Genomic DNA, 72,089 nt, shown 5'->3' on the forward strand with positions numbered 1-72,089 from the left:
TAAAAACTTTCCAGGAAAGTACTCAATATTCTCTTATGAAAGCACATAGCAGTTCTGTGAGAGAGGATAATTTATATACAGGTTATGGTGTTATTTGTAAGAGGAGTCTCAGAAAAGCCTTAGATTTTCCATTACTCAAAATGAAATATAGAGAACATTTTGTTAAATTCTTGCATGTGCTAAAAAGGAGAAGATCAGGACTGGGAAAATGGAAGTGTCTATGCTGAAAACATAACATCCAACTTATTTCTACTGCTTCTTTAAATCACATTATTTGGCTTAAACTTATTTTCATTAATAACATCTGATTACAGACAACAGTGCCACAACTTTGAAAATGTGCAAATTGTTGTCCAAATAGTTTCAAGGTTTGATTTTGCCACTTGCACTAGTGCTGAAAATTTTACAATCCACAGGCGATTTAATTAGACCTACTAAACCTCTGAGAGGAGTAAAATCTTTATTTAAATGACTTAGCAATGGTATATTATTGGGAAAAGGAGCCCAGAATGTTAATTCCCTTTTTCTCAGCTCGAAAACTAGCCAATGTGCCCTACATTAAATTTAACATTTTCTTCTAAATTAATTTCTTCTGAGCTTCATTTATTTGGTCCTTTGGGGCACTGTCAAAACAAATTGCAAAACATTGCATTTTAGCCTGGTCATTATGCCACCTTTTTTTTCCCAATAATTTGCACTTAAACAAATTGGCATGTCTCCTTACTAAGAGCTTATTGAAGTTTTAGTTACAAAAACTTTTTGTCTCCTCAAAGAGGCCTTGCCACTAGATACAATTCATCCCACTTCCCTTCTACTCTAGTAGGTGCAGAATGCTCAATGTATACACTCAATTATCACATAGTCTGACTATATGAAAAATCCCGTTATCATCAAAGGATATCATATTGCAGGAGGGCAACAACAGAAAAATATCTATCCTCTGAAATGAAAATGAGATCATAAAGGTCAGTGACAAAATTCTGTTACCCAATTCCATAAGAATTTCTTGTACTTGATGTTCTCTTTGAAACCCATGTAGCACTATTTTTCCTATGAAGACAACTAAAATAAGCTTTAGGAAGAGAGCCATTACTCAGACTCATGCTAGCTAGCTAAGCTTTAACTCACTTCTACAGAAGCTCATAAGGTGCTCTTCTAAAAAAATAAAAAAAAAAAAATAACCTGCTGACAGGCTAATTTTATTCATTGCCTCCAGAGAACAAATGACAGAAGTTAACCTGCTGGTGAATATTTGTCAGTGATGAATATTAGTTGTAAATTCTCTTTTGTTTCAATTTGTGAGATGCAGGATAAGTTATAAGTGACAGAACAAACATATTTAGGTTGAACTGTCAGAGCTGCTGCTCTTGCCTGCAGGAAAATGTTCAGTGCAGGTTGCAGATGAGAAAGGCCCTTCCAGAATTCAAACAACTGTGGCACCAAGCTGCTTGAGAAGGGGATGACAGAATCTGCCTTGCACTGGCAGGAACATGCTCTTCTGACCTTCAGTGTTCCCAACCTGAAACTCCTGTCAACTTGTACAAGTATATTCGATTTGAGTCCTTATCATGATGGGAACTTTTTACAAAAAAGTAAACCTTGATAGAAACAAACAAAAATAATTTCAAATTTTTCTGGAACTGAAACATATTTAAGATTGTTCCCTTTGTATAGTAGAACCTGGGGCTGTTCAGATCTTCACCCTTTAGTCTCTTCCTGATTCAGAGCTAAGCTTCACCTCAGTAGAAACAGTTTCTTCACAGATCCTGTAATAGGCTGCAACACCTATGTGAAAATAGCAGTAAAAAGTAAGGCAGCTAGATGTTTTTCTGCTCCAGGACCATGCTTTTTCCATTGTGAACATGGTCTTAGCTGTTCTACATAAAGTATGGCTTAATACTAAAACAGACCACAATTATTCCTGAAGTTATGGATGTTTTTGTGCCAGAAAAGGCAGGAAAATGGTTATCAGTAGGCTATTTTGGCCACATAAAAAAAGCCTGTCTGTTATTATTGCAAAGAAAATACCCCCAGCATGGCTACAAATCCATCCCAGAATCACAGAATTACAAGATTACTCAGTTTAAGAGGGACATCAAGAGGCCTGTAGTCCAAACTCCTGCTCAAAGCAGAAACATCTTTGAGACCACATCAGGTTTATCAGGACATTATCCAGCTATGTCTTGAACACTCATAATAAATGGAGACAGCACGACCTCTCTGAGTGGCCACTTGGCCTTCCTCAGGATCCAAATCTGCTCTGAAACCCACCCAGCAGTGCAGACAAAAGACAGCTGTGCTGATGCTGCCATGTATTTTATGTGCTGCTGCTCCATTCACCCCCTGCACTTTCACTGATCAAGGCCACACTGCCCCTGCAGTGCCCAACAGCAACCTCTGCAGCTATGGAGATAATTCCTCTATATGTTAATCCAGTCACTGATGGCATCCAAATTCCGGCTCTGATAGTTGTTTCATTGCTCAAAAGAACAACAGGAAAGAAGATATCCTACCAGGAAAAACTATGGAGTGTATTTGGCAAAGATTTTAGAGCATATGGGTGAGATGAAAGAAGGCACAGCTGGTTTCAATTTTCTGTAGTGGAATTTAGCATTCAAAAGTATGGCAAACATTGGTAGAAAGAACAATTTCAAACTCAGTTTGGCATCAGACAGATGGATGGCACAGATTTGGGTCAATATACTTGCTTCAAACTCAAAACACAACTCAAATTTTCATTATTCATAAAAAAAGCGGCCCATCTGCACTCATTTGTTGGTTTTAGTTCTAATCGTGGCAATTTATGAGGCTTCCATTTACTATTAATGTTCATGTACTCTTGCAGACAAGTGCCAATACTTCCATTTTACAACAGAAAAGTAAAGAGACCTAAAATTTAAACCACTGTATTTTCTTACCTGTAAATAACACTGGAAATATTTCCCCTCAAGGAATTCACACAAAAAATATACATTTTGGTTCAGAGAATGCTGCTTAAAAGTAGATGAAGGATAGCACCTCAGGGCTTTTTTTTTAACACAGAATTATGGTTATTGGTGACAGGCATGGAAAGGTTATTTTTGTGTGAATGACTGATTGTTTCCAAGTAACATATTAGACTGCTTGGGAGGATAAAGGCAGTGGGGATGTATATGATTTTCTGAGAGCAGACAGATGGAGAAAAATTACCTAGTAACTATTTTTATGCCACCAAACTTGGTAAAGTTCGTTTACTTCTTTTCCAGCTTCCCTGAGTATACCTATCTATTTTTTACCTTATTATCTTTTCCACAAGCTACCCAGCCTACATCAGAGTGGGGGAAAATAATTTAAATAATGTTCCTTCAGTACTAACAAATACAGAAACACACCCTGCAACATCCAATGTGGAGCATCTTCTGGCCATTGTGGAAGATTTTCACTAATTGAAGAAATATAGTGAAAATCAATTTCACTAATTGCAGATGGGTTTATGATGGTTCACATCATCTAAATAAAGGATTACGGAAATTCTTGGTAAAAATCTACCAGAACTTCCCACAAAAGCCATGTGAGGTGGAGGGAATTTCAGAGATGACACCTACTTTAAGATTTTTTATTCCTAGATAGGTAGGGGGTATATGTTTTCATTCAAAGTCTTATTATTCTCAATCTTTCCACTTCTGAAAGAAAAACTTCATTTCCTCCCCTCCTTTGTGGAGGTAAATCTCTGTTTGTTTCCATCTATCTGAAGCTTTCCTCTTTGTCACCACCAGGCCACTTTTCTAGCCATCAGGTCGATTTTGCTGTGGGTTGCTGATAAGTGTGGATTTCCCATAGTGCAGATTGATAGTGAAATACAGCACAGGCAGCTGCCATTTGTCCAGGGCAGCTGCAATCTCCTGTTCGTGGGTTGCAATCCTGCACTATGTTCAGGCAGCAGAGAGTTCTTCTTCCTCACTGGGAAAGCAGCCTACAGGAGACTGCAACACCTGGTACCCCAGTTTTGCTATGACTGCTCAGTATTTTCAAATCTCCCTGAAATGCAAGAGAAAAAATGCATCTTCCACCCTGGAAGTTGCCTCTCAGGCAGGATGAATCCAAGAGAGAAAGAGGGCTTCAACTCTGACTCAGAAGGTGTGCACAGACACCATTATTATTTGTGCCAGCTTAGAATTTTTTTCAGCCGGCTGTACATATAATACTGAGATACACCTAAAGGAATTCATGTTGTCTGCAAAAGACCCTCAAGGAGGGCAAATGAAAGGTTTGTGCAGAGGGAGAGTACTCTTCGTACCTTGTTGTTGATGCAAAATGCAAATGCAGATTGATGGAATACAGTGTGACACAATTTTTTTGTGTTACTAGTGAGTTCATTCTTGTGTTAAAAGAAATGTGCTAACTTTAATAGTCTGTAATTAAATCTCTTAATTCACTTTATGTTGATGTGTAATTATTCATATGTTTTACAACCAAAGAAGAGTTTCAAACATTTTTAGAAAAATCAATATCGTGTAATCAAACATGAAATTAACACACATGTCCTTTCATATTATGCATTCAGTGCTCATAGTTATTCTGGGTAACTGCCTTTTGGAAGCTTTCTTGAAAACATATTTTTCCTTTAAGTCCAAGTCACTTCTGTTAAAGTTCCAGAAAAACTGGTATGTGAACAAAAGTGATTGCATTCCTAGCACACAAATGGTTAACCACAGCCTTGGAGCAAGAGAAAGGGCTTTGAGACGAGTTATGAAGGAGAATGCCTGTGGGAACACTGGCTCTCTCTTCTGTAGAGTGGGAAGGATTTGTATGAACTGCTTCTGACTCAACATTACCATGTTTGGTTTAGTGCTGGTGAGAATTTCTATGTATGAAAAGCTCCTCAGCTCCTCGTAGTGGTCTAATCCCGGACCTGGCAGCCCACCGGCTTGCCGGGTCAGGACAGTGGAGGAAACAAATCTCTGCTTTAAATACATAACCACAGTTACTTCTGAACTCCAATCTGTGCCACTGCATGGACTTCTTAGAGTGCCATACAGCCTTCCACTGAAGGAATGGGATAGAACAAACTGCTTGTACGCAAACGTAAAAATTCAGGTGCTTTGTGAACTGCTCCCTCCTAAATGCCCAGAACTGGCAAATCAAGTAGTGAGAGGGATCACAGACACAGTCAAATTTAAAGTTCTGAGTTACTGGTTATTGAGCTATCTTCTCATGCCTACAGTTTGCAGGAACTCAGCTGTGTTTAGTCAACTTGAAATGTCCTTTAAAGGAATTATATTATATAATAACTATAGTATTGTATATAGTTACGATAGTATCTACAAACTTAACCTTTGCTTGCATTCTTTATTTCCTTAAAAGGCCCCTATCTAATTTTTATTTCTTTTCTTTTGAAAGGTTAAAACCACACTAATATCAATAAGTAATTATAGTGACATTCATACCTCAAAGTAACAGAAATGAAATATATTTCTGTGACTTGTCTTGATAGGGCATGTGCAGATACAGGAAGGCATTCTATAATCATTAAGGACATTATGTAAAGTTCTGCATATAACAAATATATGTGTATGCACTGTCATTTAGTGGATAATGCTGTATGTGAAGCTGAGCAGCATTTTCAACCCTTTGTGGCATTTTTCCACTTCTAATGTATTTTCTTTCACCTCAAATACTGTAAAGCAGTTTCCATCTCAGTCATTTGGGATTTAAAAAATTAATTATTAATTCCTTTTTCCCTTTCTGGGTGTTCTGTCATACTTTTAGTTGTTTTCATCAGCTCCCTCTAGCAAACCAGGTGCTTCAGCATCTGGAAGGTGTCTAGCAACACCACAAAACTGAGAAAAAAATTATTCTGCCAAGAATGAGGACCTTGAAACTTGATGCCATGGCTAGATGTTTATATTTACCCTTACAGAACTGCAATTCTTGATGTGCTGTTTAAAAAATGTTCTTTTAGTGAAAAAGAAAATGAAAAATTGTAGAGATCCTATGTTTTTTTTAATAATATTTCTCCTCACCCTACTCAACTAAACTGCAACTTCTGTTAGCTCACTGAAAGCTGTATTGCTGCAAGGTGTTTTTTTTTTTGTTTTGTTTTGTTTTGTTTTGTTTTTTTGTGGGGGGAGTTGTTTGTTTGCTTGCTTATTTGGGGGTTTTATGCAGAAGAAAAGAAGAAGAAAATTACAGAATGGAGTAAGCAAGTCTTCCAGATAAAACAGAGGTGTGAAAAGAAAAAAAAATAACCACATAACCAGTGTATTTGAAGTTCTATTACTATCTTGGAACATGATTTCTTGAAAGAACAAAGAATATTTTTCCTCTAGATGTTTTTATGTTATTCCCTTATTTAATACTTGAAATGTTTTCTAGTGTAGGTTGTCCAGTGGGGAATCCAAGACAAAAATCAGTTATTATTTCCCTTTGCCTGAAATGCTGTTATTTTGTTCTGCTAGACTTATAAATTAAAAAGTATCACTGATGGACTCTCTGGGGGCCTCTAGGGGAAAGGTCTTGTCATTATGACTTGTAATAAAATAAACTCTAAAGCTTTTTCACAGGTTTTTCCTTTTCTTTGCTATCGTGCCTCTTGGAAGATGCATGACATTCTTTCACTGACAAATTCCACTTTGCTAAAAAGTACTAAGAGACAAAAATTACCATCAGAGATGGCATGTGAAAGGCAGGGATTTTCTTTTTCAGTGTAAAGGCAAGTTAGCTTGAAATGGACTCCAGATCAGACAGTTATGTTTTCACTGAAAAGTATATACTTTTACCATGTCTATCTCACGAAGTGGGTTTCCTACAGAAAATTATATCTGGCCTTCTGAATGCATTAACATGTCTCAGGTACTTTAAAGAGAAAGAGATCAAGTATTCTCTGTATTCTCTCTTACATGTATTGAGACTTCTTAAAAGATAAAAAACTGGATCCTTCCGATAAAGTTCCAGTGGTTCTCATCCAGCTCTGGAGATGAGGGAAGCTCTTCAGGGAGTTTTCTCTCTAACATGTATTTATTACCACCTACATTTAGACTTTGGTACCATTCCTGGTTACAATAGGCAGGGATAGCCATCGGTTTCCAGAGCAGGCATGCAGGGGGGTGTAGGGGGACACAGTATGGGTAAATGAAGGTGTATAGAATGTAATCTTACCCCCTAAAGAGTTGCAGCTGAACCAATTACTAAAGATTAGGAGCAGGTCTGATGTTAACAGGCCACACCTGCAGCCAATCAGAAGAAGAGTGTTATAAAAGAGTGGATTGGTTGGCTAAGGGAGAACTGGGGTTAGTTACTGCTGTGAGGGCAAGGATGAGTTAGTGCCTAGAGGAGGTGCCTACAAGAAATCATCAAGGAGGTACAAAACTCTAGCAATATGGAACCTTTGTAATATAATGACAATAGACTTCTTGAACTATAATGATAATAGGGGGGCAGGAAAAGGGTGCCATTGCCCCGCTGGTGCTGCCCATGCAGGCAGGAGAGGTCTGGCTGCTTTGGGGTTTCTTGTCTGCCCTCAGCCCTGCTCCTCACTGGAACTTAGCAGGTCACTTCAGCAGATGCCAGGGCTGCAGCAGGTTGCAGGAGACCTGGCTCCCTCTTGGTGCCAGCTGCAGGGTAAATGCTCCCAAAAGCCACCATGGTGCCAGTGACAGCAGCAGAAATGAAGATGAGTATTAATAATGGTGCAGCTCAGTCCTGGCCTGCATCTGCATTTTTCACTACTGGAGATAAACTACAATCTGCCGCACATCCTGAGAGGAATGCCATGGAAAAAACAGAATCAAGTTGGAAATAAGGCAGGCCCAGAAGCTCCTTTTCAAGTTTTTCTTAATGCAGCTTCCACTTCAGCAAGTCTGTGTTTGGGTTTTCTGTTCATTCTTTTGCTGTGACTGGGATAAATTACTGTTCTTTGGTGTCATCTATTGATTAGCGGAAGGTGTTAATGAAATGTTGATTGGTTTTAGCCTGAAGCAGGTTTTAGCATGCTATGGATCATTTCATCAGAACAAGATCTATTGTTTACTCCTTTGTGGGTCTTGGTGGGGATTGTTTTAAGGTTTTCTCTTTGTTTGTTTTTCCTCTGGCATGCTGTAAATGAATCAAGGGACCATTTTTATATTAATAACACTGTTTGTTGTTGTACCAGGGGCAAGCAAAACTGACTGATATTTATTTTAGAATGAGAAAGACAACAAAAAAGAAAGCAAACAAAGCAAAATAGATATCAAATATTTGTTTTATAGGAGAAAGGGAAAGTATCTTTCTTTATGCAACTCAAGCTGTGTTTATAAAGGAAATTAAAATATTTGTTGTTCTTGGTATGTAACCCTCTAATGGTGACATATTTTCATCTTCCTGAAAAATGCAACAAAATAACTTAGCATTTCAGAAAGGAAGGCAAGAGTCACTGTGGAAGAAAGGTAGAAAAAGAAAGAAAAAGATAACATACTCTTGGAAGGCATAGGTGACAGAATATGTGCTAATGAAGCGCTAATAGTACTAATTAAGTGATAATATCTCTAATTATCAGGAAAGAAGTGGAGAAAGTAGAAAAATTTTTATCGTAATTTTCTAACTTATTTTATTATAGCACCTCGGTGTCAGACACTGAAATTACTTTGTATTGGAGGAAGCAGAATTTGCACAGACCCTTCCTGCAGGGCAAAATCTGTTCCTGGGCAGGCTGTAGCAGGAGCTCCCCCATCTCCAGAACTAGATGACAATCAGTGGAACTTTACTTGAAGGATCCAGTATGTTTATCTTTTAATGAATATCAATTCTTTTTTTTTTTTAGGTATCTTTTGGGTGAGACATTTCTGGGCCTTTAAATGTGGCATAAACACTGAGCTACCATTTTCTGGTGTATGTATATTTAAAAGCCTATTTGCTTTTAAATATAGGTAAGTATAGGTAAAATATAGGTGAAATGCTTGGAAATGTATAATTTTATTCTTGTTTTAATATCTATAGGCCCTGTTGCTGATTGCTTAGGTTTACTTCTAATAGGGTTGCAAGAATTACTTAGTATCCTGTCAGTTTTAAGGCATCTTTCAAATTATAGCAAGCTCTATTTCATATTTTTCTTTATTCAATTGAATGGAAAAGGGATAAATTGTTTTCTTCCTTTTTTCTTAATAGGAAATATTACTTCATTGTTTTATCTACTCCTTTAAACTGCCTCACCAAATAATTGAAGGTAATACCAGGGAAGGATGGTATTGAATTTTTCCACAGGGAAAAGTATCTGACAGTGTACCTTTTGTAGTGATTCCATCCAGTGGGCTGTTCTGAGTCACTGAGATGAAAGCTGTGGGAAGTAATTTGGATTATTATGTAGTCTCACTCAACTGGCTGATGTTCTGAACAATTTCTTTGTCATCTCCAGTTAAGGCAGAGATGTGAAATATGACCAATACTTATACCTCTGCACATACATACCTACATAGATATATACAAATACATTAATATATACACATATAAACATACAGATGGTTAGAAAGGTGTTTTCTAATATGTAATCTGTCCTTTTTTTTCCACCTTTGCATAACATTTTGAAATAATATCAAGTACTTGTGCATTGTGAAACCATCATTGTTGAGCTGAAAGGTGTCTCATAAGCTTTCCCAGGCTGCCAGCAGGATGTGGATGGAAAAGCCAGTGGGCACATGAAACACTTTGTCCTTGGGTTTACAACAGATGGCTCCTGCTGGTTTCAGCCAAACACCTGGAGAAGGCTGCACTGGTGTCAGAGGGGCAGGCACAGAGGAGCAAGGAGATGAGAGGGTCCCTGTCCTCAGCCATGCCCACTTTGGGCTGAACCTCTTCGCTGACGCTGTCACTGGGCTCTGGATCCTCCTTGACTACAAAGCTGCCTGATAAGAAGTTGCTCAGCTCTCTGCTCATAATAGATAACTTCAATTTCAAAACATGTGAAAGGTCATAGCAAAACACACAGCTACACACATGCACCAAAAGTCTTCCACAATTCATTCAGTTGTAGCTCTACTCCATTACTTCCAGATCACATCCGTCACAGCCATGGCAAGAATGACAGCCAAGTCATTTCTGTCTTTAGAATAGTCTGGGGGCTTTTTGCTTTTTGTTATATTGTAGGGGTTGTTGTTGGTTGGTTGGTTTTTTTTAAATGAAAGCTTATTCATTATAATCCATGTTATAGGTAGAAAAACCTTTGACTCACTTGCAGCATGTTTCTTTAATGGACTTGATATCCATTCCCAAGATATGTTTGTCTTGTGTATTGATCCTGCAACTCTAGCTTCCATTTTATTTTCATGCTTCAGCTCCACAGTCATCTAAGAGATTTCTACATAAAAATGTCAGAATTTCAAATTATCCTGATAAGGCTTTAAAGAGATTAGGGATAGAATAGAAAAACTACTTATGTGCCACACACACACATGACATTGGTAGTGTAAGGACATATGGAGTTATGAAACCACCCTGCATGGCTGGCAGGAGCAATCCAGTTCAGTGCAGAAATCAAAAGGTGATGCTTGAACTGAAGTAGAAGAAATATAAATAAGAATTTGCAAGAATAGGGATGGTTAGGAATTTCTACAATTTTTTATAGTTTTCTTTACGATAAAATGTTTTTCAAGCATTTCCATTTTTTTTTCTTATTGTTTGTAATTATATGCTTAATATGTCTTTGTAAAAAACTCTTATTTTACAGTTGGGAAAAGAAAATTTCCATTATTATGCTAAATAAATCTAATATAGCATTTTTAAATTACAGCAATATGTTAGTATACGCCACTTGCAATGTGCATAATGTATTTTATGGTTAACTGAAATCCATGAACTTAAAAGAAAAAAAGACACAGGATAAAAATCTACTGCAAAGAGAATGAGAAAGCCAGATGATACTAAAATCTATTTATATTGGAAGATATCCAGATTTCCATTAAATATCTGAGCTCTCATGCTTCCTATATATAGATTTTTGCCTTATAAATGCCCCTCATTCCATCTCTGCTCCTTAACAGATGCAGATTATAGATATATATACACATATATATGTATCCATATTCTCCAGGCTAACTATTAAAACAATAAAATAAATTCAAGAAATAACAAATAAATTTCCTTCTAGTGGAAATTAAGGAAAGAGAATGATCTTCAGGAAGAATCTTCCTGAGGCATCTGTATTTCTACCAAGGGAAGTTGAGAAATGGGAATATATGAGCAAAACATCCTGGTGAAAATTTAGCTGCCCTATTCTTCCTCTTTAATTATTACTTTTCCTATTTTGAATTCTTAGGATGCTTATTCCTGCATGTGCTTCCCAGATGGCTGTCACACCAGTCAGATTTTACAGGGACTTCTGTACAGACCAATAGGTGTTTGGTGTGAAAGACTTTTGTACTCAAACCTTGTAATCCAAATATGTGTGGTGTAGCAGTGACAGGGCAGAACTTCAGATCAGAACAGGGCCGAAAAGTCACTTCAGCATGCTTCAGAACTTCAGGGCAGAGCAGTGACTTCAGCAGAACCAGGACTGGGGCCAGCAGTGTGCCAGACAAGGTGACATCTCAGGGGACAGGAACTGTGCATTGTTTCAGCTTTTTATTCATGTCACAGCACGAGTCACCTTGTCTTACGGAGGAGTCTGTAGGTGTCCATGTTGCATTTCATTTACTTTGTCAGCGATTACCATTTGACACTTATTCAGAGAGGGTGAATTTTGTGTCCTTTGTTCAGCATCTTCCCTTATGAATCTTGTGTTTAAGCATCATTTTTTATGTGGCCTTTCTGAGAAAAGAGCAATCAGAAAAATCTCCTCTATAGTCTGGAATCCCTTCAAGATGATGAAATCTTTACATGTTTAATTGACTTCTAACTTTATTTTGTGTAAAGTGGAAGGGATTTACTTTTGATCAGAAATGCTCTCTGCTCATTTCATACCTTTTTCCACTCAGTGTTCACTAAGTCAGTCACAGCCTCTGCTTTAAAGCAAGTCTGCCTTCAGAAACACTAACCCACCAGGTCATTAGCAATTCAGTGAATCTTTCTGGTACGCGCATCATAAAACCCTCAGGGCATTTCAATATTATCTTAGACAAAAAAAAAAAAAAAATCAAAAAAACAAACCAGAGAAACAAACCAAACTTCAGACTACCTCTTTTCAAATTTCATATATTCCTACCTAACAATCCCAGTATAATCAAAAATAGTCAGTTCACTTTTCTGTAGAAGAAAAAAGAACAGTACAATTTATCCTATATCTAACTTGGGATGGATTTTGTATCTATTCCAAAAAAATATATGTAGCACTTTTATTTTCCGCATATTCTGAAGTTTTAACTAAAGTCCAATAGACTAGTAGAACTCAGGAAGATCTATTAGGATTTTAATAAACTTCAGGAAAGATATCAAGTTCCTTGAGTTACAGCATAACAGTTCCTAGTGCAAATACTTTAATAACATGCTTTTTTTTACAGTGTCATCCTATTACTCAAATACTTCAAAGTTTCTTACTAAAATAATTTTCACATGCATAAGGAATGCCAGGTAATCCTTAGTCTAACCGTGGACCAAGTAAAGAATTTTTCCTTCAGGCTAATACATGAAAATTCATACCTCTACATATAAGTATTTGTTGTGAAACTCTATGAGAGGTCCATTTTAATGTTTTGAAGTTGAATTTTGAACATTGATAATCTGTGTATGACATAAAAGCAGGAGGTAACCTTCCAATAACTCATATTGGAAAAGGAGCCCTGGAAACATCCTGGAGAAAAAAAAAAATCTTTTCTCTCAGGTGCATTTGCCTTGCAAAATGTGCAGACGAAGGCTAGCATGAGAATACATGTTTTTGTCAGCAACCCCATGACCAGAGGCTCATGTTCTGCTCTAATCCTCATTGACTGTGTTTCCCAAGCTTGAGGACCATATGTCGTGTTAGAGGTCACCTTGGTCAGGGCAGCTCCACCTCCACCTGGCTTGTGCAGGCTAAATCAGAGGGTGATGGGCAGAGCTACTCCACCTCCCTGCCAGGGAAGTGGTAACGATTCACACATCAACCTCCACCCTGAAAAGACATGGCACTTACCTTTTAATTCTTGCTTCACCAAAGAACTGCAATTACTCAAGATGGCTGGTTATATCCACAAATTTATATTCCCATATTCTTCAGTCTTAAAAAGAGTTCCTTCTTTCCCTTCTTTTTTCTGTACTTTCCATTCCACCACTAGTTGCAAGCTTTTCTGCCATTTTTAAGGGATTTTTTCTGTGGTTTTTTTTTTTAATTTATATAAATACTGCAGAAATATTTAGTTACATTATGGTCATGAAACACAAATTTTGAGTGGTAGAATGCTAACCTGAATTCAAAAAAACTTGCTCTATCTTCCCTGTTCAGGGTAATGCAGAATAATTAGGAGTTATAATTTGTATTAATGCCCATTGTAACAGTGTGTTCATCCATAAAGGCTTCTGAAAAGTGGTTTGGTCATCTGCTCCCCCCTGCCTTTGGCTCTGCTGGACTGGTTTACAAGAACAGACTTTTTTAAATAGGTCCTTTTTTTTCCCTCAAGAAGGCATTCATTACTTTTTTACAAAATCCCTCAGAAGGGGGCTGCTGGAATTTCTCCAGCAGCAGACCCAATAAAAGGGCACAGCCTAAAAAGTTTATCATACTGAATGCAGTGCCTGGAGAAACTGAGAAAACCCACTGGGGTAATAGTAATCACTATAGGAGGTACCACAGTTTTGTAATAGACAGAAAGGACCTATAAACAGCTTGGGTTAACCATGAATTAAAAAACATATTTTTTGACCATGCAATTTTTAATATCCAATTAGATTTGGGTCTAATATGTGATTACTCTCCCTTTTCTTCTTCTGGACAAAAGATACGGTAATTTTTCTCAAATAATTAGGACTAATCATCACCGCAGCACCAAGGGTGTGGTCAATGTCCCACAGTGCCCTCCATCCCACATGATGAACATATCAGCATCCAAAGAAAATTAAATATTTCTTCATCTTTAATACGTGCTTTCACTTTTTTTCTCTTTTCTTCTTTTATTTTTTAATAATTTTTTATAGTAGTGTAAGCTTTTGGAAGCCCTCCAAATATTTCAAACTTTGTGAGGAAATTAGTTTTCAAGAGAATCTATCCTCTGTAGTTGTGTGCAAAATCACTGTGAAAAATATTCTCACAGTTGTCATCTATAAAGAAGTATTTTATTTCAAAATCTCTGAACCTGGCTAACCAGGATATGTTGGTACAAAGTCAAAACATGCTGTCTTCCCATGATATCACTGACATGTTGGATTTTTTTTTTAATTGTATAGGAAGCTGTGTTAGTGAGCAGGCTTCCATTTCCATGAGATTTCTGATGGTATCAGCTGACTTCTGGTATCAGTGCTCTTGTGACACTTTGTGGATTACCTAGGATACTTGGAGCAATCCAATTCCACCTCTCAATTCAAAGGTGACTGCCCTTGGCCTTTCTCTCTGAGAACTCAGGACTTTGTGTTCTTGCTGTTATTTCTCTCAGGTCATCTTCAGCAATTTTTTCTACCTCATGTAGACCACTGGCTCTTATAGGTTTCTAAAATAACTCTGATAAATTCCTTGGTTGGATTTTGGATGCTTTTTTCTTTTTTCTTTTTTTTTTTTTTCAGGTGAAGTAGGAGGAAGTGGTGATGTCTTGCTGTTTCAAGAACATAATTTCTTGAAAATAAAACTTATGTGGAAATGAAAGCTGGTTTTGTATACATACTCTTTTATGTAACGCTCACCCATCTTTTGCAAGGTTGCCCAAAAAAGTGCCAAGTCCTAGGGAACAGATTTATTTTCATTACTATTTTGTACCTGTGGATTCTCTGAGGATGTCTCTCTTTAAGATTATGGTAGTACTCACACAAGTCAACATGATTATTTCTAAATAATTAAACCTGAATATTTCAGAATAACCTGTGACTATTTTTTCAGTGCTTGATTTTCATTGCCTCTCAACACCTGCCATACTGTCTTTGATTCATGCAAGAAATTAAAATGTTAAAAATTAAATTAATTCTTTAGAATATCCTTGTAAACACGGTACCAGATTTTTCAAATTTTCTAGGTTTTTGCTCACTAAAACACAGAATTCCTGTGTTTCTTTATATATTATGGTATTTATTCCTGGAGTGAGATTCTTAAACAGTTGCCATAGTTCTCTTCATTGTGGTAAATGAAACAATCCAAAAATGCAAATGCCATTCAAACCATGTTCTCTGCAATATTTTCTGAATCCTCCTGGGTGAAAGGCTGTTGTGTGAGTAAGTCTGTCATCATTACCTGTCTCCAAAGTAGGGATGCAGAAGATGTTCTTAGCCAGCAGTCTGATTATGCCAAATTCCAAAATAGTTGACAAATTGAAATGAGATTTGCTACTGGCCTTCTATCAACCAGATGATGAGAATTGCATCCTTTGAGCAAACAATATTGTAGGCAATTTACATGGAAATTAGATATTTTTAAAGCATTTTAAGCTGTTTTACTATTCATAAGAAAACATAGTACAAAAGGAATGACAGAAAACCACTGCCCCTGCATGAGAATATTGTAAGTGTGGTGTTTCCAAGACATATCATGCAGAAACAAGTGACGATTTCCTGATGGGCAAAGATATCACAGGATGTTTGAGGAAAATTGTAAGACTAGGAAATCTAGATATAAGATTAAAATGACTCAACTATTATACCAGAGATATGATAGACTAAATTAATAGCGAACTATTAATGTAAAAGCATGTAATTTGAACAGCTAGTATTGTTATTCAGACAGCAAATTAAAATTAAGGGACTGAGGCATTTGTGTTCTATCTGTCATGACGGGTGCACTAAAACATGTTGCAGATTACTAAAATAATTAGTTAATGAAATAGCATTGTCTTAGCATTGTCTTTGAATATTCAGTAACAGTAAAGAAAATGGAAGAGTGGCACTTGCTTTAGAAAGGATAGAAAAGTAGGAGTTTGTGACTTGAAGATATAATCATATAGATTTTGACCTCTATGCAAATATTGAAACAGGTAAATTCTGAAAATGTAGACGGAAAATAATTAAATGAGTCATGTTCAGTCTGGAAGAGAAAACAAGCAAATAACATCTGGTGAATCTCAGAAGCAATCTGTGGAAATGATGTTTAGATGGAAGCACTGCAGCATGGATTCAGTGACTGGACAAACCTTCCTGACAGAGTAAGTCTTAGTGTACAAGAACAGAAGGATGTGCAAGTGAGATTCTCCAGAGGGTAATATTTCATTAACAAGCAGGATGAAAGAATAGAGATTGCACGAATTGCCTTTGTAGATGCACCCAAGCTGGAAGTGGCTGCTGAAAGATGATCTCAAATTAAAAATGAGTTTGTCAAACCAGAGACAAAAAGAAAACAAAATTCAAGCAGTAGAAGAATCTGTGCTTCTGCAGAAATAGTTGCTCATGCTGGATTGGGAACACCTAGCTAAACAGCAAAAAATATCCTGAGTGTAATAGCAAATCATATTTAAACATGAATTGACAATATTATATGCTGCAATATTGTGTTGCAGCATTAAGCAGATCCCATGGAGGGATTTATACCCAGGTCTACATCTATAGGACAGTCAATAATCCCTTCCTTATACAGCTTGGGGAAGGTCTCAGCTGGAGCACCTTGTCTATATTCATCACTTTGAGACAGACACAAACCAGATGGGAAGGCATCAATCTGGATGGATAATGGCCATCAGAAGATGAACAGCAATCATCATAGTCTAGGAAGTCTGATGGCATGAAAAAAGGATCTGCAATTTAAATTATTTCTAGAGGAAAGCAAGAACAGACTGTTAAACTTCTAAAATGCACCAGTGAACATGAAGCGTGGGTAAATACTGAAAAGATTTCCGGGGGAGGTCTAGTACTTTTGTATCAGTAGATTTTTAGTACCACCTTTCAGCCTCTCTCAGGTCTCTGATTCCAGTTTGATTGTAAACTGGCATGCATATTTCTGCTGCCCTTCATCTGTTAATTCTTATTACACAGAATACAACAGACAGGTATTTATACCTGTTTGAATAATTATTTCTCAATAATTCTTTCAATAATTTCATTCACAGAAAAGCAAATCTCAGAATTTATCACTGTACTTGACAAGTGCAGGAAGCTCACTTGAATACCATAGTGTTTGGAATCAGGATTTCATCTACACCTTGGATACCAAGTAGCAAAACTTGGCCATGGTGAAAATAGAAAGAAATTTCATTGAATGAATTAGTTCTATCTTCTTCTGGATTTAATTTATTCATTCTTTACCCATGAAGATAACACAAAAGCAGAAAAAAATCAAGCATGGAAGAAGGTTTTCTGATTACTGCTTGACCTCTTGCACAGCTCTCACCTTAGTGGGAGCCAAGTAGGACAGTCAAGTGATATGGGACACTTCAGTCTTTGCTGTATTTTTTTTCATAACACTGGTGACAGGAATATGACCAATCGATGCTTCCTCTAGTCTGAGATCCATGGTTAGGTATAATGCTGCAAAGAGATGCCATACATTGTCCAGTTCTGAGGTCTGTTGGGAATAAACCTTACAAACTCTGATACTTGCAAGAACTTTCTGGATCCTGATTAGCAAGAAATGTAAAGCGTTCTTTGGCATTTAAGAGAATGTCAGTTTTAGGAAAAAACCACCATACATATAGGGGTGTGTACTATAGGATAAGGTTTAGGCAGTAGAAAATGATCCAGTTCCATACCATATAAATACATAGAATTTTATTTAATTAAAACAGTTTGACAGACTTCTTCATCACCTTAAAGGTCATAGTCAGATAGCTGATGCAGTGAGAATCAGATGCAAAGCCAAATAGTGCAAAGAAATCTAGCAGAAAATGATGCATAAAGATGACTCATGCATCATAAGACACAAGGAGAAGGAATTAAATAAAGAAAATAAAACTGGAGAAAATCAAAACAATAATGATTTAAAGAAGGGAAGATTGAAATTTCATGAATGCATTGAACAGCTAAAATATCTTCAAGATTAATTTTCTCAAAATGAATAATAATAAATATTGTTAATTATAACTAAGGAATTTTTAGTCTAAAAGCCATCCTATTTCAGAACTTTTTTAGGAAAGCAAATCACTGTATATCTTCCTATAGCAACAACCTGTGGCCATTCTCTGGATTCTCTGCATTCTCTCATGATATTCTGCTGAGATTTCTGTCTGTAGAATCCTCTAAATTTTATTTACCTCAGAAAAGCTTTAGTTTTGAATATAGAACATTTAGAACTATGGATTTATGTATCCTTTAAATGTACTTAAAAAATTCAAAATAGACACAGTTTTGTAAAAACAAAAAAGTATATTCAGTACTATCCATTCAGGGCTTTTTCTGGTTATTTCAGGAACACTTTTCACTTAAATTTTCTGTTGATCACTGAAAGCTTTGGTATCCTTAACCTTTGCAGAGGTTGAAGGTGGTGACCACATAACATCTCTGAACTCTCCATGGCATTTGATGGCACTCTACCCATATCTCCTGTCCACCTGATAAATAATTGAAGCTCTATGTCATGCATCAGAGTCATGTGCCAGATGTAGAAATAATTGACAGTGAAGACTCTAAGTGAATTAAGTGGGTGCATTTCATAAGCCCATATGGATCAGAAATAAAAATACACTAACTGACAAAACTGATGAATGGTTTAAAATAGCAGGGAGGGGAAAGATTGAATCTGCATTCTATCACATACTGCACAGTAACTTATGTTGACACTGGTTTCTCAAGAAATGTCAGGGCACTTTCATTGTATCTGACTTTTTCTCAGATATTTTGGCAGAAGTTCTGGAAGAAATTAAATCAAGTGAATCTAATTGAAAATACCATCATAAAATTGATATTTGGAGCTCATCTGATGGCTTAGTAGTTGCAATACATTGGAAAAACCATCTATGTTGAGGATTCAAACTTTATTACCACAACACTGTAAAATACTGATCAGATTAATAATTCCTCAGCTGTTCAGCAAAGATGGTTGCGTGCACTCATAAAATCTTCAGATACAGATGATATTTAGATAACTCAGAGGTGAAAAATGAAGCAACTCCCCTTTCTTAACCCCCAAACCTCCCCCCACAGATTGCCTGAGCATACAAAAACAAGAACAAAAGACAGAGTTTTAGGTTTGCCTATAATCAAGATACTTGGTTCTTCAATTGATTCTTGTGCAGAAAAGGGTAGAAAGTATCTCATTTGCTGCCTTCACAGTGGTCTCTACACCCTAGATTTGGATGTTAACTTGACAGTGGGCTAGATATTCCTGATGACAGAGCTCCTACCAAAGCTCTGCTCCCAGTGGCTAATTCATTTTGGAAACTTCCTGCCCTCTTCTGTTCATTTTTCCAATTTCCCTTGTCACAGATCTCAGTATCTTTAGCTGCTGCACTTGAGAAACTACAGAACATAGGAATATTTGTAGGTGATTTTTCTTAATGCCTGAAGATTTCAAGGAGAGGAAGGGGAAATACATGCTTCCTGTTTTGTTTTTATTTCAATTCAAGCATGATTAATTCTTACTGTCAAATTGAAGGCAGTTTTCAAAAGATACATTTTGTGAGTCACTGGATTAATTTCATTAACTTCACTTTGCATTAACTAGATAGTTTATGTCAAAATGTTAAAATAATATTGCTTCACTATGCAAGCTTGATGAAATGCTTCAATTAAAAGTCTCTGAGCCCCTCAAAAGAGCCAGCAAAATAAGGAAGACTAGAGTAGATCTCTCCAGAAATGTGTCATATTCAAATGAAGAAAGAGAGGAGCTAACATTTAAAATTAATGGCACCTTTTGCATATCACTTTTGAATGCATTATATTCTAATGGAGACAGAAAAGAATTAGAGGAAAATGTCTGGGTTTTCGAGTGGTGTAGAAAACAGTTGAGAGGTCTCCTGGTAGTATTACATGTTTCTCAATAGCTTCTGTTTTTCACACCTAGATTCTCTTGATCTTGTGGGAATCACTGTTTTATTCTTTGTTAAAGGTGTTTTCAGCTCCAAGATTGAAGAGAAAAAATGTCTAGATACATGAGTAGGTTCAAATGCATCTCTGTATATGGTTACAATAAATGCACCTGCTTCAATTTTTTTCTTTAAATTCCTCAAATCCAAGAACTCTCAGGCTCTTTGAATATTTGGAGCTGACAACCATTTAGGTATAACTGTGATCTTGTTTCTACATTCCTAATGTTTTGTCATGTTTTAAAATTCTAAATACAGGAAAAATGTATCCTGAAAAATGTAGGATAATTTCTTGTCTATTACATTTTTGAGAGGCTGCTGATCTCATCATACTTTAATTAATGTTTGCTCTTTATTTTAATGTGATCAGAAGGGCTCCAGAAGGAATAGAAAAATAATAAGGATGGACAGTTTGCTGAGCATCTGCCAATAATTTGATTGCTAACAAGAAATAAAGTAGCACTCAAGAGAAGAATGTACTTCCAAAGATATTTGAATTGAATTCATGTTTTTCAGATACTTACTGGGGAAGATAAAGTCTGTTTTCCCTATTAAATGTTCCTAGAAGATTTCTAATTTTCATATGTTATTTTTTCTTAAATTCATTGTACATGGAAGGAATTTTTTTTTTTTTTAATATAGAATCTCTGATCCTAAAGCTGTCTGGTGTAGGCAGAGATGCAGAGATGAGTTGCTGCTGATGGGGTGGCAGCATCAAATCAGGTTTTGGCTGCTGCTTTGGTAACACTTCTTTCTTCCCACAGTTACAGATGTTCAGGATTCTTCTATACTTCCCTTCCTCCTTTGTGTTTCCTCCACAGTCATTTCTGTGCATGCCATTTGCAAGCTCTGTGAATACTCATGTTACCTCAGACAATCATTATCCAGGCACTTTTGTCAAGGCTGGGCTTTGTAAGCATCCCCAAAATGGTCCTTTTTTAAGAGAAAACATGAGAACAGGCCCAGTGATGCATATATTCCTCTCTGCTTGAGCAGCCCATTCTTGTCACTTTGCTACCTCTAATTTCCAGATATTGATGAGGTTAGAACAAATATCATGTTTGACTGACTTACTTCTAGTGTTATTCTAGGGTCCAGGTTTTTTGTTTTCTTTGTTTGTGCATTATTTTCGTTGATTTCTTAAATGGAAGCTTTTTGTATTTGTCCAGTTTAAGTGCTAAACAAAGTTTTTTTGATAATTGTCAAGGTAGTGAATAAATAATGTGCATCAAAGGGTATTATCTGGCTTGCAATATTCCATGGTTATTGTAGTGCTGAGAAAAGAAATGGGAATTATATCCCAAAGGATGCTGTGAGTCTACCTGATCATTTTTGCCTGCTCTGGTGGCCTTCCAAGAGCTAGTTTGATCACTGTTCTGCCAAAAGAAAACTTGTCCTGGCCTGACAATGTTTGGCAAGGAATGGCTTTCCATGGAACATCCCCTGGTTCCAGAAACATCCAGAGCTATTCAGAGCTAGCACAAATTAAAAGTCATTATTCCCTCTTTACATAAAGGGGGCTGACTTTGAGCTAGGTGAACTGAGGGTTTTTTAATTTAAATTAACTGCTTTGAATAATCTGAACAATGCTATTTCCATTTTTCCCAAAAATTTTTTATGTAAAACAATAGAGTGTGATGAACATTTGAATTGTGCATCAAAGTGGCAAGGACCCATGAGGCCCTTAGTAAGTCAGCAGGAACATCACTACTTACAAGACTTAAAAGACAATTACTTGCTTAGAAGAAGGCATAAAATCATATAATCAATGCTAATCTCCGAATGCCTTGTGTAGTGATCGGTAGCTGAATGTAAAAGAGACCAGATGTGGACACAAAAGTGTCCTTTTCATCCAACCTGTTATTAACTTGAGACTGATCAAAGTCAGAAAATTCCTGAAATTATGTTTCAGCTATGAATTGTCAGTGCACAGTGACAACCAAAATCACTAACCAGAACATTATGTCCCCAAAGAAGGAGTGTCTCAAAATAGTAGAACTGATTTCTCAGACATTTATATCAAAAGATATGTTTCTTTTCTACATGCAGTAATGTAAGTGTGAGTGTTCTAACTATGGATTTCCATAAGCACAGAATGTATGTCATCAATGATAAAATTCTCATTTCTTTCTTCTCAAAATCACACCCAGTATTTTGAAACAACAGCCAAAAATTCTCATACTGTCAAATCAATTATGCTTTCACTAGTGTTCTTCTATGTTTCCAAAGCAAGAATTAATGCAATTCGGAGTTTGCATAAACAGTTTCTTCCATTAAAAATAAAAAGAGACATGTCCCAAATTGAAAAGCATCTTTCTTTCAGCCTGGACTTATATGCTGTCTTAAGACGGTGACAATAATAACTATGTTAGAACATAGCAGTAATACTGTTTAAGAGTGAAAAGTGAAATTTCCCATGATGCTTTGCTTGTGATCCATATTAATAGTTTTTACTCTGTATATTTGGCCAAAACTGTGCTTCACTTTATTTATTTCTCCTTGAAAGCACTTTTGCACTTTACTAGTGAAACAGGGATAATGTCTAACAGAAATAGTTGAGTCTGGCTAGCATTCATTTTCACATTAGCTTAAGCTAGTGAGCAAAGAATTAGGATATTTATATCTGACTAGATATTTTACAATATTTTGGAATAAAGGGGCAGCGTACAACATATAAATGCTGGAAAATTGATCTGTAGTTTTTGGCCACTCAAATATTTTATAATTTGCCTATTGGAACAGAAAATAATCTGCTAATGTGTTTTTAACAGACTGCAGAATAAAAATGAGCACAAATTCTATTCAGTATCACAGAAACTTTGATCCCTGAAATATGTCCAAAGCTCTTTCTTAAACTAAGCAGGCTTATATGTCATTTGTGTATAGCTGTTAATGCAGTAGTGCATCTGTTACTTTTTCTCGCCTAAAATTTTTTTCCTTTCTTTCAATGACTGTGAAACTATTTTGTTTGAAGTTATGATGATGAGTGTAAAACCATCAGATGCTTAGCAACAGCATCATTAAATGATTTCATGACCTGAATTGCTCTGTTGGTTGTCAATATAACAGCAAGTCCTAACAAATACATAACAAAATTGTGTTGATTCACTGAATGTATAATCTCTTTTTTCATTGCAGGACTAAAAACTACCAAGATTTTTTTTAATGTAACTAATCTTTAAGTTATAATTCATCATCAAAAACTCTAAGAGACCCTAATTATCTGATACCTTATTAGCATAGTGCTACATATGAGTTAAGATTCACATGAAAATGCCAAAGGCAAGTGTTAAATGTTACTCTGGACCGTGATGAGAGCAATTGGGAATCCCAGCTTTTGTGAGAGGCAGCATTGGAGGGGTCTGCTTGAAGCATCAATCTTTTGGCAGAAATCTGGAGATCTCTGGAAGCCTCAAGAAACTTTCACTGCCTGTAAAAAAAGGCTGCATCTCGTTTGGGTTTTTTTCAAGATTCGGTGAGAGTACTCAGTATTAAAAGTTTTAGTGATAAGAGCCAAAGTAACCCAGCCTGTTTGCAGAGAGGGAAATGAGGAAATGAGATGACTTCCTGCTGAGCATGAATTCTGTTAGTGCTAATTTAGGGAATTTTAGGGAATGACCCTCTAGCAGAGCACAGAGCATCCCTTTCAAATGGAAAGTGTTGCAACTGTGGGGACCAGGAGCCTTCCCTGGTGTCTCTCAATCAGGCAACCATTGCTGAGGGACGTGCTCTGCTCCCACAGCACAGACCCCTTTCCACTTAGCTGCTGCTTGGCTTTGCTTTCCACCCTGGTTTGGAGTCTTGCACAGAATGAATAGGATTACGTGGCTTCTGTGACAGCATTAGGAAGGAATTTAAACACCAGCTGGGTGGGTGAGAGGTTATTTACTCCATCCACTTGAACTTTTGTCAGCAGCCTCACAAAAGCTTGGTGAGTCTGAGGTGGCTTCAATGTGAGTCTGAGACTCACTTTGTGAGTCTGAGGTGGCCTCAGCAGGCATGCTACAATTTTCATTATATGGAAACAAAAGGGTAATAAAAGCCCATAACCATAGAACTTGTGTGAATGGGACAGAAAAACACTACAGGGCTATTGCTAGGATTAGTTTTAATATCAGAGGACTTGGGAGAGTTATGAGTAACACATTAACTGAATTTCCAAATGAATGCTAACCAGGGCGTAGATTCTAACACTTCCATGTAGGAACACAGTTTGTGGTGACTGGGAGTGGGGCTGTGGCTGAGCCTCATCCCCAATGGGCCCCAGCTGTGAGCAGCACTGAAGGCAATGAGAGCTGGAGTGCCCAGGGGCACTGACCAACCACCAAAGGGAACAGAGGGCACACGGGTGCAATGCATCAACATGAGGGGTATCAAAGGTTGGGCTAAACAACAGGAAGAGTCAATGCTTGCAGCCTTTGGAAGTGATGTGAGGGTGCTCTGTATGGGCAGGTCCCTGAAGCCTTCTGAAGTGGTAAGGTGTTGCTCTGGATGTGTTGAAGCTTTCTGACATTGTATAATGATAGTCTGTGTGTTGTGGCTGTCTCAACTGTGATACATGGTGTGATTCTTCTGTATATCCATGAAGGAAAATACCCTTATTTAAACTGTTGAGAAAGTCGTTGGCTTACCCTGCAGGGATACAAAGGCAGAATACCCAGAAAGGTACCAAGATCATTGCATTCAACAGGAGAAACCCTCTTGCCATCCAGGCAGTGCATCCTGTTGGGCATTCTTGTGGCAGACTACAAACTGGACAACTTTAATCTGACTTGGTAAAAAAAAAGAGGCTAAAAATCCAACTGCTTAATATGCTAGTACTTTTCAATTTTGGAGGTGTCTTGATTGTTTTTTTTATTATTGTGTTTTCCAGCTTTTGAAACAGCATGACATATGCAGGTAGAGGCACAACTGGGATATCCACAATCCTTTCTGAGTTATGCAAAGATGTTCATTCTTGTGGTTTTTGCAGTCTTTCTCCTGCTAATAAAAGCTTATTCAACAGTAGACAGATTTAAAAGTTACAAGTCTACTTTTCACATATAACAGGATTATCTTTTAAGAAAGAGAGTTTCTACAGGGTTTCTAGTCTTTTTCACATAGAGGGAACAGACATCAACTTGGTAAATATCTGTGGCAGACAAAATTGACTCAATGCTTTCTGCTGCCCTCCTTAGAACAAAACTGATATTCCTAATCTCTTGTTCTTTGGAGGACATCTGTCTTTAAGGCACAGATTGCTGGTTTGTTGTCACAGTTTTGGTTGAATCAATGACTGTAAACATACACTCACTTTTCAAAAATTTTCCTTCCCTTCAATTTTTAGTATTTTTACTGCTGTGCAGCAGTCTCATTGTTTTCATTTTATTTTCACCAAGTTTTTAAAATGTATGAGATTCTTAAACATAATTTCCCTCTGATACAAGGAAGTTTCTACAGTTTTGAGTTTAAATGCTTGAATTACTTCAGAGCTGAGATTTTTTTAGTTGCTATCTGAATCTAACAAGCATTTGCCAGCCCCTTGCTGTACAAGGTCTAATAAGACTTAGTATTTTATTAAAATTTAACAGGTCTAGGTGCCTCTGCTCTTGCTGGAACCAGGATGACTTATGAGGAATATCCTTTCTGCAGCTTAGACTTGTTTTTACAACTGAGCAGATGGTGTTATTTCAATTCAAAAACTAGCCCTCCCTTTAAAATATTTTTGAAGCTGCATTAAGGATTTGTTGATGTTGCTAAAATTATATTCACTTGGATGCAACTATATGAAATGCAACTATATAACTGCAAAATCAAACTCCATGAAAACTAGGATATGCTGGAGGTGTACAACAATATTGTCCAAGTTGTCATGTTTTTGTTTTCTGCTTGAGTGCCTTGAAGTATTTTTTTTCCAGTAAAAAGTTAATTTATGCTATATGGCATCTAATGCTGTTAAATTTTCACTTTCAGACTGCAATACTTTAATTTTTTCATTCTGGTTCCTAGTCATCCTATTTTTTTGTCTAGAGTTACCAGTTAAACAGTGGGGGAGAAAAAAAGTAGCTATGAATATTCATTTAAAAATAAATTTATTCTAATCCTTCTTATGAATCTGTTGTATTTGTTTTCCTCTGGTCCCATAGCTGAAATTAATAAGCATGAATGTTTATGTAAAGACAGTTTGGAAGTCACTTGGTTGAACACACATTGATGATGCAATCTGAATTTGAAAGTAAAAATGTCAGGAATACTTGATTGGTCATCCAAGCAGGGAACAGAAACAAAACCCTGGGCCTATTGAAAGCAGCCAACATGGAGAGGCAATAAAAACTAAAAAGGGAGGAAGGAATGGATATTTAGGAATGAAAGTAGTTAAAATCAGGTATAAAGTGGAATCAACAGACAAACTATTTTTATAATCAATAAATAATAACCCTTGTCATAAGAAAAGTTCAGCATTGGGTTAGTATCCAGCTAGAATTTATAATTAGTTAGAATTTCTGGATAACAGATAAAGGTAAATAAGTAATTCCCACTAGTGTTATTTGGGAGGGGCACCAACAACTTTCCAACTACAGAAGATTTCAGCTATGGCTATTGAGGTGGAATACAGCTGCAGTGGGAGCACAGCTTGCAGCCATCCCTTCCAGGTGGAATTTGATTTAAGTCTCCAGTCAGAGAGAGGTAAAAGGAGGGTCAGAGCATAGAAGGATTGGTTCACCTTCTAAAAATCTAACTCAGTCATAAATGAAGATATTAGTAAAATATTAGGAGCAGTCACTTGGAAAAAAAAAAATCAAAACTACTTTTTAAAGAGGCTGATTATTCCCTATGTGCTGAGAAAATTTCCCTAGGCTGGCAGATGCTAAGAAAAACCAAAGAAAATGATTCTTTGACAGATCTTAAGTTAACTACCTACTATGACTTAACCCAGACAGTAATATTTGAGAAATTCAGATGAGCAGATGATAAATAAATGTTATAGAGCAAAGAAGTACTGAATGTGTGAGTTTATTTGACTTGAAAAGATTGAATGAGCCCTTGTTCTCCAAAAATTTCCTATTAAGCTGTGGAAATTTATATGTAGGAAATTGTGATTCATGAAGATACATTAATTATTAGGGGAAGTAAAATCATGCTATAGAAAAAAATATAAAATTGTCCTTTTTAATCCATCAAAATTATTTTATATTATTAAATCTCTATTTCAAATGAGATTTTTGCTGAAAGACGTAATTTTTCATTTTATACAGAGCGTGCTTACCTCTAGCGTCTTTAATTTACAATGAAGAATATGTTGCAGTGGCTTCTTATTTTGAGACTTAGTGAGTATTTAAAAGTAAGGGTAGACCAGATTTTATACTCATAAGAATATTTTTAGTAGTTCAGATAGCTATTTAGAGGGCAATGTCAAAATTGTCAGCTCCACAAATCCAGGAACTGTTTCATCTTCTATGATAGTTCTATGAGTTTTTGCTTAGAATTGCTGAACTCTTAGAACTTGGTGTAAAACTCATAAAAACAAACAAGATCTACTCTGGGATCTGAAACTTTCTACTCATGAACAAATATCTGAGCCAGGCTACAGGCAAGACACAGAGGAAAAAAACAGCTCCTCTTTTGTTGAGGTTGTACAAAACTGTTGAGCCAGGAACAGTCTCAAACAGATTGCATTGACAAGTAGTAGGGATGTTTTGCTCACATTGCTGTGGATTTCATCCAGCACAGCATTAGAAGCTCAGGTATCAAACACCATGGTCTGAATTTCACTCTGGAACCTACTTTAGCACTGAAATCCTTTACAGGATTTGGCTATTAATGACCTAGGTTTCTCTTAATGTAGGGTTTTAATACAAAAAGCTTGTAGAAAAAACAGTCTTTTCCCCCCTCTTCCCCTTTCCCATATACTACTGCAAATGAATATATTGCAGTACACACTACTTCATTAGGAAGGCAACTGCATTCATTAAAGGCAGAAAATGTCCTGCTCTTGTGCTATTCAATAAATCCACTAAAATCATTGTCCCAGCAGAAAAAGCGGAGTGTATTGTAGAAAGGGGAGAGAAAAGAAATTCAAATATCTCACAAATGAATATTAAGTCAAGCCGGTAAGTCTTTTATTCAGCCCTTAATAAGCTTAAACAATGATAAGCCTGAATGGGAGAAAGGTGTAGCCCAGAACTTCTTAAACCATTTAAATCTTATTAGAAGTATTTTTTTCAGAGATAGGAAATGTTTCTGTCACTTACATTTGGATGATGAGAATAAAAAATCAATTAAAAAAAAAAAAGAGGAAAGAATTAAAAAGGCAGAGTTTAAAGACCAATTTCCCATTCAGAAGAATAATATTTTATTTCTTGAAGGTCTATTTTTGAGTCATATTAAAATCTATCAAGCATAAAATATGTCTGAATACTCTGGACTACTAAGTGCAGATACAATGGTGAAATTTTCATTTGCCATTATTATACTAAGAGAATTTTCTGGCAATATAATGGGCATTAAATTATTTAGTGTCAGTTTCACACAGAAATAATAGTATTGTATTGCTGAAACCAGTGTTAAATACCCCAGAAACATTAAGCAACATTTTTCCCTGTTCCAGTATTAGTTATTCTTCCTGCCTTTATACCTGTACTTAATTTTCTATACCTTTTAGCAAGAATATGTGCTATAGCAAAAAGCAACAAATTCTGTTTCAGTTAGTTTTGTGGCTTCAGGAGAGAAGAGAAAGGAGGAGTATTGAATTGGTATATGCATTTTTTCAGTTCTGTGTCCATTTTGTCTGCATTAATAATTGGCTGGTGAAAATAGGGGAAGCTTTCTTGTCTGGACAGGCTTAAACAGCTGCCACTGGGAAGACAGCATACCATGCTCTGTTCATGTAAACAGACATGTTCCTTGTCATGCACCTTAGAAATTAAATAGATTAAACTAAGTTTTTCTTGTTTCTTAGGTGACAACAGGTCAAATATGGAACAACAGCATTGCAAAATGACAAACCATGGCAGTACACAACTCCAGTGATTTTTCCCTTTGAAAGAATATGGTCAAAAGGTATTTATAGTTTGGGAGAATTAAAGCCTGTGGATCATGCGAACTTTGATACTAATCTTCAGAACTTCCTCACACTGGCATCAAACATGCTCACACTACAGGATGGGGATGATTTCTGTCCTTTGGGAAATTCCCTAAGTTGGCCTTTTCCTGCAGACAGCCAGCTGCTTCCTTTTCCCAGACTATTGTGCAGATTTAGAATAGCTCCTTTTTTGACAAGAGAGTGAACAGGAAAACTGAAGTTAAAAGTAGTGCTCTGCTGGGAATACTCAGCTCACAAAAAAGAGTGGTGAGTGACTTATAACTGCCTTGTGGTCCACTCAAGAGGTTTTGCTGCTTTCTTTGAAAGCTCAGCTTGGGAAACTTGCATGGCAAAGCTTCTGATTCATTTCTAGTGTCAAGGTCTGAAGAGTTCTGGAAGGTGCTGCTGCTGAAGCCAAACTGGTATAGCTGTGATAAAAAAAGACAGTATAATTCAATTTCTCTAGGCTTTTTTTTTTTTTTTTCCAGAGAAGACTGGAGATCAAACAGTAGATCATCCCATGGATTGTCCCCAAGAGGCATGGACAAAGGCTCCCCTATGGGAGCAAATATTAGATGTGCTCTAACCTCAGACTAGGGTTATACAGTTTATGAGAAATGAAGGGTGAAAATGTGCAGCAGCTGAAAAGTACAGGTGGCAAGCTAGTTATTCAGTTAGAGTGAAAATATTTATTTCAGCTTCAAGAGAAGTATAGAGGTTCAGCCAGAAAGCTGGAAGGAGAGCAGGTGTGGGTAATCCAAGCATCTCAGAGGCAGATATTGTAGAGCAGAGTGGGCAGTGCTGCGTGGCACTCATGACGTAAAACGCCAGCTGGGGATTGCCCAAATTTGAGTGAAATAGAAGCAAGCTTTTATATAGGAAAGATGAAGCTTGAAATTCTGTTCACATTTTAACAGAGGGAAAAAACTTGATTATATTTTGTTGTGTGGGAAATAAGAATAGCAGTGAATGGTATTCTTTAAAAGCAATATAATTCTATGCTTACATTATTCTGTTATTCACAGAGATGGACTGGCTACATGGCCTAGAAGGCCAGCACCTAATGATTGCAATCAAATATTTTTGAGGCCCCCAGGAAAGCAAGTGATTGATGAAAAGCAGTGTCTGCAAGGATGAAAGGAAGTCCTAGGGCTTCAGCAGGAGAAAGAAACCTCTTTAGCATATCAACTACATCTTGTTAATTACAATCCTTAAAAAATACATGTGTCAATGTGTGCAAATTCTCAAGGAACAATAACACATAAAGCATGTCCTGCTGTCTTCCCAGCATGAAGTGTCTACATAATACAGTGAAATAAATAAATGCAATAAGTGAGGGTTTTGCTATTATTTTAGCTTTTTTTATTTTTTTCTTCAGAAAGGGCATACAAGCAGTTGTATGAGGGCAAAAAGGCAAATTGATTGGAATCCTGCAGTGGATATAATACTTGTTACACAAAATCAAACCTTTAACCCAAATACTTTTTTCATCTCTCAGCCTTTTTCACACCATTTCTTTTGAAAGCAAATTTTTTAAACTATCTTAAAATTAATTGAGAAAAAACTTCATCTCCAAGAGATTGAAGTGACAGTCTGCCCAGAGGGGAAGAATCATTAAAATTATCTGAAGTCAACGAAGTTTAATGGAACTTAATACGTTGAAACCAATGTAATGTGACATCTGATATTTCTAAAATAATTGATTTCCATTTGTTAAATTAAACAGCTGCAGCTCAGAGTCATGATTCAGAGGCACTCTTTCCTTTCTCACTTTCAATGAACATGGCTAATGTTAATGGTGTACTACTGGGTGTAAAATATATAACTTGTGGAAGATAAAAGACTTCAAGAGATTCTATATTTGATTTAAAGGATAGGAAAGCATCACCAAACTTTTCTTTCATTACTAAGTTTTTATGCCTCATGGTACATTATGTGTCTGCAGTTTTGTACTCAAATTTTAGGGTATCAAAAATTTATTATTTATTACCAAAATTACTCAATGCAGTGACTTTGAGGCAAATAGCTTCAAGATTTTAAGAATTACGTAACTTTTTGGTTCATCTGCCAATACTTCATGACTTGTAAAATACTTGGGGTTTGAGCAACTTCCCCTGACATAAATCAAAATCCTTGACATGAGAGGGGAGCAGGGCAAGCAGTAGATGTGAGACACATCTGAGTGGTGTGGAGGTGGGCTGTTTGCCCCCATGTTTTTGTAAAACAAGTGGTCTACACTCATGTTGGTAACTTCCCTCCTTTCCAAAACAAAAGCTACATCCGTATCTCAAGGAGGAGGCTGGGTTAGGCTGGGTGACAAGCAGATGTGGCTCCCCAAGTCTTTGGCAGCACATTTGGTGGAGCAGGTGGGATGGGCCAGTCTTCCTGATCCCTAGCATCCACACAGATGGAGAGCTTGTGTCCTATGGCCAGACAGGAATGCATAGGGGAGTGGTGCTTACCACACACTTTTAAAACCTGTAGGACTGTAATAAATCAGGACTAGATCTCACTAGTCTTTTTGAAATGGGCGTCAGATCATCCCAGGAAAGTATTTAGTACCTTTTTTTATAATAATAAATATATTTTTTTATTTATAAAAAAATTATTTATAAAAAAATAAATAAAAAATATATAAATAAATAAATAAAAATTTATTTATAACAATAAATAAACATTACTTTTCTCGTTACTTCTGATTTTCACTCTGTTTAAGATCCTGAAATTTTGCTTTGGAAAACAGAGAATGATGACAAGATCCTGACATCTCCTTAGGCTTGTCCAGCAGAGCACATCAACTGGAAAAGTATATTAACTTCTACTGAGAAATATTGCAGTGTCCTGAAGCAGAGGAGTTAGATACTCTCTTTGTGTATTATCCAGCATCTGTCCTCTACAGATATATCAATTATTATTGACACAAAAATATAGATATGATATCATTTTACTTGTTTCAGTCTTTTTTATAGTCTCAGACCCCAGCTCTCTAGGACACCTGTGGACAATTATTTCTGAGATCTCACCTTTTCTCTTTCTTCTTTTTCCCACCACATAGAGCTTGTGGTCAAGCATTCACACTTCTCTAATCTTGCAGTGAGACCCCATGAGAAATAAACAGTATATCTAAAAATGTATCTATATGATGCAATTCTTCCTGCCAATCCATTCTAGTACAAGGGACCTTTTGGGTCACAGAGGTAATTTCTCTGTTATTTTAAGTAATTACTTAATGGTTTTTTTGCATCAGTAGTGATCAAACTTGGTCTTAAGTCAAGACCTGTTTCCCTGTCTTCTCATTTCTTCTGAAATAAGTTTTGTTTTTACAAAACTCATCGCTGTCATTATTTGAAACTTTCTTCAAACTCCCTTTCTGCATTTACTGGGATCCGTAATACAGTTAATACATTTAACAATTAACCTCTTTTAAAAGAGGTTACTATTCTCCTTCTATAATAGGTGATACATTATGTTTGCTAATTATCTGAGAACTAAAAAATGATTACATTTTTATTGGAAGCTTATGTAATCATGCCTCATGGCTTAATCTTTCATTTAGTTTCTTTTGAGGAATGGAATTAGCATAAAATGAGATGAGAAGATAAGCCTTGGGAATGAAACAATCTTAAAATCTATAGTTCCAGGTTGTCCTGGGGTGACGTTATGATGCTTGTATATCCCCATTCATCTGTTCTGTGCCTTTAAGACCGGCCCTGAAGAGTGGAAGTTTTGTTTGGGTTTCTCCTATCAGGACACAGAGACAAGCGGTACACAGAGCTGTTTTTTTTTACTTCCAGCTTGGGCTTGCTGCTTTTGCTTGCTGCTTTTGCTTGCTCTCTTTTTCTGCTCTTGCTTCTGCTCTGCTTTCTGCCTCTGCTTATTAGCTAGTTCTAGCTAAACAGTCCACATTGCTTCCTGGACTGTTTCTCCTCTCCTGTTCCTGTGACCATCTCGAACCTGCTCCAGACTGGGACCCGGGAACACCAAGGGTTCGGCTGCAGCGGCTGGCCCAGCGCCGGAGGGACTGAGAACAGAGCAACCACCCCCGAAAGAGACTTTCTGATTTTGCCATCTTTCTCAGAGCGGTGTCATCGGGTATTGTTCATTTTGTGTGCTGGGGGGTGCGGGGCCAGTCAAATAAACAGGTTCTTTCCACCTCTCTCTGAGGAATTTTTTCCCGAACCGGTTGGGGGGAGGGGCCGTGTGGGTTTTGCTTTCTGGAGGGGCCCTCCTTTGCAGATTCTTTAACAAATTTGCCCTAAACCAGTACACAGGTACAACAAAACTCTTAGGTAAATTCTGACAAGATTTTGGGAATCTGTATGACCTTTTCTCTTTTTTGAGGAGTTGTTTTAAGAAGGTCAGAAATATAAAGTTTATAAGTATTTTACTTTAGGAATAGCACAAATAAAACTATTGTAAAAGTGGGACCCTTTTCTGTAAGACAGAGAAAAAATTGTTAAACAGAAAACACTTTTTTTACCTCTCATTATTGAAAAAGGATGCTGAAGGCAATATTTTCAAACATTTCTAATAATGATTCATAGACTCCTTTAAAATGGTAGAAAGAAGAATTTCCAGTTTTGGCTTCTTCATTTGCTAACATAATTTCTGTTATATGAGTAATCTGGATAATTGTCAAAATCTACATAGCTTTCTACAGTGATTTGCTTATACACACACTGCTCACTTGCATAAAACAGCTGGCTATTCTAAGTCAAGAATTCCTGTAGTTGAGGAAAACTTCACTTTTCAAAGAATGATTCAGCCTTCCATGCCTGGTTTCACACTCAGATTCCTGTGGCATTCGTTTTGACAGCTGATTTCCTCTCTTTACATCTCTCCTACCTTTTTACAATGAACTTCAAGATAGGTTGTCAGGGGAAGTTATAGTCAAAGGCTTTCAGAATTGGCTTTCTATCTGTCAGCTTTTTGTTGTTGTTTTCTTTTTCTTCTATTACAGTTTGCTTGTTTATTTAGTGTGTGTTGTTTTCCTAATCAGAAAAGTAGAAAGAAGAGGAAAAAAGCCATGACATTTCTGTTCATGTATTTTACTAAGCTTCAGCTGGCTAGGTAGAATTATCCTGTTTTATGTGACAGATGAGCAACACAAGGACTGTGTTCACACAGCTACAGCAATTATTGGCCAGTATTTTGAAACTGTTACATGAAGAGAATCTTTTTCCTGTAGTGTTTTTTTTTTTTTTAATTGATTTTCATTTAGGTGGCTGTTGTTGTTGTAGTATTTGGAAACTTAAGCGAACTAGTCATTGTCAATATACCAGAAGGAAAAAACAAAAAGGCTTCCAGTAAGAAAGGAACAGAAAATGTGCCTTGTTCTTGTATTGGAAAAATGATCTGGTTATTTTCTGTGTTAGAACTTCTCTCTCGAGCACAGATTTTTACCAAACTGTGGGGACATTCCGTGCCTCATTATGTGACTTTAAACCACTTGGGGTTGACACTAATTTTCTTGTAACCAAGAGATTTCTAAGGCATGTGATTATTGGTGTATGAGTACAATCATTGTGAGAACTACAAGTTTAGTCAAATAAATTGTCTGTTAAAAGGAAAAGTAGGCATATAACATTTTAATTGGAAAATATAATTAAACAAAAAAATAATCTTAATTTAGCAAATCAGTCACAGTAGAGGCACTGCAGGAGATCAGGTTTCATGAGGTGTTGAAAGGAAATTCTCCAACTCAGATTTATTTCTAAATCTACTTTACAGTCCATACTACTTGTACATCCAAATAATTTTTGGTCAAAGTAAAACTTTTTCTTTATTATATGGAGTATACAACTGTGGTTGTAATGTGTGCTCTGCCCATAAGACAGAGCACACATTAAAACTGACCAAAGCAAAAAATCAATCTGAGGCCACGCTAACACAGGGTTTTTTAAGTTATGTCTAAACTTTTCCCTTTTATTTTATTATATTTTACCCTTCTTTTCAAAATAGAAAGCACTTATTTAAACACAGTTGGACAGAACGACATATAAAAAATGTTTATATGGTAAACAACATTTTCTCACCCACATAGATGGCAAAGATGGCTTATGCAGACAGTAGCATTAACTATGTAAGATCCAATCAGTTAGAACTGTTTCACATTAATAAGAAGAAGTTGTGGATGCACACGAATATCTTCACTTTTTGATAATGGGCAAAGGAACAGTGCAGGAAGGGAGATGGCAAGTGTCTTACAGTAGAGTTTGAATTGTAGGTTGCAATACTTCATGTTATGATTCAGCAGCTATTTTGTATTACTCTTCATACGTTTTTCTGTCTCAAACTTTGAATTCACAAAGCTCTTAAGCACACAGAACATGTTTGCATGTCTACATGACTACTGAAGTAACATGTCCCTTCTTTCTCAGGGAAATCAAAGGAAATTGATAAGTAGAGTTCCCTGTAGATGCATCTCATTCTCACAAGTATACCTTTGAAAGTACATAAGGAAACACAGATAGTAAAATGACAATAAAATAATTCTGGATACATTTTTACTGATACTTTCCAGTAAGTATATAGAGGTATGATGAAAGTAATTTTATGTCTTTAAAATCCATTGAGAAATACTTTGAACTGTGACAAGGAAATAACAATTGCAGTAAGCAAAATTAGAAAGAATCAAGCCTCATAATCAGATGTATAATTACTAGAGGGCATTTTGTAGCAGATTTCATTTTGTGACTTGGATAAAACTAATGGTTCAATGATTTTTACTTATTGGATGCCTGAGGCTACGTGGTGATACGTATGTTTTAACAAATTTCAGCATGTACAAGTTTTCAATGACTTTCATCTAATTTAGAACATGTCCCATTTGGGGGTAAAAATGACAGAATATATGGGGAAGAAAAATAATTTTAAAATTATTTTGTAGTTTTTTTAAAGACCAGGCTTAACTTATGCAGTTGTGTGTATCACAAAGTTTTCTCAGCTCACAGATTGGCCTTAGTATTTTCCAGAGAAGTCAGTTTCTCATTCAGAAATACCTACTTAAATTTTTCTTGCTCTTTAGATTTCTTTTTTATCTTCTATGTTTTAATTTGATGAAACCCTAACAATCACCTGAGCCAGTTAAATCCTTGACTTTGCAGCAATAGTGTCAGAGATTTAATCAGAAAGCAACAAACCTTGACTTTTTCTGTAGGAAACAAATAGCAAGCCCCCTGGTCTCTTTGGAATAACCATCTCTATATTGTACACAAACATTATTTCATAAGACTTACATTGTCTGATCCTTTTGTATGTTACAGTCGTAGTGAAAACAGTTTACATGAGAAAGTTTGATATAATAATGGCAAAAGAAGCAATAGAACAGGACAAGAAAATATGTTTGCACAATAGCTTGTGAAAAAGGAGCTTCATTTCTTCTTTTTGTCTTGGAATGGAACATCTCTGAGTCTGTCACCTCTTAGGCTTACATAATTCTAAATAAGGATAAGCTAGAAATTTAAAACCATGTAGCAGATGATTTCATTAATCATATCAGCTTAATACATAGATTATTATTGTACTTAATTATTATTATTAGAATTAGAGATCATGTAAAGCAATAAATCAAGCAAATAAATTAAGCAAATGACACATTGGCTCTGACCCAAAGTTATACTAGCTTGAATGGAAGAGAAAGTTATTTTTTCAGATTACAAAAAAGAACAATGAGAATTAAACTAAGGCCATTTCTTTTTCTCTGGTAGATTAAAAAAAGAACAGGATTAGATTTTATTTAAAAGTTTACATTATTAATATTTATTATTTTTATTGATAGCTAAATTTTAAATTTCTTAAATTTTAATATTATGAAAATATAATTAGAATGAGGTTTGTGCTCTAGATGCTTCACCAGCTCCATTGCCCCTCTCTAGACACACTCCAGCATCTTCAGGTAGTTCTTGTAATGAGCAATCCAAAACAGAACAGAAGACTCTGGGTACTGCCTCACCGGTGCCAAGTACAGGGGGAGAGTCACTACCCTATTGCTGGTGGCCACACCATTGCTGATCCAGGCCAGGATGCCATTGTCCTTCTTGGCCACATGGCCACAGCTGGCTCATGTTCAGCCACTGTGGATCAGCACATCCAGGCCCTTTTCCATGAGGCAGCTTTCCAGCTACTCTGCCCCCAGCCTGTAGTGCTGTCAGGGGTTGTTGTGGCCCAGGGGCAGGACCTGGCACCTGGCCTTATTGAACTTCTTACCATTGGCCTTGGCCCATTGGTCCTCCCAGTCCAGATCTCCCTGCAGAACCCTTCTACCCTTTAGCAGAACAACAGTCCCACCCAACTCAGTGTTGTCTGCAAACTGATGGAAAGTGCACTGGATGCCCTCATCCAGATCACCGATAAAATTTAACAGTGCACAGCCAGTTTTCCCAGGAGAATGATGTGACAAATGGTGTCAAACATTTTATCAATGTCTAAAAAGTCAACATCCACAGACTTTCCCTTATCCCCTAAGCAGGTAACCTGCCATAGGAGATCGAGTTGGTCAAGCAGGACCTGATGCTCATAAACCCTTGCTGGCTGGGCCTGATCCCTGGTTGTTCGTGATATGCCACATCATGGCACTCAAAACTACCTTCTCCATGACCTTCCCTGGCCCTGAGGGCAGACTGACAGGCCTAGAGATCCCAGAATTCTCCTTCTAGCTCTTTGTGTAGGTGAGTGGCACACTGGCTGATTTCAGTCAACTGTGACATCCCTGACTGGCTAGGACTGCTGCTAAATGATTGAAAGTGACTTGGTGAGCTCTTCCACCAGCTCCCTCAGTACCATTGGGGGTGCTGGTGGAATTACTCACCAATCCACTCTTATCCTTTTCGGCTTTTCTTCCTGTTACTATGAATTTAGTGAGGGTGGTTAACTAGTTGGGAGCTAGTTCATACAATGATTTGTATTTTATAAAAAGAAAATACTGTCACCCACTTCTCATTTTCTCTGTCAATAACCAAAATGCAATTGTTTTCATGACCCTAGATATCAGTCTGAAAAACAAGTTATGACTGCTTCTCATAGTTGATAACCATTTTTGTAAAAATGCTCCTCAATACAATGAACCACTTCTAAGTCTTTCATTAGAAAATCCCACTTGGCCATTAGACAGTACTAATGTTTTCCTATTGTGCATAAAAAATTAATAATATCCTACATAAGAATCAACTAGGATGATGAATAACAGAACAGAACAAATACAGTTGTATCTTATTTTATATGTCTTACCATTTGCTGGCTACATGTGATTTTCTGCCTTCTTTTTTGTTGGCTGGGGTGAATTTTATTAATGTGTGTGTGTGTATATATACATGTGGGAATAATTATGTGTATATGTAAATGGATGCATGTATCAAAAGTAATGAGCTTTAGTTTGTGTTTGTGAACATTTTACACACACACAGATGCACACACACCACATATGCTCAAGAAACTTTTAGGAAGTAATAAAAACTTGACAAATCTTTTGATAATGGAATTATTGCTTGGAAAATCTCAGCTCTTTTATGCACTGTCATTTCCCTGAACTGTGTCATGGGTGTAGGTACAGGCTTTTCCGTTTTTTGGGGTTTTTTTCCCTACATAAATGATTTTAATTAGAGTTTTCAAACATTCCCCAACATACCTCACATGAAGAGGGGAAAAATAGTGTATATAACCTCACATTTCCTGATTAATCATGACTAAAATTCTTCCTTCATACTTCTTGCCAGCTTATTTATTAAAAAAAGTCCAACAAATAACAAAGAACAAATAATCCCTTTCGGGGCAGAGAGGACCTATCCTGCCATTAACCCTAAAAAATTTAAAAATAAAATAAGAAATTAAAAATTAATTTTATTTTGACAAATAAAACATTACTGTTAGACCACATCATTTGTTATAATTCTCAACATCTTGGAGTTGAGTAACCTAAGTAAGAAAAAACACTTACAGCAGAAAAAGAATGTGTGTTTTTCATGTCTGACACTTCATGCACTTTCATGAGGAAACCATGGCCTATTCCGCTATTCCTTCTACAGAAACTTGGTAGTTCAACCTCTCCTGTTGATTTCAGTTATAACTGATCACACCGTGCTATTGAAAAAGGAGAGAAATTCATTTGAGAAAAAAAGCAAAGCCTTCATTTAATTCCTAATTTACTCTGTTATACTACTTCCTGTAAACAAGAGAAGTAAGTGTTGGTTTAATTAACATAATTTCTGGCCCACAGGTTTTGGAAAAAAGAATTAATCCTGCAGGATGTAATGGGATATTAAGGTTTGATAAAACTTCTGCTGTGAGACCAGTTTCCTTGTAACACATCCTTAATTAATGTAAATGTTGCCAAACACCAGTTAAAAAAAAAGCCAATTCAAGTTGTTTCAGTTAATTAAACAGTGCTGCTGCTCCCGATGTTCTCTTTGCAGTGAGTAGGCGCTCGCATCCCTTGTGTTGTGCTTCTCCACTGGGGCTGGTGGCAGCCACCTTCACACCCTGGGGATTTGGCCACAGGAGGGATGGGCAGGACTGGTCCTGCTGAGCAGAGGCTCCAAGACCCAAAATCCCTGGATGCTGCCAGACCTCCGTCAGTGACCGTGGCTGGGCTCCCCAAGCCCCAGGGAGATGCCTGGCCAGGCCTGGCCCCTGCCTGGCCCTGGCCTCCAAGGTGGCACAGGAGACCTGGGCTCTGCAGTCAGACACCTGTGCTGTCCCTCCACATTGCAATGACTTTACTCCTGTCGGAGGGAAGAAAGGATCTGAAGGTGAAGGAAAGAAAGTCATATTTTCTCATCATATCACCCCTGTAAGTTCAGGTGTGGTTGGAAGCTGTGCACTGTTTGGCAAACAGTCTTCCTCTCCTTCACCACACTGCTTTTTTTTTCTACTTTTTTTTTTTTTCTTGTCTGGAAAATTTAATTTTGAAATTACAAGTTGTTCTGAAAAAGTCTGTGGCTGCACAAAATTAATGAGGAAAAAATTTAAAGAGTTCATCAGTTGATGGAGAGATCAGCTCAGCTTGATTCAGACAAATATGTAAAATACAGGGTGGGAGCACCCCAAGTAAGGACTACACTTTGGTGTGATTAAAACAATGCTCCCCAAGTCAAGGTGTAAGGACTATTAGCTTCTGCCTTCTGAAACTACAGATCATATTTATAAATACGCATATATATCTGTATGCCTGTGTATATATGTATAGGCAGAGAAAGGTAAGTTTTCTGTCTTCTTTGTGTCTTCTGCACCTATCTTCTTCATTTGGGTAAATAATGCTTCTGTGAACAGCACAGTAATCTTAATCTATAACAAATAAAATTCATCTAGAAAGAATCATCCATCCTCCTGAATTAACATTTATTTCTTATTGTAATGGAGGCTATTCCTCTCCAGTACTTTTGCTGAATGCAATATTTTACCACAGCAATAAACAAATTAGAAATGTTGGAAGTCATTCTTTGTCATCATCATATCTTTTTCTCCAATTCCCTTTTGACAACCCAATGATTTATAGTATTTATATTAATGTTTATGGAAGATCATTTTAATGGCAATATTTTATAGCCTAATCTGCTCTCTTTTTTACTGAGACGGTTACATTATTACTGACTGATGTTTATTTCATATGATTCTTGTCATCCACCGACAAAGAAAACAAAAAAGGCATTGCAGCCAGAACATATTTCTTTAGGTCACAGTAGTAATTTAATACAGAGGATCCCTAGCTGTCTTTGTAGATGCAACAGATAAATGAACCTATCATTGGTGAAAGTGAAGAAATTCCATACCTTCATAATAGATAACTGATCTTTGTTTTCTCATGGTCTTGCTTGCAATCAAAATAATTTTTTTCCAGGTTACCTTTTAACTGAGAGCTAACGGTTAAAAGTGTTAGCTGTTTAAAGTCACTTTAAAACAGCTAAAGTGAGAGATGTCTAGATTTTAATCTTAATTCTGCAGTCAGAAGGTCTTTCAGAAAAAAGATAGGTGTAAAAAACAAAAGCTAATATCAACCCAGAGGATCCACACTATGGATATGCCTGTCTGCAGAGGGTTCTGCAAAGCACAAATGCCAGAAAAGACTCTTCCTTCTCTGCTAAGAAAACTTATATTTTATGATTTATGCCTTAATTCACTGAAGTCTTTGGTTTGCAGGGGTCTTTCTCTGGTCCAGCCATAGCAGGGTAGACAGCAAGGCAAAGCCACAGCTGTCCCTGTGTTCCCCCCACACTGTGCAAGTCCTGCAGCACCTACTGCTCACATTGGTACACAAAAGGTCATTTCAGCAGTCTGTACTCTCACAGGAGCCCATGCATCTGGGCAAAACACCAGCACCCAGCTGAGAAAGGCTGAAAACCTGTCTTTAGTTTGTACAAGTTTTAGAAGATTTTCTCCCTTTCCTCTCCTGCCTGGTTGTTAGCTTCTGCCTGAAGGCTTTGGGAGGGCTCAAGGAGCTGAGACAGAAGTGTAATACATGGAACAGATTGGCAACAGCTCAATGGGTGACTAGAGAGAACAGAACTCACAGGCAGATATTTGAGACCCTATTACTGAAGAAGTAACAAATAGTGCTAATTTCATCAGACCTGTAAGTACTGGCCAAGGGCTTAAGGGATCTACAGCTATAAGAGAAGAGAGAAGAGAAAAAGCTAAATTCTTGTAACATGGGAAAGGTAAAAATTAAACAGAATACAACATAAGTATGGCTATAATACAGGCTTTAATTGTAGCACAGATAAAATTTTTGGTAACAAGTCTAGGAAAAAATCTAAAAAAAAAAATCTGTTCTTAACTAGTTGGATTTCGGTAGACTTTTGAACAGTTAGGTTTTCCAGATAGGGGTTAGGTGCCTATGTTGTTGCTTTTTTTGAATGATCAGAGTTACTGTTGTTTTTATTGAACAATTAGGCATTGATTGGATATTTACCTTACACTGAAGTCTACTTGGGGTTGAAAATTTAGGAGCCCATGTCTTAATATCGTGGCAAAGCTCATTCTACTAACATTGTAGAGCAGACACTGACGGGACTGGGGTCACAGAGCAGCAGAGCTCGGTCAGATCAATGTTCTTTAAAAAAAAGACTGATGGAAGGAGTGGCATATCTGATTTGTGTCATAGCCACAAATCAGACAAAAAACAGCTTTGATGGAGCCTTGCAGTGCTCACCACTTTACACTGCAAGAGAAAGGCTCAGTTGCTTTCAGGCTTTTCTGCCTGTCCACTCCTAACAGTGCATCAATCAGGAAAAAATGCACAGACTAACAAAATTAACAAAATCTTCTAGCACTGTAAGACTGAGTCTCAATGAGTCTCAGAAGCTGAAATGTCTGAAACGTGGACAGCACAGGCCAGCTGGACTTACCAGCTGCACATTCACACCAACAACAAAGCTCCTGCTTCTGCTCAGCTCTGGGTTCTTGTGTGTGGGGCCCCCTGCCTTTAGGATCAGGATCTTACATCCTTTCACCTGTCTCAGAACCTTTCCTTGAGCCATCAACCTGAATTACATACGCAAATCATGGAGTCAATTTTAATGCTTGGGAAACACAAAGGTATTCTTTCTGTAAATGAAAATCCACATAAAAGATCAAGCCTGCTCATACAAAGTTTGCTCATAAAAAGCTTTCCCCAGAAAATGATTAGTAGAATGTATTTTCTTATTGACTATCAAGTTCCAGCTTGTGAATATTTATACTGTACATTCAAAGCTTTTTAAAAAGATTAACATTTTTATTGGTTATGTCAATTATAATTTCAAGATAGCCTATTATATCAAGTTCAGAGACAAGGCCAATTTTTAAGAGATGATACATAAACTAGAATATCTCATTGAAGCAAACAGGACAATGAAATGCATGAAAGTGGTTCTTAAAAGTGATTATTTTCCATCCCATTAGCATAGCGCATAAGAATAATATCCATAGCAATCAAGAAGGACAGCAGATAACTTGATGGCACATCATCCATCAGTAGAGGCATTACTTTGCAGAACTTGAAGTAATAAGAATTTCAATAGCAGCAAAAAGTGAGTACATGACATTATAGTAGGAGCTGATAGTGTTATAATTAAGAAGGAACTCTTTCCTATTTCAACTTCTAAAATTGCTCATGGGTTTCTGAAAGTAATTCCTTTTTGGATGGAATTTCTCCATTCCATATTTCAGGTTTAAAAAGAAATTCTATCTTAAAATACCAACACATTTGCTTTTCCTACGTACAAGAAAACTACAAACTGATTAAAAATCAGGTTATTTCAGGTGCTATAGTTTACTCCTTACTAAGATAAAAAACTTAAATTATTCAGAAAACTGGTATTGATTTCATGGTCTGTATAACCATCTGTTAAATGGCAGTGTAGCATTTGGGTTCTTCAGTCTTCATTTGATTACTAAAAGGATTATGAGCCTCATCAAATTTGAAAGAAAAATCTTGCTTGGATAAGTTTAAAGCAAGGGATAGTTAAGCTGGGTAATTTAATTTTGTTGATTAAAATGGTCCATTTCCTTTGCATTCTCTGTTTCTTTCCAAGGGAGAAGTTTAGAATACAATGAGTTGCAGAGGTTTGAATTTTGCTCAGGCTGTGTGGATTTAAAGACAGCTTTAGCTAATGAACTCATGCCTGGGTGATAACAGAATTGCACATGAACTCAGACTGTCCCTGCTCAGACACTCTCATTTCAGGACATAGCAATTAAACAGGCAAAAGCACAGTTTGACTTCAGATCCAGAGCTAAGACAGTAATACATGGAGTCTGTTTTTTTTTTTATTTTTATTTTGTTTTTTTTTTTTCTTTTAATTTCTCATTCTAAAGCTGTTTTTTTTTTTTTTCTTCAAAGCATATCTCTTGGCTGCATTTAACTTTGCAGATCAACATCTTCGCCCAGGAATAACCCAGAAACCTAACTTCAGCAGTGACACCTTAGGCATTTTTGTATAATTTGAATGCCAGTATTTGTTTAAAAAACAAACACAAAAAACCCCAAAATACCCAAACTCTTTCTTTATCAGTGTCAGCATTAAAATATTGACAGTTAAATAATTTTTAGTTACTTTTCTCCAAATTTAAATGGATTTATTCTCAGGCTTTTTGTTGAGACTATCAGCTGTACTGGACTACCTTAAAACTTGATGGAAGTCTGCTCTTCTTAGGATACCACTCCTTAACACATTCTTCATTATATTGCAAAAATTTCAATTCATCTATGGTGTCAACCTTTGTCATTTCTGAAGCAGTTTTAGAGGTTTATGGCAACCAAAACCTATGTTTTTGTTTGTAAAATTTGAAATATGCACAGAGCTGTGCAGCAAAGCAGATCAAATCTTCCAGACTAGTGTGAAATTGAGAAGAACTGCACAAATGTCAATATCTATATAACTGTTTCAGCAAATCAGCTGAAGATGCAAGCGTTAAGTTCTTCAATAACTCTGCAGTACAGCTTGCAAAGTGCCATTTTCTGAGAAGGTAGCTTTTTTATTTTACCTGACTTTTGTGATAAAGAGTTTATTATACATAGTCATGGAGTAACATGGGAGTGGACGTTTGTAAGAGCCCAGTGAATTTTGTAGAGATTTCATATTCGTTGGTATAAAATTTCCAAAATAAAAAATTAACCTGAGTTCAATGAGGAAATACTTTAAATTTTGTTTGTAATTTCTAAATATCTGTTAGATTTCATTATTTTTGTCCTTTCTCCTCAGGTGTATTAGGTAGCGTTACACCTACTGGCTTTAAAATACACTAACTTATTTGGAAAAACAGTTGAGATCACTTCTAAGAGAGGCCCCTTCACACTTCATTTTCCATACTATTTGTTTTAAAAAATCTAGATCCCCCTGCTATGCCAAATAATTGTTTCTTACAGTAATTAGTGAGAGTACATGCAAATATATTATTAGTGCTGCAAACTATTATTTTTAGGGATTGATGCACTCATTTTCTGTCTGGTTTTCAAGGATTAGAACAGTTTAGATAAAAATAAACCAATTGTCATAGGCATTACAGAAATTAATTTATTACTACATTATTTTCATAGCTGAATTACACTGTTGTAATACATTGTACATATTTAACAACATAATGCTGTTATGTTTAACAACATAATAGCAATTATTTTGATTTATCTCAACTTGCATATCCAGTGGTAGGTATAAACTGCTGTCCTTTTGACTCTTTGAGGAACAGTGGCAACAGAAATCCATTAGTCCAGACACAGGGGTAAAATAAAAAGGAAGCTCTGAATTAAGCATTACATTTTACATACATCTGTAAAATATATTAAATTCTGCTTTTATTCACACTGGTTCAATTTCACAGCTTTTATCTATCCACAAAATGTAAAATATTTTATTCCTGAGATACACTGGGAAAAATGTACTATAGCTGTATATACAGCCAGCTAAGAGGTTTCTTGTAAATATGCTCTTCTCCTCTACAAAGAATGCGCTCTTACTTGTAAATCAATGGTCAAGCTTAGGCAAGACAGTAAAGTGAGACATTCATGCAAAGCAGAAGCCCAAATTAATGTCAGGATGGTAAAGATAAATGTTATATGCATCAAATCAACTTGACTGAGTCAGGGTTACATGGAAAAAAACCCCAAAGTCTTGATAAATTTCTTTGTTAATATTAGAGAAAAGATTTATGAACATTACACAGTATTTTGCTAAGCAAATAGAATAACTAATAGCACAGCAAATCACTGAAGCTTTAAATGGGTGATGGTTTGCAGAAAATAATCACATCAATCTCTGATATAGAAACACTTCTCAAATAATATATTCCCAAATGTGTGCAAGTGTACGTAAAATATTTTTACTAAGTCTAATATAATGTGTGCATTCATATTTATGTTTAACAGGGTAGGTAGGCAGAGTAGTAGCCTTCCTTAAATCTAACTTCACAGATTTTCTTTTATGTAGTTATTTTAGTGATTAAAGATGTAAGTATTGACATGTATCACTGATTTCTTAACTAAAATCTGCATTATAATTTCTGCCCTATATCTTCCTTTTACTTTTCTTGATTGCATTTCCCTGGGGAGAAAAACAACTTATGGACACACATCCCCAATTAAAATAAGAAACAACAAAACCCAATCAACAACCCAAAAAAAACAAACCTTCAGTTTATGCTTTAAAAAGGTTTTGTGCTTTTAAGATAATTTTGAAGTTTGCAAAATATATTAACATTTATCATAAGCTGTCTTGTCTGTGATAACCATGAAACGAGTCAATCACATTAGTTTACTTTTCCATGGCACAGTTAATATTTGAAGTTGTCTTAAAATTTATAAATATTATGCATGGAAGTTTTAGATAAGATGATTTTTTGTTTGCAAAAATTATGATCAGTTAAATAAAAGTTTTGAACAAAAGACATTATTCTGGAAAGAGGGAATATTTAAAAGCATGAGTGGTAAAGACAGCAAATTTTATCAGACCTCAATTTTATTCCTTAGATATTAGTAAAATATTTCAAATTGCTTTTACAAATGCAGGTTTTTTTCTGAAAAGAGAGAGTCTTAAAATTGATGAGTTGAAAAAATAGTACCCAAAGGTACATTAAGAATGAAAATAAGTCCTCTAATTTGTGAGCATAGGGTGTAATGATAGGGTGATACTTGCAATCAGAACAATAAAAACATGAATACAGTGGTGCTTAACTTTGAATAAGAAAACTGATTTTTGGATTGTTTTCCAGAGTTAGCTGTGCTTCAAGAATGTTGCATACCAAGAATACACTAAAAATCTTTCAGGAAAAAACTCAAAAATTGTCTGACTAAAAAGGACCTCTTTGTAATATCTATAAGTAGATCCTCTCTGTGAATTACTCCTTCTTAAATATGCAATCTACTAATTTAAAAATTAAAGAACAAAACATTACAGAAGAAGGTATTGGCCAAATAGCAATTCACAGTGGTCTGATTGTTTTTACATTTATTTTAATCACACCAGAGCAGAATATTTTTATTTTAGAAAATTTTAAGTAGTTAGGGAAGATTATGATTTATACATTTGCATAACATATGCACACTAAAGTTGTCATGATGGCACACATAATTGATTCGACTGTAGTAATGACAATTTAATTTTTACATTCACAATATCACTGTCACTGGTCTTTTTGCCTTACAGCTGAGACTTGAAGCCTTTTGGTAATTTCAAATGTTGGAAAAACCTTACTGCATACACAGTATAAAATAATTGACCTGTGTGAATGCTAATTACACTTTAAAATGTTGGCTCTCTAAAGACAGAAAATTAGCCTTGGCCATGAATTGATGATAAACTGGATGGGGCTGTGAGTATTAACAAAGACCAGTGAAGAGAAAAAAGTCATTAAAAGATGACAGCATATGGGAGACCAGGGAATAGATTCAGATAATATCAGACTTACTTTGTGGTCCAAAATAGGTAATGACAGAGCTATGGTTACTAATGTAGTGGTATCCTGGTTTTCTGGTGTCTCCAGAGGTCAGAAGTCATTGATAGAAATGTGTAAGAGCATGAGAGATGGTGTCACATCCCTGTGTTTGGAGTTTAAAGGAAAAATTCTTTCTTCTATTTCTCTATCTGGAAGCTCCTAAGCCTGCAAGTTGGTCCTTTTCTATCTGTCTCAAGGAAGGGTTCTATTTATTCAGCTTTCAGAATGCTGCATGTTTTCTGGTTGACAAGAGATGCCTTTTATGCTGATGAGCCTCAGTATATTCTGTGGCATTTCCACTGTTTGCAGAAAACATAGTTGTTGTAGCATAGGGTCTCTCAGCAGTCAGAGAGCACTGTCCAACTCCATGGAGGACTTGGGAAAAAAGACAAAATTCACCTCAAACTGGACTCATGTCTGTGCCCCAAACCATGGCAGGAGGGGGGAACATTAGTGCAGGATGAGCACTGAGAGTTCTACATGAGTGAATCCCTGATTTCTTTTCTCCAGATTTCATGGAACAAGTTTTCTGACCATAGATGGATAAAGGAAAACCCTTCCTGGTAATATATCCAACAGTATGAAAAATTCAGAGACTCCTGGTTCAAAAGAACATGAAAAGTAAATGCCATTAACAAAACATTACAGAATACAAGAAAACCTTTGGAATAAATATTAAGAGACAATACTGTAGCAAAATGAGTGGTTTGGGCTCCTTAAAGCATCAGTGAAAAATGTGTCAGCGAAAGCAGGTTTTATACACATTAGCAAAAATATGACAAAGTTTGGTTGCAAGGTTCACTCTACTGATTACTACATGGATGTAATGTACACAAGAATATGAAATTAGGATCTATTTAGAATTATTTATGTGTAGACTAAGTTTTAAAAGGGGGTAAAGTTTTAAGAGGGAGACCTTCCATTGAGTCGCAAGGTTCAGAGAGGGCCCCCTTGTTTCTTATTCCTCACAGAGTCCAGATGTGACTGAATCAAATCCTTGTTGCTGATTTTGTCAATAGTTTATGTCTGAGAATTTAATTGGGAAAAGCAAGGAGCAGAGGAGACCGTCCTTTTGGGTCATGAGTTTCAGAAAGGACCACCTTGCCACCTGAGCTCCTTGTCAGAGGGAATTCTATTTGTGTCTGTTGCCCATCTTATTCCCAGACCTGGTAAGCGGTTTATGTCAAAAGGATTGTGGCAGCTGTTTATTACTGACTCATTTATAAAGTTCAATAGAATTTACTACAATTATAACAGTGACTTAGCCATTTATTCCTCATATTAATGCTATGCTTGATGTAAGGCACTCAGATCAATGCCCACACACATGTAGGAGTATGTACAAATGTGAATGTACCTGTGAAAAGCCCCCCTCAAGAGTTATTGAAATGCCAATGCTTTGGCCCTTCTCAGTGGGCAAAGGATTGAGCATCAAGAATTGAGGGTATCATCCCAGGTCCTGTTATCAGGTCCTCCAAGTATTCCAGACTGGAGAGCCAGCAAGCTCTGGGAGCTGTCCCACTCACAGGCAGATACTGGCCACAGTCCACTGAGGTTCAGGAGAGCACAAAACTTCTCATTTAGGACTGCTGTTAATGGGGTCTCAAGATGACTTGCTTTAGCCAACTGTATTTTTTCCATTCTCAGGTCAGCAACTAATGGAGTTTCCTAAAGAATTGTTCCCAATACCATGGAAAGTTGTTTTTTCAAAACTCCAGCAATAACAGTACTGCTGTCCTTAGGCTACAGCTCCAGTACAGAAAATTGCAACTTTGTCATAGGAGGACTGATTGCTCTTGTTGTTCACTGTAGGAATTCCCAGTGTGGCCAGTGCCATTTCACCTTAACTGTGTAGCAGTTCAGTCAAAGGATGTTTCACCACTCAACTCATTGCACAAAAGCCAGTGAAAGGCCTGAGAAAGACAGATTCAGGGTGGCACTGAGCACCTCCTTTGTGAGTCTTTCCTCAAAAGACCCTTAAAACCATTAAGAATTACTGAAATCTCTGAGAATGTATTTTATCAGTGGATTGAGTAGTCACAAATTATTATTTATGAACGACAAGCAAATTTAAGGAAAACAGGCAGAGGAAAAGCTGTGCTCAAGACTTGAATCTGCAGAAACATATTTGTGTGTCAAACATGAACAGACTAGGATTATTTTTACATTTATCCTTTGGGAGAGATAAATTATAGGAGAACAAATACCACTGGAACCTAAAACAGTTTTAAATGGAAATATTTTCAGTCAGTAAAAAACAGTAAAGACAAATCTCTGGTACAGCCAATTATCTCAAACACCAGGGTACTGCAGCTCATGTCATGTCATTGCCTAGTCTATCAGCTTCTCTGAAGACGTCCTCTTTCAGCTTCTCTTTGTGACTAATTATCTTCTGTAGTACTAGCCTAAATATATTTTGACACGGGCACTTGAAATTAATTCTGCTAACTCCCTGATCACAAAACATAATATGCACTCTCTCTTCTTTTTCTATCTGTAGTGTTCATGCCATTATAAACCTGCAATCCAAATTACTGTAGAAAAGCATAAGTGTTTTTTGTCATAAGTTTTCATTAGTTTTTTACTAGTATATTAAAAAAAATAAATTCTAAATATTTGTAAAATAGAAGAACGTCCTTCCCAGACACATGGCAGGTTGGGAAATTACAGTAGAAAGCTACATACAAATTACCACAGAGAGAGAAAGGTAACAGGTAGAAGAAGATACAGATTGCCCCTGTCACTGATGGGGGCTATGAAATCTCATGAAATGAAATCTCTGCACTTTGTCAGAGGCACCCATAGCCTCAAAGACTCATAACATATTTTCTCTGTTGCATTTGTTACAGAGAATCTGAACAAACTATTCTCAGTATCAGGATAAACTGGCTGTGTATAATACTGGAAGACAGAAAATAAAATCCACTTGGTCAAAATCTTCCCTTAAGAGAATGAAAGGCTGGACCACTTTGCCTTCAAGTACAGTTCCATTTAATTATCTGGAGGCAACTTGTTTACAGCCAGATAAATAAGACAAGATTTGTGCAGTAAAACAGCACGCTGTCTCAGATGAACTGTACACTTCTGCTCATGGCAGTTTTCCCTAATGCCCTGGAAGTCAGAAGAATACCAAAATATAAATTACGTGGTCCTTAGAATAGTGTGATTCAGAATATTAATTACTTAACTAAAGAGCTGGAGCTGAATATGACTAAAGCCAGTGGGAGCTCCCCAAATAAGACTAATAAGGTTTGAATGAGATTCTAATTTAATCTCTTTGAATAAAGAATGGGATATGTCCTTATTAATTATTTTTGTTTCTTCATGACTCCTCTTTTTCCTGCACACACAAAAGACAATAAGACAGTGTAGTTTGAACTTACTATTCACCAGGAAAGAAAAAATGTTAAAGTTTTAGTTGAAGTTTGGTTTTCACTGTAAAATATGAGAGCCAACTTATACATATATCCTCTAAAAAATCAATATATATCACAATACAATTTAATCTTAGAAAGCTCATCAGGAATTTATAATTTGTGACATTACTTCTAAAAAGTATCTAAAGATAGCAACTTTACAGTGATAATGAAATTTGTTCATTAAAGAAAATCATTAGCACCAAATTCTCTTATGATAATTTGAAAAAAAAATCCCAAAAAAACAAAAGAAAAAAACTAAACAAATTAGAGATCTCCTAATAAAGAGATCACAATAGTCATTATAAAATGTCTGGAAATGTTGCTGTGGTACCCAAATTTCCTATCTCACTAGTTTCTCTAATAGCAGTCCAAAATATTACCTGTTTTCTGCAGGTGAAAGAGTCTATTACCACTCCCACCTTTTGGGTTGGTCACAGGGGTGCTGTTACCTTTCCCTGAAGGCCAAAGGAGGAGCTGCTGAGAGCAGTCTTTCAACAACTTGATCCATGCCATGCTGCAGCCCTGTAGGGCTGTGAATCCAGAGGGGTAGGGAGATAATGCAGAAGGCCTTTAGCAGCTCTCCTGTTTTGGGAAAAGCACCCAGCACTGTGAGGGATGAAGATCAGAGCACATTGCTTACATTGTCTGCTGATTCTGATTTCTGTATTCTACATTTATGAGAAATTTTGGGTGATTCAGGTTAGAATTATTTTATTTTTTCTTTTTACATTTTAGCCCCCATGCCACTTAAATGGATTAATGATACTACATAACTCCCAGGGCACTTCATACTTCAACTGCAGTATATTGGTCCTCATAGATAAAAGAGGCTTCAAAAATTCTGTTGTGATTTCATCTCACCTGTTCCCTTTAATATCACCTCCTCTGCATATTAATATGATACTCCTGTGATGATCCCAATGACACGTTTAAAAAGTGACTGATAAAAAGAGCCTGTCAGCATATTTCATATTAATTCCAGTGTTTAAGCACTCATGTGGGTTAGAATTCTTAATTTCATTTGGCATCACTGAAGACTAGCAGCTGTCCCTTGTTTCACCTTTCTTCAAAACACAAGAGCTCATCTGAGCCCTAATCAGCCTGCATGGGCTGAAGGGTGGGCCTGTCTGAAACCCTGGCTCCAAAAGGCATCTTCAGGAAGGTGCTGAGCACCAATGGTATCCAAGGAATCAAGACTTCTCCTGTGGCAAGTGTGAGATTTGAATGTCAGACTGCAATGTATTTCCATACAAAGAATCCAGACTGCAATGTATTTCCATTTGTTTCAAGGTAAATTGTCTTCTAAACCAGGCACAAGTGTGGCGATGAATTTTTGATTACTTTGGTTTTGACCAATATGCAAAAAAAAAAAATAGTTAACTGCTCTTCCTTAAAGACTGCTAGGATTGCCTAATAAATCTAATGGCTAAATTAGGAGGTTTTTCCTGGATTGCCCTTATAACTCTTTCCTAAAACAAACTACAGACAGTTTTAATCAGAGAGTTGGAGACAAGAAAGTAAGACAGAAAATACAACAGAAACTAGAGTAATAAAATTAGGATGCAGAAGGATGTAGATTTACTCTGGAATATAAATATTTTCAAAAGTACATAAAGTTATATATTAAAATGAATTATGTAATTAAATAACCAGAGAAAAGTACAGCAAAATCCAGTGTGTAGGATTGCAAACTCTCCATATTACTAGAAATTCATATTACTGGGAACACAGGCTTCCTCTACAGATACATAAACATGGAGAAAACATTATTAAAATCAAATAGAGAGAAGTATAAATAAAAATTATTTGAAATAAACAAAGAGGCCATTAAAAGTGTAACTCCACTTTAATAAGACTTAAAGGAAAAAAAAAAGACCTAAAGAGTAACACTCAATGTATTTGAGCTATTATTTCAGTCAAAGTTTATCAAAGAAAAAGAGAATAATTAGGTCTCTAAATGGCACTGAATTCTAATGGAAAAAAAAAGTTCAAACATCATATATTATGTAATGAAGCAGAGCAAAAGGGTATCCAAGATGGTGTCAACAAACATCAAACCTCAAAAACTCAGAAGAAAGTAAAATTCAATGAGTACCTACCATATAGTAAAACATCTATGACCATCATAAGGTATTCAAAACTAGAGTGGCTGAATTGATGTGCAAATATTTTAAAATGTTATATAGAAGACAAAATGAATCATTACTCAAACTTTGTCACATTATTGTCTTTTTAGGCATATCTTACTCTTGCTGCCATGCCATATGTATATGAAAGTGGATGAGAGATCACTGCCCTTCTAGGCTATTTATTCAAAATAGTCTTTGCTGTTAAATGGTACCAAGAGATTTTTGTCCAAAAAATCTGGAACAAACAGGATAGATAACTCAGCCATCAAAGAGCAAGGGAACAGTTGTCTCTACTATGTGCCCCTTTATGAGACAGAGTGCTGGACAGAGAAACAGCAATCAGCATTTTGTTGTTGTGGTTTTATTGTTAAAAAAGTCTTTGGCTTATTTTATGAACACCTATGCCTTGCTTTATAAACATAGATTTATGCTGCTTGCACTACTTACAAGTCCCAAGTCCCTTTCCTGTGTGCCCTGTGGTAATGAAGCCCATGGTATTTTTTTCATCTGAAATATCCTTATTGGCCATTTACTACATGCCCTGTAACATTTTATTTAAATTTCAGACAGTAAAACAGGGGATTATATTTCACTATCTACTAAGGTTTCTTCAAATAATGATAATTTCCCTGCAATTAGAGAGCTTTATAAAAAGTGATTTGTTTTAAAACTGATATGCAGTCACACAATCTTCAGCCTTCCTTTCCTTCTCTAACTCCCTTGAAATTTGTCTGAGAAATCCATTAAACCTGAGAAAATTCATCAATTCAGAGACCAAATAAAACCATTTTCTTCCTTCACCAGAAGTTACATGAGCAACTGACTCCACAGAAAAACTTCAGATTAAAATCGTAAGTCAAGCAAGCTTTTGTATGTTGTCTCACAGCCTGAGTAATCCCTGTGGCTCACAAAATTTCAACACACTAAACAATTTATTTTCACTTGAGATCACTGAAAATGCTTTTTTTTTTTTTTCTCATTCTTGGTACTTTCATTAATGCAATACTATTTATCTGTATTTCAAAGGAAGCCTGAAAACCTGACTGGTTTAAAATGTGGAGATGTTTGGATTATAAAAAATTTCAGCAGATATACTGGTAAACACATTATTCTGTACATGGGGGAAAAAAGCTTATTAAATAATTAAATAAATAACCCCACCTAACATCTCTAAAAATGATACTTGCATTTCCTTTATACAAAGGCATGTGGCAAAAGCATGAGATACAATATCCTAACTGTTAAATTAGTTTTTTCATTAGCTTTAATGCAACCAATAGTGGATGTGATTTACATTTGAGGAATAGGTTTTCCTCAGAATATATTATTTATAGTTTTGGCAAGGATGAACTACTTTCATTTCTATTTCAGAGCCTAATAAATATTGACATTCTGTGGTTGGAATCACAGAAAAATTTAGTCTTTTTTTCTAGAAGATACCTGTTTTAATGAAGTTCACCAGAATTTATTATGCAGACAATATTTCCATTTGAAAATATTTTCCTCCTCACTGTAGAGAATAAAACTTGAATGCAATAATGGATTTTATCTCATTCTAATTTGTTTCAGCCCTGAATTACTGAGTAGAAACCACCTACTTTCATCCTTCACATAATTTACATTTATATTTTGATATGGGATTTTCCTTCTGAAAAACCCCATGGAACACTAATAATGCCTTTAAATAGGCTAATAAAGGTTGCAGTAAAGCTGAAAATTGAAACATAGCTTTAGACGTGGTAAATGCCATCTATTTATGAGAAACAAGCATTTAAGAGCAACTGATCCAATTCATTGTGATTTTACTCTGCTGATATCAAACCAAGTATCCCAAGATCTCGGCTCGTTTACCTCAGTAAGAAAAGATTTAAATCTTCACCTTTCACTTTTGTGGACAAATGTAGAAACCAGGCTGGGAAGGAAAGGGAGGGAAAATACTCTCTCACTCATTTCTAGAAAGAATTAACAGAACAAGGCAGGAGGAGCAGCATCAGGTCCCAGCTCCAAGGATTGCCATCAGGCAGCCATCTCACAAAATACCTGTCCTGCAGCAAGTGCTAAACTAGTCTAGTCACACGACTTAGGGCACAGCTGAGAAATGAAAGAGAAGCTGAGGAGGCCCTTGAAACTCTTTTTTTTTCTGGTGTTACGTGGAGTAGCAGTTAATTAATAAATGAGAATGACAATTTCTACAGTGATAAGCGCACTTGACCCCTATATGCTGGGAAACAGTGGAAAGATGGAGATCTTCATGTCTTCTCATTCCAGGATGGTGGCTGCTCAATGAAGGGTGGGAAAGTTCTATTCATTACAACTTCAGCATTTAGAATTGGGCATGACCAATTCTATAAGAATAGAATCACCATCAGTAATTGGTGCCTATATGCCATCCGCATCTAAATCATCTGGATCTAACAATTTCCATACTCAAATACTCAAATAGCTCACTGATATTTAACTTTCTTACAAGTTGTTTTACTAACACTGAATTCAACTGCAAGTGGCGTTAAAACATCCGTTAATTCCTAGAAATTTTTTCTAAGAATATTTTTTCTAGGAACATACTCCCCCTGGTTAACAGACCTTGGTAAACAGCACTTATTTTGGATTTGGTTGTTTGGATCAAGGTTTTATCCCCCAGGAGTGAGAATGACTCAGGTTTTCTGTTCCCCTTCCTCAGGTAGCTCAGTGAGAAAGGATGCATAATTATTTGGTTGTCCAAAGACACATACAGTGACACAGATCTTTCAAAAGCTCCTCAGTGTGTTTGCCTGGCAGAAGGGAGGGAATAAACACACCATGTTCTCTAATTTCTCTCTTTTGCTGTCTTCAGTTTCCCACCAGCAAGACCAAACATCTGCCTGTCCTTGTCTGTGCACTGTGGAGGCAAAGAGCAGGTATTTTGGATGGGCTGCCATCTACGCTTTTGCAGTTTCCTTCCTTTGAGTGAGTGAGAATGAATCCTTAAGCCAATGAGGGCCCGATGGCTGTGGTGTCACAGCACCTTTCAGAGGAATGAACCAAGTGGTGTATCTGAGCTGATAGTAAAATTTCTCACACCAAAACCACATTACAAATGGGGTGAGTGTAGGTCTGAATGAGGAAGTACACTCTGCTCATAATCCCATCCAAGGGATACGGCGAGACACCTAAATGTGACATTAACTGAAAACCATAGAAGCACCAACTATTTTGCTCTAAGCCTAGCTCTCTATTTGTTGGTTTTCTTTCCAAAATCACTGTTTTCCATGTGTGACAAGACCTATCAAACTGATTACTCTCTGACAGCAGAGCAGCAGCTTGCCGGTTGGGCAGCCGCAAGCACTTAGCTGGCCCTTTTGTCACTCCTGACATCTGACTCACATGTTCAGGCACTGGGTTTGGATGAGATTTCAGGAAAGTGCAGAGTCCAACCCTGACACATTCAATATGCCATCTCATCCAAAACAGACAGAACAGACAGCTTTAGCTTTTTGCTAAAGCTCTGTTGCAAGGGAATAGTTTGTTTGCCAGCTGTAAAATCCTGTCTCTGTGGAAGAGGAGTGTGTGCCAGGTTATTACTTAACATAGTTATTTTCCCTTCTGTTCACAAATCCGAGGTAAATGATAGAAAGGACCAACAGCCTGGGTTTATTTTGTCTTCCTTTAGAAGCTATTCTAATGAGCAAGACAATGAAATGTTACTTTTTAGTTTGAATTGTTTTGAAGTAAAATAGAGGGTCAGTCAGTATTGGTATGCCTTACCATTTAACAAGAGACATGAGCTATCCATGTATTCCATATGCACCTACTCCAAATGTGCAGTTGTTTATTCCACAGTTTTCCAAGTGCCTTTTTTTCAGCAATATGTTCTTGAAAGGAGATATCCCTCTTGATGCTGAAGCTAAATCTCAAGGTTATACAGAAAACATTCATTCTCCATTAAAAAGAAAATTAAAAGTTTTTAACTTGAAATACATTAAGTTGTGTAAGCACAAAAAAATATTATTAGTTGTAGGCATGTTAGAAATATCATCAGGAAACACAAGTTTAGCCTTGTTAGCATACTGGAACATAGTTTATAGTTTAGGCTTGTTAGCATACTGGAACAGAAATATCTATGAGGATGCTGGACAATGCTGTCACATAAGAATTTACATGGTATCTCACCTAATTTCTGTCTTCATTTCTTAAGTGTCCTAACTAGCTACTTTCAGAGATAATGCCTTCCAGATTAGTGGGCTTGACTTTGCTTCTGTTTCTGATTTTGCTCTTCATTAAGTATAATCCAAAGCCAGTCTGCATCCTGTTTTGTGGTTAAAGGTGAGGTTTTATTCAAATGCATAATCTTTACAATACAAAAACCCCCAATATTGTCAACAACAGATTCAGGATAAAGCTCTTATATACTAACCATGTTTACTAGTGAGGTTGCAAACCACTGTGATTAGCTAGGAAAATTGGTTTTGGTTTATGTCATATCCAGAATTGTGCTTGAGATGCCTGTTTCAACAGAAGCTGAACAGAATCTCTCTATAGCCCCTCAGCTCACAAGCTGTTATGTTCTTCCCAGTTGCTTGCCTTTCATTTGTTTCCAGATTTGGATTTTTCACATCAGCTCCTGTTAGACAAGAATTAAATCCCAGTAGATACACTGGAATGCTTTTGGCCTGATTCCTAAAAACATTCAATGACCTACACCTGTGTTGATGCCGCAGGTTAAAATCATTTAAGTGGAATTAAGGTAGTATCCCCTGAGTGTTCACATAGAATTTTACCTTTTTGCAGCTAGTAGCTCGTAAATCATAAGTAACAAAATATAGTCAGTGATTTCTAAACAGAAAAGAATCAATATATCCTGGGTATGAATAATGTAGGCATGAAATTCTGTATTAAATGATCTCACATGCAGAATCCAATCACTCTTTGAAAAGCTTAAAATCTCTCCCTTGAGTAAACATGTGTTTAGCATGTGTTTAGCCCGAACTCCATCATTGTTAAGTCTTGTTATCCTTTAGTCAGTCACAACAATTCATGAGTTAGTTCTCTTGTTCCACACACCTGCATGAACCACTGTAAGTCTGAATTTCAAGCATAACATTTCAGAGCTGGTTTCAATACCGAGTATAAGGTTAGAATAAAAGTGTAAAAATACAGGATGGGAGGGTCCTTTATGTCTCCTTCCTTCTTGGTGGCAACAGACAAGCTTAGTTTGCTTATTTAATGGTTAAGAAAAAGTTATTACAAAAATACTCAAAGAGGTGGTCGCTGTGACTGTGTAGAAAACAAACGCCTTGAATCTCCTCAAAGCACTGTTCTCCTATAATCTTGAATGGGTAACTACAGCCTTTTGAGGGAGACATTAATCTCAAGAAGTCAGCCATTTCTGACATTAATGATCATCCTGTTCTTTTGTTTCTTGAAGTCTTCACTGGTTTTGTATTTGCTTTTAAACACCTTCCATCTCAATTTAATTGTAGTTACAATTAAATCATAACAAAAGTAAGAATAGAGCAGTTATTGAGGAAAGTTAATGGAGTTCAGTTAATTGAAATGAAAATGCATGGAGATAAAGAAAAAGCAAACTAACGTACCAATTTTGCTTAATTAATGAGATTTCCAGATAAAGGAAGCAGAGTTTGAATTTAGGACATATATTTTTGCAATAAAAATATAATAGTATATTTCCTTCTTACAGATAAAATGAATCTTTATATGGAGCTGCTTAATCCAGGAGTGTTTGTGGTGATTAACTATCCATCTGTTAACTTCTTAGGGACATGGTTTAGTGGTGATCATGGCAATGATAGGTTAATGCTTGAACACAATGATTCTAGGGATCTTTTCCAACATAAAACAATCATAGATAGTTCCGTGATAATAATGCTTGACTATGCCTTTGAATTAATTTTATGATGAGTATTTTATATAAGAGAGAAATTAATTTTAAGCACAGGATAATATTCTCAGTAGTAACTGGGTTCCTTACAGGTCTGTGAGCACACAGACAAAGATATAAATAGGCACTTCTAATGTTTGTCATCCCCCACTGGTAAACAGTATGTTTGGATTTTACATAGAGTCAGGATAAAAAAGATAGAATGGATTTATATACTTGCTTTCCCTTACTAATTAGAGCCAGTGAATGCATCACCTCTGAACTCCATGAGAGATGAGAGACTGCATTCTACAGATCAGTTGAATGCTGATCTGCTGAAGTGCTATTTCTGAAAGCATTTCTGTCAACGGCTTCCAGGCAGCCTGTAGTAAATTATTGGACACCTGGCCACTGGGTTGTGTAAGTTTTCTGTGCCATCATTTCACCTCAGGCTATAGGCAATTATTGGCAAACTCAATTTTTTTTTCCTTTTCTATTTGCACTACTTCTAGTTTAATTGGGCTCTAGATCTCTCTTTCACTTACGAGATGTTTGTAGGTTACATCTAAGTTGTGTTTTGGTTTATACTCAGGAGGGTAGTTCTATTACATCATCAGATGGTTAAGTATTGCTCATGTACTGGTCTTGTGTAGCATCTGTAATTTTTTGCTGAAGAGTTCACAAAGCAGAAAGAAGTAACCATTATTCATGCCAAAGCTGATCATATTTTCAGAGTTCACACATAATTTTCTTGAACATATTTTTGATAAATGAATAATATGTCATCCTAAGAAGAGACTTTCCAGAACTTACCTCTTAGTTCATGCAAAAGCACATAATTTTCTTCTCATAAATCAGGAATTTTCATGATAGTACGCTGTGCTGTGAGGAAGTGCGTGAAAGTTATATAAACTAGCACATAAAACTTCCCTGTAATCTGCCTTGAAAAACCATGCACAGCAGTTGGCATAATTCTATCAGTAGGAGGTATCAAAAACACAAAGGCCAGGAGTATGACTATAAATTTTTTTACAGAGGACTGAACTTATGTGTATTACATCACTGTTCAAACCACATTGAAAGTAGAAACATCTGAGTCACTAATAAGTTTTGAGCAAGCTGAAGAGACATGGGGGAAATTGCTGTGTTGAGGTATAAAGATAGAGCTTAGATTGTGAGGAAGGCAAATGGAGATATTGTTGGTGTTCTGGTGAGGCTGGTGAAAGGACTTGCTGTGTTATTAAAGTATTAATAGCATATTAGACAGCAGGGATGGAATGCCAAAGCTGGATATACATTGAGGTTCTGTCAGCAGTGGTTTTTCTTTGACTCCAGGCCTGAGGAAAAAAGGAAAAAAATATTAGCCTGTTGTGTCCTATGAGAATGGGGAAAAGGGTGATTCATATTACCTTCTGGTTCTTGGTCTTACTCATCCCCGTTATGTTTCTTATAAAGTCTAAAATTATAACCTTGAAAATATTTTAAAATAGTTACTTGGGATGACTATGGAGATAGTATTTCAGGAGACCTCACTGTACTTCGTAGTAGAAGCAAGTAATACAGAATCAGCTGCATATCATAGACAGCAGGAGTGTATCCTTGACAGCAAGTCATCAGCAGGGACTCGGGTATCATGCTCTTTAGCTACAGTTTATCAAACAATTTCTCTGGAAGAAGTTAAGTCACAGAAATTTAGTATTTTTCAGATTTTCTTGAATATGCCTTATAAAGCAGCTTAGATCACCAGAGGGTCTCTATAGACACTGACCTCAATGACAGGGAGGGATTTTAGTACAAATATTGCACATTCAAGTCTTCAAATACTACAGAAGGAAGAAAGGAGAACGCTGAGATATGTAGGCAGCTCTCTCAGGTAGGAGGTGAAAATTTCCATCTCGGAATCAGGAGCATTCCCTGTAGCACATTCCTTGATAACCTCATCAGAAGCCCAGCCTTGAACTTGAGCTCTGCTAGCTTGACAAGCATTTACACTTCATGTTGCTGCTGTTTGCATTACACAGCCATTACAGGATTCTGTTGTACTTGACACAGCCTTGTATAATTTTGGTCGATGGCCAAAATTTTCTAACAGGTCCACAGAAATGGTAAAAAATAGACCTGGAAAAAACAGTGCTTCATTCTTTCCCATCCCTTTATGGCCAGACCATCTTTAAATGATCTTTACTGGTGCTTTTTTAACCTATTCTCAGACACTTCAGATGATTTCTACAGTATCCAAAGCAATTTGTTCTAGTGCATTACTAGCTTTATTGTTAAAAAGGTTTTCCTGACATCTAAACTGATTCTTTCTTGCTGTCATTTAGGAGCACTATTTCTTGCTCTGTGCATGATAAAGTGCAAATTGTTCCTTTCCTCTCTGCAGCAGTCTTTTATGTTTTTAAAGGCTACTGTCAGTTGCCTCTACAACCTTGTCTCCCCTAGATTTCAAATAACCATGGAAAATTTTTTTCTTGGTTTTGATGTTTTCTAAACCTTTGATCATTCACTGGATTGTGCCCAACTGGTCAATATGTTTCATGAATCGAGGTGCCTAAAACTGAGCAATGATCTTAAGATACAGCTACACTGCTGTTTGTACATACTTTTTATCCGTTTATGTGCCCTTTCTAAAAATGTCAATGTTTGAGTCATAGTAATGTTGTAATCCATTTTACCAGAAAGATTTTTTTCTGTAGCACTGCTGCCAAATGAGACCTTTCATAGCTTTTAGTTATTCTACAGACTCCTCATATCAAAATATAAATATTTATATTTGTCTTTACTAAATTTAATCTTATTTTTTCAGGTCTTTTCTTTAGTTTATCAAGGTCCAGTTCACTTCTAACCATTAACCTGTTCTCTTGAAGTTTCATTTTGCTTAACTACAGCAGCCAGTACTCGAGTCAGTAGGCACTTGTACAAGATCAATACATATGTTTTTCCATTTCATAGTGATCTCAGTTACAAGTTTTCTAGCCAGCTTCTGAAAGTTGTATCTAGAACACTTGTCTCCAAGTTGTTTACAAGAAATACCATCGTATTAACACACGGTAATGGTAATGAATATCTGTTGCTTTTTCCCTTCTCATGAGTCCTTTTTCTCTATTATAGCAAGAAACCAGATTTCTTTGATATGGTTTCTTCTCAATAAATATTTGTTGATTGATAAACATCTTTTTTTTTCTTATTGGCACTTGTTTGTTCCTACATTTTCCCGAAAAATTCAAGTTACGTATTTATAATTCAGTTTTCACAGACCATACTTTGCTCCAGCATAATCCTATTTTGTTTCTCATTAGTCATCCAGTATCACCATATTCCAGTAACTCTTTAGAGTAATCACTACAGTATATTGCTTAGGTCACCTCTTTAAAATTATTTTAACCGTTATCCTATATTATTTAAACTCTCTGACTTTCATAGGTGTTCACTAAACCCTTTCCTGCTTCTAGGTTAAAGTAATATCTTTTTTGTCATTAACAGAACTTGCATCAGTTACCCAATTGCAGATCACATTCATTCTTAGAAAACATTGAGGCAAGGAACATCACCCATCTGTTCACATTCTTTATGCCATTTACAAATTTCCATCTTGGTTTAACTATGGCATGACATTTTCCTGCAGCATATATTACATTTCCCGCATAATTTCCCCTTATAACTTTGTTGCCTCTCTTGTTACTTTTAATGTCTCCTGCTAGCTTGGTCTTTTTTGTGCCTTGTATCTCCTGATTTCGTTCCTTTGTGATATTACTCTGTCATCTTCCCCTTGAATCTGACCTTCTAGTTTCTGCTTTCTATAAACTTCCCACTTAAGTCTCGAGGTCCAAGAAGAACCCATTTTTTAGCCAGGCTGATATCCTATTCCACTCCTACGCTTCCTTTATAATAAATGGTGTTTCTGCTTCTTTGTTTGCCTCAATCTTATGTCTTAAACTTGCTCTCTATAGTATCCTAAATACTGAATATGTAAGACAAAAGAATTCTGCCTTCTTGGAAATGTCACAACTTACAGAAGTAAAAAATTCTTTATGAGAACATCCGTAATATGTTCTTGTACCTGTTGAATGAATCTTAGTCAAGGAAAATCATCTCATAAAAGCATAATTTTCAGTTCTTGTTCTTACTGGATCAGTCATAAAATTCTTTACCTCAATGATAAAACTTTAATATTATAGCCCAAATTATTGATATTGATTATATATACTTTATATCAATAAAGTATATATAAATATTTATATACTGAACAAAACTTAAGCACCATAAATGCAACTTTAAAATACCTCTTTAAAAGTTCTTTTTTCCTTGACAGAATTTATAGAATCTTCTTGGAATGGAATATACATTGCTACTATCCCATAAATATTAAACGCAATTCTTGTTCAGAGAATCAAATTGTACTGCTATGAATGTCACTACAGCATTCCCTCTAGTGTGAATCAGGTGCCACTAAGGAAAGCACTCTGAGTCAGTTATAAGATCTTTATCACAGGTTTAATACATATGGAATTCTTGAATATATTCAGATAGCTCAGTGGCAAATCTCTATCTGTTGGATTCTGAGGATAAATTTATTAGATTTTAAATAATTAATCAATATTACGGGTGACAAGAATTAAAAATTGGTAATTTACTTTCAGGAAATGTCCTGGATATCCCTATAACATTGCCTTTCTTTTTGAAGTTCTGACTCTAGGAGCTCTTAATGGAACATTTTAAGGCCATGATAAATGCATTAACAGAAATAAGGCATAAATACTGTGTGATTCTCATATTACTGCTGTTCTCTTACCATATTGCATATTGGCATTTAAAGACTGCATGACCAGAATCTGAATAATTTCAACTAAAACAAGACGCCTGGTAAAACCAAGTTTAGAGAGGTCTCAAAAATTATTTTCAGTGCTGTCCTTAAAAGGAGGCAGTAATCTGTACCAGATGGGGTCATCTCAAGTAGCTCTCAATATACTTGCCATTAATTACAGTAAATTAAAAAGTAATACTATATGCTTTAATATATAGTGAGCCTTGATAAGCAGAGCTGTTACTTGCATCTCCTTCTATCTGTTGTTGAAATGGTAAAGAACAAGTTAATGAAGCAACTACTCACAAAACCTAGGTCTTGTCTGAAGACCAGATTTGCTGAAGAAGGTGTGCAGGAGAGATTTACTTTCAGCTGCATAGTTTAAACAAATAGGAGGAAAGACTTTAAAATTCCATGTCTTGTGGTATTTGCTTGCCTTTGAACTTAGAGTGTAACTCACAAAGGATTGGAACAGTTTTGAGACATTTCTCATTTCTGATAAGCAGAGCTGGATTTCGGAAGGCAGGGCAGCTGGCTCCTGTTCACCAAAGGTGACAGATAAGGAGCCAGCCACTGGTGAGTTAGACTGAAAGACCCAGGCTTTGTGCCAACTTGTACCAGAGAAACCTAAGACACATAGACCCAATACGTGACATAAAACCAAAAATAAGCTATGGAAGGTCAGGGGCATTGACAACACCCTGCAAGGGAGATGCTGCTTACCTGGAGGAGAACTGGAAGCAAATCCAGGGAAATAATAGTTGAGGTTGCCAGAGAAAGTCTGGGTTAAATCAAGTTTGAGTCAAGGCCTTCCAAAATTGCTGTCCTTACTGGAGTCATTCTGCAAGTCTTTGCAAATAAAAAGCTATGCTGAGGAATAATTAACCACACTCTGCTGCCACCATATTCAATTTATAACAGTCACTGCAAAGTCAGCAACTTGGAGCACAGGAAAAATATATGTAGGAGATTTCATGTCTCTGGGTTTCAGAAAGATGATAAAGCTTGAAATAATCTCTCACAGAAAAAAGAGCTCTGTGTTGGAGACATTCATAGGCTGTATTCAGCTAAAGGAAAGGTAAGTACAGGCCATTTCTTTTCAGAACTGCACAAATCATTTGGCAGTCATGAGGAAATTCAGTTATACACAAAGTATGATTGTGATTATATTTCAAACTTTTCCTACTGTAAGGCAAAAAGAAAGGTCTTGTTTTCAGGTATGATGTCAGAGGTTGTAGATTAAGTCAGTTGTTGTGAAATAGTAAAAGGTCAAGAGAGCACTTCAATTTCTTTAAGATGCAATTCTCACTGCCTCAATTTCACATATAAGAAATCTTTTCTCCTCTCTATTACCTATTACACAGCACTTGCCATGCAAGTCACCCCAAATTGCTCCATCACCACAAGCACCATCGAGACAGAACAGACACAAGGCTGAGGCTGCTTGCTGGGTTGTATTGCATGACTGATGGATGATTTTGCAACATCTCATTGAGACTCAAGTCACTGTGGAGCTTCTGTGTCCTCTCCCACACCCTGACTGCTCTGCTGCCTTAATATTTAGCTTTTTAAAATGTTCCTTATCCTTCAGCCAGAATTTAAGAAAACACAAGGTACCTGACATACGCATTTGTTACTGATATTCTTTTACTAATAATGGGTTTTCTTGGGCATTTCTATGTCACTTTTCTAGAAGTATTTGCTATGCAACATGGAAATATCCAGCCTTGTATTTCCTTCAGCCTGAACATAAGAATTATTTCTTTAATCAGAGGGAATATACTAAAAGATCTTTTTAAGGTGGGGACAGAAAGGAAAAGATTGAATAAAGAAAGGAATTTCAGTATCGAGAAGTGCAGCTGCTCTCTGACCATACCTAATCTGTTATTCAGAAAAAGAGCTTTTTTGTAGGTTGACAGCACTGGGACACAAATACAAGAGGACACTTTAGAAGTAAATGACAGGAAGAGCTTAAACTGTAATAATCTGTCACTTGGATCTTTAAGAGCAGAAGGAAGCAAGTTATCCAGATTAGCATTAGGCAAGAAATTGGTGGCACTGCTAGAAAACATCTTGGATTGCATCACTGCTACTTAAGCCTGGCTGACAACAGAATCTTCACTGAACAAGATGTCTTAACTTTAAGGAAATTGCAGTCTTTAACAGCCACAGACAACCTGTCTGGATCACTTAAATGAAATGCCAATGAAGGGCAGTGACAGAGAAAGGTGTTTGAGTACCTAGTAATCTAATCAGTTAATACTCCATTTATTTGCAGAATCAAATAGCATGCTAATGCAGAGAGGTAGAAGCCTAGGCATTTTTTTCTCCTTTGTGACCAAAGAAAGAAAGAAAGAAAGTTTAGTCATCAAAAACCCTTCAACTTTCCTGGTAGAAAAAGTAATCACTAGGACCTTTTCCAACTTACTGAGTACTGTACTTGAAAGTCTCACTTTATTCCGTGTTGCTGACCAATCTTGCATTCATAATAGATGACTCCTCAGGTGATGATCCTCAATATCAAGTACATCAAGAAAAATACCATTGGGCCAGAAGGAATTTTTGAATCATCTAGATGTATCAAGATCACTCCAATCTAGTTGAGGCTTAAGGTCTTTTCTAAAAGGTCTTTCCTTTCCTTTTCTCTTTCTCACTGAGTTAACGACATTATATGCACGGCCATCCTGCATGTTCACATATTTGAAGCAATGTCTCTATATAGGACACCAAGTGTATGACTGTCTTCTGAAGAAAATGTGCCAATCCTTCTTGCTGAACGTGGTCTTCTGTCTTGCTTCTAGAATTCAGGCCAAGGCCCTGTATTGGATAGTATGTCCCTTGATCCTTTATCAAGATCCATTTTATATAGCACTGACAAAACATATCAAACTTCATGTAAAAACAACCACATTTTTTCTACCTTAAATCTCTTTCCTTTGATCAGTGATGTTCCATATGTAAGTTTCAATTTATTCATAGCCAGCCTATGCTTTTTAGATTTATCATGTTCTATCTTGAATAACTTCAAAGTAAAAATATTTTTAAGACCTCAATTTTTTTCTATGGTAAAGAATGGAAAGCCAAGCTATTGAGCCTATCTGCAGATTTGTTCATTTTTGTCTGGATTATAACTATGTTCATGTTTGATTTCATCAACTGTATATTCACACATAAGCAAACCTTCTTTTTCCAAAATCTCTCATTTCTGGAAATGAAAAGCAAAGAATCAATTGAGATTTTGCCAATCCCTTTAATAATTTTATATCACAAACATTTCTCTATAAAATTGTCACTGAATCAAATAATTTAGAGAAAGAAATTATTTTAAAAATGTCTTAATACATGGGAAAGTATTATTTTTTAAAGATAAAAATACCCAAACAAAGAAAACTTTTAAAATCTGGATATTTAGATGGATAGACAAGTAATATTTTTGGTTGGTGTAATACATAGTAAGTAATGTGTCCTTTTAGTTCAGCCAATTAACTAGAAAATTTGAAATCTGTTGGTAAATACAAGAGATGAAGCTACATAAATCAACAGTGAAAGAAAAACCTTTTAAATTTTGCTATTAAGATAACACAGTACTTGAATCTGAAATCCTGTTATTGAATTTGCTATTGAAGTCTCCATATTAATTAACCTTCAGTTATTGCTGGTCCTTTCATGCATTATAAAAACAGGAGAATCTTGTTTTTGTCTTACTCCATTTTCAATTATGAACACTTACACAGAGGGCAATAATTTATGTTTTTCTTGTCCTCTCCTAATTTGTATTTGCATTTAGAGTTCATGTCATTGTAGGATATTCCGCACAAAGCTAGATATTTTCAGGCTGTTACTCAGAAGGATATTAATTATGAACATCTATGTTTTTATAAAATTGTCTGATAGCCTTATGGTAAATGGTTAGTTCTTCCTGAAAATGCACCTAAGGTCACCAAGTTCACTTCAAATCTTTAGAAACAGAAAGGATACAGCATGCTGTTGAGAAGCAGTGGTAAAACACGTGTGTATCCAAAGGACATGATTTAGAGATCTTTGTGAAAGAGTCATAAACAGTGATCTTGGTCTATGGTTTGGAGATGTACCAGCATTTCCTATCCAGTGTATGTGTAAGCAGTAGCATACAGGGAAGTCAGCAGCAAAAGGAACAGCCAGTGAGAGACAGCTTGGAATGATTTATGATATGCTGATGATACAGGTTGGCTGGAAGTCATCTAACACCAACAGGCCATGGTGCAGCTGTACTTCAGTGACGGAGAAACAGCTGAGATTGGACTGTAGCTAGAAATGTCATGGAAAACATTGGTGTGACTCTGGAATGTGAAACCAGGGAAGTCTCTGGAGGAAGCAGCAGAGATGTAAAAGATCCTCCTTTTGAGTTTGTTACTCAACAGACTCTGGTTTGTTTGAGGCTGGTTTACAAGCTTTTGATTTCAGCAGCTAGATAGGAGCCCAAGGAATTTTTCTTGCTTGATCTTGAGTGTTGTGGTAAAAGAATCATTGTTCTTTCATCCCTTTAGGGTTAGACTTGGGAAATTAAGCACACATGAGACTTTAAGTCTAGGCAGAACCTAACATTTATTTTCTTGCGACTTTTCATATTTTTAAAGATTCTGAAAGAAACTAAGAAAACCAGCAAACAAACAAAACATTTTAAAATATCTGAGCCTCATTAATAGCAGATATGTCTGCTCATACTGCAGTTAGAGTCTGATATCCATGCTGTAGCATGCCAGGACCAATTTCTTTAGAATCTGCAGTAGATGATTCCTGATTCTGACCTCTAGTAGGGTATATACCTCTTAAAGGTTGTGCCCATCTCACATGCTGAGATATACTGTGCTTCCCAGAACATTCATGCCCAAGATTTTTTTTAATGAATATTGGGAGAGAGTGTGTGATAACTGGTGGAGGTGGACAGAGAATGGAAAAGGGAACACAAAAATTAGAACATCCTTAATTAGTTAATTTCTAGCTAACATGTTCCCATTGAAGACATAGGTGAGGTAGAGGAAAACACAGACAACACAATATCCATCATGCATTGCTGAAACCTGTTTCATTGTTTGCAGTTAGATCTTGATTTTTACCTGCCACAAACTAAATTGTGCTAGAAAAAGAGTGAATAGTCTTCAACAGTTTCTCATTTGTGCTGACATAGAAATCCATGTATTTGGAGGATCATTGAGTACTGCAGGACAGTTTTAAGAGGAGAATTGTGTCAAAAGTGACACTACTGAAGAATTCCAAAACCCCTTTGGTTGAAGGCTTGAAGTGGGACAGCCACTCAATACCAATGTATATCTAATAGCAATAGCTTTGTATTATGTCTTTGCTTCAGGTTATGGAGGCCGGGACCCAATAACCTGAGATTGCTCTTGATTTAGTGCTTGTTTTGAATTGGAAAATAATTATAAAGTCTTTTATCTTCTGATAATTCTGCCAGTTCTTGCTGGAGCTAGAACCTGTAGAACATGGTAGCCCACACTTCTTACATGATCCTATCCTCACAACAGACTCACCTGGAAAGGACTTGCCATGAGCTCATAAATCTCAGGTGAATTAGGTTCTTCCAATACATTCAGTATATATCCTTAATTTCTGATATTTCTGAGGTGTGCATATGTTCAGCAGAAAGTGTCTTCTTATCTGGAGTTTTCTGTGTTTTAAACAGTATTATGCTTTTTTTTTTTTTTTGCTGAATACTTCACTTAAATAATTAATTTGAAGCCTCATAGCAGAATATTCCTTTGTTCTTCAATTTCCAATAACCAAGTGAAAAACAGATGCCAGGCTATAAAAGGTTATTTGGTTTATTTTCTTTTTCTTAGCCTTTTTAAAAATATTTCATATGTTATATTATAAAAATATTATATTTCCAAGAAAAATTATTAAATGCGTTAATTTAAAAGTAACAATTTAGAGTGGAGAAAAGCAGACTACATTTTTCTGATTAATTTTCTCTGCATTTGCATTCTACAGCCAAAAATAAATTATTAAAGTACAATGTGGACCTCCTTACATCGATATACACCCTTCTCATTTTCTTTGCATATAAGAAGATGTCATAGCCTATAACACAAACTGATTTAAGACCTTTAAGTAAGGTCTCTGTATTTCCAGTAGTTGGCAAAAGTTAAAATGTTACAAATTTTTAGGAAAGCCACTAAAAAAAGATTAGGAAAATATCCATAGATGTGCCCACATGTTGAGTACAGTTCTGCTCTTTGATTCTCAGTAAGGATATTCTAAACCTGAAAATGAAAGAGGAAAGAAGATAAAGGAGAAGTTATGACAAGTAACAAGGAATGATATCACTTACAATGAATGACAAAGCAAAGATTTACTCTGATTAAGTAAATACTGGTTTTGTAGCTTTTCTCCAATTTACTAATTTCTCTGCTTTGCTACTTTAGCATGTCTAGGAATTTTATTTTAAAAGGCTAATAATTATATATTGATAATTATATTTACTGCTTGGTTGCTCAATACTCACCTATTTAGCAGTGGCAAAATTGATGAAACATATAGTCCAGAAAAATTGGTTTGAAAGGAAAATGTATAATCCAAACCCGAATCCATAATTTTATTTAATAAAGATATGAATAATATATTAGGGCACTGAGACATTATGATAATCTACATTGATGGCTGACTAGACTTTCAGTCAAATTCTAAATCCACATGCAGTTGCATTTATTTATCTTCCTCTTTCCTGGAAGCCACCAAGGACTTTGTGCTTTTTGGGGGCTTTGAGAGAAGATTTCACAAAATATTAAATATCCATAATGTTAGTTTTTCATATAAAATTTTCCCAGCCTAAATGTTAGGCTTAGATATTAGAATGGGATGATCATCTGGTCTTCTCAGACTGCTAAATACGGGAAAGAATTACAGAGAAAATTTTATTCTTCAGTGAAACAACTCTTTCTTTCTTTTCCTATATATTTATGGCACAGACATACCACATAATCAAGAGTTTGATGAGTTTCCAGGGATCTAATAAAATATAGTACAAATATGTTGCAATCAAAACACCTGAATAAAAGAAAACATTTGAATATTACCCATGAAGTTGTGTTCTGTGTTTAAAGTGAAAAAAGATATTAGAATTTCAGGGAGATTTGATTAGTTATGTTTTGTGTTGATTTGAAAAAGTTTTGCTCACCTGTCACTCTTCAAATTCATGTGATTGTTCCACTGTTTTGCACAATGAAGCATATAATTAGGACTAAAATTGACTTTACAATTGCTTTTCAAAATTCTCCTGTTTAACACAATGTGCCTAAGGAAAAAGGAAAAAAAAAGCCCCTATGAACTAAGTAAAAATAGAGGAGAAAGATCCATAAGGAAAGGAAATATACCTTTGCTAAGTTGGCTGAAACAATTGGAAGAATTAGGCTGTTTGAAAGACACGGGAGAATTTAATGAAGAAATATGCCATCATACTTGTTCAGTTTTGTTTCTTGTTTTCTTCCCCACTCTTTCATCCTCGCTTCAGGAGATAACAATTTCTTCAGAAATGTTGCCCTCCTCACATGCCTTGATCCTTTCTGTTACCACAGCATTACTTCTACAACACCTTCTTCCCAATACAGTGCAAAGAAACTAGGAAATTAAAGAAACAAAAGCTTATGGTTTGCATACATCCTTTTTTCCAGAATGGACCATTCAAAAGGACTTCTTTAACTCATATTCTGACTCCTATCCTGGGTCTCCTCTTGCACCAACACACCTGTAGTTGTCTTTGGAATTTATCATTTTTAATGCTTCAATTCTTGACGACACTTTAAGTGGTGACTTTTATTGTCATGCCTTAATCCCTGATTTGTACCTGTTGACAACAGAAGCAGATTTGATTAGGAAATTCAAAATTGTGTTATTTCCTGAAAGGTGAAATCTCCTACTGTGTTCTCTGCAACATCTTATTTACTTTTTCACTTGTTGGACATTAAAGTAAACATTGTGGTATAAATAGTAGTGCTTTCCTATCACAGAAGATCTGTAACAGTAGTTTAGCAACTGCTTATAAGAAATCTGAATTGTAGCCTGAACATAGAAAAATCCCATTCTTCATGAATAACATAAATACATTTTCAGTCAAGGGGGTCTGTTTATCAGTACAATATTTTGAAATGTTTATACACTATTTTTTGTTTCAGTACAAGCTCGAAAAAATGTTACAGAATCAGAAGGAAAACAGTATGTTATTATTAGTAGTGAGAATTTATTTTAAAGCAGATTATTCTAAGAAGCTTTGTCATGCTCTGTCAATTTTATTCCTGTATCCATAAAACTTTCTCTTGTCTAAACATTTATAGTACCATGAGAAAAGTAATTTTTATTGTTTTTTTCTGTATGTCTTGAACAAAATCAGGTTTTATTAGAGGCAGGTGGGCCTTTCT

The 72,089-nt window shown here is 36.2% G+C and overlaps 1 long non-coding RNA gene across 1 annotated transcript; it reads left to right on the plus strand.

Annotated features, from left to right (window-relative positions):
• The first annotated feature begins 24,349 nt into the window (after positions 1 to 24,349).
• LOC135444912 (uncharacterized) lies at positions 24,350 to 30,338 on the plus strand. Its single transcript, XR_010439353.1, has 3 exons — positions 24,350 to 24,480; positions 28,945 to 29,045; positions 30,093 to 30,338. It is a non-coding gene; the product is annotated as an uncharacterized LOC135444912 (long non-coding RNA).
• The last annotated feature ends 41,751 nt before the right edge of the window (positions 30,339 to 72,089 follow it).

The sequence above is a fragment of the Zonotrichia leucophrys genome, chromosome 3 (assembly GCF_028769735.1).
Source record: "Zonotrichia leucophrys gambelii isolate GWCS_2022_RI chromosome 3, RI_Zleu_2.0, whole genome shotgun sequence".
NCBI classification, from domain to species: domain Eukaryota; kingdom Metazoa; phylum Chordata; class Aves; order Passeriformes; family Passerellidae; genus Zonotrichia; species Zonotrichia leucophrys.